The sequence below is a fragment of the Rhineura floridana genome, chromosome 6, assembly GCF_030035675.1.
Source record: "Rhineura floridana isolate rRhiFlo1 chromosome 6, rRhiFlo1.hap2, whole genome shotgun sequence".
Classification (NCBI taxonomy): Eukaryota; Metazoa; Chordata; class Lepidosauria; order Squamata; family Rhineuridae; genus Rhineura; species Rhineura floridana.
In genome coordinates, this window is record NC_084485.1 from 126,288,024 (window position 1) to 126,348,971 (window position 60,948).

Genomic DNA, 60,948 nt, shown 5'->3' on the forward strand with positions numbered 1-60,948 from the left:
CCAGACTCTATTTGAGTTAATGGACTTTTCGAGAAGCCAACACAGCAGAATTTGCATTCTGCTATAAATTAAGAGGGAATGATGACATACATTTAGTGGCTGACATTACTATGTAAGATAAATCAAAGTTAATCACTGGATTATCCGGTTTTGGCAAGAATCAACCTTTAAAAAGAAAACAACAGAAACAAACATGACTGGTGAGCTATAGTAACATGCTTCCTACCAACTTTTGAAACACCATTCAGTCCCTAATTATACAGTCAAGTAAACTGAAGGACAGGCATTTCAACAAGGATGCTTTATATATTATTTGGGTGGGGTATATATATTGTTTCTCAATCTAAATGAAAATTTATAAGCTGGCTAGTGGTGGGGAGGAATAGGAGGAATAGCTCAAGGACTCAGAACAGAAGCATCATACTTAATACTTGAAATTTAAACTAAAAGGGGGGGAATCCCACATGAATCCAACATTGTAATTATGGGCAACAAATTTTAAATGATATGTGATGCAATGCAATGAAATAGAAAGTTGAAAGAGACCATACAGTAATTTCCAACAACTAAAGCTCATTTTCCTCCAATTACGTCTGTACAATTGGATCGCCATTAAAACAGCGAAGGAACAAAAATCATCAAGCAGCAAGAGAAAACGTTAACAATCATATGTCTGGTACTGGACAAAAGTCTTGGACTGGTGCCAAGAAGACAGTAACGTTGGCGCCAGGTGGGCCTCCCTGAAGACAGCATCATGGATGTCTTCCTGAGTTTTTCCAGGGGCAACAAAGTAAATGCTGCAAAGAAATGTTACTGTAATCAGAGAACACATCTACTCTTTCTGGTAGATCTGGTGAGTGCTGGAGAAGCTTGGATAGACCTGACTCCTGCGAAACTTGTATTCCTGACTAGCCCTTGGTTGTTTCTCAGTGGCTAGACCTACTGATCATCTACAAATGGACCTGGAACATAGACATTGTCTTTCCACTCACTGCTGAAACTCACATCCCTGGCTCCCTTCAGCCCTTAACTAATTGCAGTGCTGCTCCAACTGACTTCACAACCACCCCATCCCTTACCACACACACCAAGATAACAACATCTAACTGCATTTCAGGGTTGTAAATGTGTTACTAATTCCTCTGTACCCAGACCAAAATGGGTTTAACAACACTGGCTTAATTTGCAGAGCTGGTATAACCCAAGCAACCGCAGCCACAGCATCCCCTCCACTCCTGCAAAGTGCATGTAATAATGATGGACTTTATCAGTATTGGCGTTAGCAGAGTCATATTTTAAATGTTCATGGACATTTTTTTGCAAAGAATAAGGTTGACTGAGAAAGATCATGAGCTCCTGTCTTTTGCTCCTACCTTTTGTATTTGAGCGGACACTGCTCCCTAATCACAGCTACTCTAAAAGTCTGGATACCTGACTTGATTTCTGTGGGGCAGCAATCACTTCATCACTAGGGAAGACCAGCATAAAAAATCCTTCTCTAGTGTCTAGATCATGCGTCTCTAGCCTTGTCTTTGTCTCATAGGCTAGATCAGCTTTCATAAATATCAATCATTGCCACAACTTCATTCATTGGCTAAACACTCAAAGGCAGGAGTGGGTTATTTTCTCACAAAACAAATGAAGATAAAAGTGCCTAAATGTATCTCGTTCTACAAATTATAGAATCTTACTTTTAAATCAGCCAGCAAGTGGATGGCCTAAAGATTCTAGGAAGGACTTTATAAGAGCCAACCCCGGCCATCCAGTTTCTGATTGAAACTACACACAGGTAAAGACTGAAGATTAACTTCAGAAAGATTTGTCTCCCATTGCTATCAACCATCAACTTCTTTTCATGTCTTTTGTTTTGTTTTGCTTTGCTTTTGGAGACAGAAGTCATAGTGACACTGCTTAACAGATTTTAAGGTAGAAACACACTCACTGTTCTGCCAGTTTCAGCACATCTGGAAACATCTTCTGAAACCGGGCACACAACGCTAGTCAAACTCCACCCCTTTTTACTGTAAAACCTGGTGGGATTATCTTGAGTGTGTGTATTTTTTAATTCAGCTTCAAAGAGATTTCGCAGATCAACCTGTTCCCCCTCCAGGTGGCTAATGGAAATGCTTTGCTCTAGCAAACAGTGTGTTCACAGCCTTAGATATAGTTGTCATTTTGGTAAGCATCAGTAGCAAACTCACTGCTTGATTTGTTAAAAGAGGAATGAAGCCAGTGTGGTGTGGTAGTGAGAGTGCTGGGCTAAGATAACAGAGGTCTAGGTTCAGATCTTCACTCAGCTATAATCCCCACTGAACCAACCATTCTCCCTTAGCCTAACTGATCTCACAGGGTTGTTGTGAGGGTAAAGGGGGCAATTGGGTACTGAGACTCTGAACTCCTGGGAGGAAGGGTGGAATAAAAACTGAATAAAAATTTGCTGTGCGGAATGTACGGAATGCAGTAATATTTAACTTTATTCTGGGTTTCACTTTGGCATACCAAATATGTTCTAGGTTTACATTAAAAATTAAGCCAGGAAAATAAAATACTGCGTTGGATACGTGACTGCAGTTGCAATAATTTGCGTATTTACTTGGGAGTAACACAAGGAGAGCCTGCTGGTGCTGGATCAGCCCAATGGCCCATCTAGTCCAGCATCATGTTCTCACACTGGCTAACCACAAGCAGGGCATGAGCACAAGAGTACTCTCCCATCCTGTGGTTTCCAGCAACTGGTATTCAGAAGCATACTGCCTCCAGCCATGTAGGAAGAGTAAGCTTTGCCGAATTTAGTAGGATTTAGTTCTGACTAAGCATGCTTAGTACTGTGCTGATTACATAATTGGGCTGCACCCACCGGTACTCCAAATGGTGACTAGAGGTGTCACATCCATCTCCTGGGAAACTGAGGGCAGATGCAAAGGCAAAGGGGAAGAAGCAAAAGTGATCTGTAGATAGCAAGGGCAGGTCTCCTGGCAGTTCTCTTCTTTGGCCCAAGCTGAGTGCCGCCACAAAACTGACTCCATGCATGTCACCCTTGACTTGATCCATGAAGATGCCCACTATGATGGTTGGGTGATGACCTAAGCAAGGAAGAGGTCAGAAGTCCCAGGCAGACAAGAAGGCAAGGCAGGGCAGGGCCAGCATCTTGGGGAGGGACCATAGTTAGGACCACAGTTACTGATCCTGCAGCTGAGGCATGACATACACGTTGTCTCAGCAGTATCCTGGAGCAACTAGCAAATTTTTCTACCCTGGACTAACTATTAATTGAGCAGAAGCCCCACCCCTTGAATGCTGCATGTGGTCATTCAAAGGGCCAGTGCCTTCCTCTGCAGCTGTTGGCTTATTCTAGGCCCTGGAGTTTCAAACTGTGGGGATATCTCATCCACAGTGTCTCTTTGGAGCTTAGGGGAGGAGCCGTGGGCTCCAGTGACTGCAGCTCCACATGGGATGGACCAGGGAGTGGATGCATCTCCCTCTCCCCCCCCCCCCGGGCTGCCATAATCAGAGGACTCTGCCTCTAACAATTCCTGGTCTGGTGCCATGACAATCCTGGGGTCACCCACCTCAAAGAAGACCCACTATGGGTTCAAATCCTGATAGTGAGATTCAGAATGGAAAGCTGCTCCTGTTACTGGCCCATTAGATTACAATTTACATTTTGTGCAGATATTCCCCAACACCTTATCCCCTACCAGAGGTGCAGGGAAGATCAGACTGTGTGAAGGAACTAGGACAGGGACAATTTGGAGGTTGCAGCTCTATTGTCCTAGTTGAGAGATCTGTCTCTGGCTTTCTTCTTCCTCTACCATGCAAAAGAAAGTATGTTTAATAATAAGAAAAGCCACCACACCTTTTTGGTTTTCACAGCGAATCAGCTGTGGCATGGGGAGGGAGAGCAAGGGTGATTTTCTCTGCAGGGGGTGGTGGGTATCAGTATTAGAGTTACCAGGTCTCCGGTTTTCAGCCACAGTCTCCGGTTTTTGGGGGGCCCTTTGGCTCTCCAGCTAGCACCCCTTAATCTCCAGACTCTCAGCTTCAATTTTAAAAAAATTAGGTTTCTAGGTGGTCTGGTTCCCGAGATATACAACAAAACGTCAGCTGCCCGCCCCCACGACTGTTTAATCTATTTAACTGATACGACACTGAAGTTGGTTCCTAGTTCCCAGTTCCTTATTTGCTTGAAAGTTCAAAACACTAAAAAAGAAGAGTTGACAACTACAGCAACTTCAAACCAAACTTAAAATGTCTCTGAACCCCAAAATATATGTTGGGGTACCCTGTATGATATATCACTGTGATCGGGGGACTCTCCCCGTGAAGAATAACAATACATTTATGCAATCAAAATCATCAGGCTTCTGATATTATCATAAATACATGATGATGTCATAAAATCATAAAAAATAAGTAACTGGGGGTGCCCACCCCAAACTCTGCTCTGGGACAGGACAAATCATATACCCCAGGAAAGGGGAGGGTGTCCTCTATGAAATGCCACTGCGTCCTGCCTGTCCCAGAGCTTCTGCTGGGTGCAGGGGAAGGATGAGGGCATCTATGCAAAATCAAAGCAGACCAAAACATGAAGGAAAAAACAAGTAACTGGGGGTGCCCACCCCAAAATCTGCTCTGGGACAGGACAAATCATATACCCCAGGAAAGGGGAGGGTGTCCTCTATGAGATGCCACTGCGTCCCGCCTGGCCCAGAGCTTCTGCTGGGCGCAGGTCATGAAGGAGGGCATCTATGCAAAATCAAAGCAGACCAAAACATACAGGAAAAAATAAGTAACTGGGGATGCCCACCCCAAAATCTGCTCTGGGAGAGGACAAATCATATACCCCAGGAAAGGGGAGGATGTCCTCTATGAAATGCCACTGCGTCCCGCCTGGCCTAGAGCTTCTGCTGGGCAACAGGCATGCACGGGTACATCAATGCAAAATCAAAATGGACAAAAACACATAGAAAAAAATAAGTAACTGGGGGTACCCACACTGAAATCTGCTCTGGGACAGCACAAATCATATACCCCAGGAAAGGGGAGGGTGTCCTCTATGAGATGTCGCTGCATCCTACCTGGCCCAGAGCTTCTGCTGGGCGCAAGGGAAGGATGAGGGCATCTATGCAGACAGAAAGGGTAGAGAATCTTCTTACTCTTACTCATTTCTCAGACCTCTTTCTGAAGTGAGGGGTCAAATCTGTAAAGAGGTTTGGAGCAGCCACATTAAAAGATAAGGGCAGGGCATTCCAGGCAGGGGGTTGCAAACCCTGCTTGGATATGGATGTCTTTGCAGAGGATCCCTAGTCAAGCTTTACCAACAGCACAATCCAAACTATATCTACTCAGAAGTAAGTCCTGTTGAGTTCTAGGGGGGCTTAGTCCCTTAGTACGTGTGTTTAGAATTGCAGCCTTCAGGGTCATCCATCTTTACTCCCGAATGCTCCCATCTAACATCTCCACAACACTAGGCTCCTTTCTTCCTACAATGGCCTTCTGGTGACTGGCCTGGCCTGAAGGCACTTAAACCCTTCTTGCCGAAAGCAAGTAGGCTAGATTGAATGTTCCCTACCCAGGCTCCCATCTTTTAGCTAAGATATCTAGCTTAATTTCCAGTCAAATATTTTTTTTAATTGTATGCTCCAAGCAACTGTGATTGATGCTTAATGTATCATGCTTAATGACATCACTCGGGCCCGCCCCATGACATCACTTGGCCCACCCCGTGACATCACTCAGGCCCGTCCCATGACATCACTTGGGCCCGCCCCTAAAATCTCAGGTTTTGGGATGCTTTTGACCTGGTAACCCATAGTGATATTTTTTGTGATGGACCACTAAATGTTTCACGTTTTCTCCTGTAACAAATGGACTGCATGTTGAAGAGGGAGAAAAAAGAAAACAAAATAATTTAATTAAGGGTGTAATCCTTCTGTGTCAGCCACTAATGTATGGTGTCTGCAGCCACCTCCCAGCTATCCCTCACCTGACATTACAACTGCACATACTTTTCTTTACATATATGGGAGGGGGAGGGAGAAGGGGCAACACTTGCAAGCAGGATTAATGACTATTGCTTTAAACTTTAATTTTCTGCTGGCCGCAATTCAGTGATTAATGTTTCCTGCTCTGTCATAACATTGTCCAGCTGAGGTCTGACACTGTGAATTGTGACCTTGCTTACAAATCTAACTGGCAATTAAACTGGGTGAATATCCTCCTCTTGACTGCATTCTGTGCTGCAAAATTAAGTTATCTGCTGGGATATAGAAAGAGGAAATGATTCACTCCGTTTGGAGGGTGAAAAGAGGAGCATAACAACAATTCAGGTGTTTTGGATCACATTCATCACTAGCTAAACAGCCGCTGACCTCAACAGAATCTCTTTCAAAGAGAAATCCGTCTTTCCTTTTGGAATGTGTTAGCAGTAACGGCTATTATCTTCACTTCATTGAGACAAGTGGTGAGAAGGAAACAGAGGCTGGAATGAGCTGTAAAATAACATGGTGGCTTTTTTCACATTAAAAATATGCAGGATTTATATAATGCTTCTCAAGAGTTTCTAGAGCAATCCATATATACATTATCTCATTTCAGCCCTGCAAGGAAGGTCAGGATTATTAGCCCCTGTTGCAAATAGGAGGCTGGCTGAGGCTGAAAGGGCCCATGCTTACCTTTCTGCGCTACCTGTTGGGCATTAACACATGCAGCTGGATTCCTGTCAAGGTGCTAGACAGAAAGCAGGAACCACCTGTGGCCCAGTAAACATGTAACACTGCCCAGTTTCCTAAGCAATCCAGAGCAATGTTTGTCCTTGTACGTTCCACTCAAACTGCCCCTTCTCCATTCTCAAATGAAAAGTTGCCTTTGAATTTCTGAACTTACTGTGGTGCACCAGCATTTTCACCAACCAGGCTTAGCTCCAAAAATGAATGGGAGGGAGGAATTTGTGAGAAGGAGAGGGGAGGAGAGAGGCAGAAGAAGCATGTGATTCTTAAGGAAAAGAGGAGAGGAGAGCACACAAGGGCAGGGAACACTTCCAGTCTCCAAACCATAGTCAGTGCTACATTTGCACAGGGAAAGGAGAATAAAACTAAGTATCTTAGTTTTAGGAAATGGGCTCCTCACTCTGAACAATTTTGTTTGACACACTCCAGCTCAAAATTCCTTATTTCAGTCATGGAGTCATTTTCCTGAGTTTAAAATGATTTCCGTAAGATTAGATAGAGGAATCTGGGCTTTCCTTTAAGATGGTTAAGCAACTGAAAGCAGTGCAGAATGCGGCTGCCCGCATGCTTACAGGGATAACTGGAAAGGGTCATGTAACACCTATTCTAAGAGAACTGCAATAGTTATCTATTCACTTCTGGCCTAAGTCAAGGTCTTGTCTTTGACTTATAAAGCTATAAACAGTTTGGGTCCCAAGTACCTGAATGAATGACTTCTCCCGTACAGACAAAACTGGGAGCTGTGTTAATTGGTGAAGGCTCTGTTAGCAATTCCTCCATCCTTAGAGGTTCAAGATACAAAGGCATGTGAAAAAGCCTTCTCAGTAGTGACCGGCAAGCTCTGGAACTCCTTCCACTTAGATGTGCATCCATATGGTACACATACTGGCAACATGCCAAGGTGCACCTTTTTACCCACAGTTTTTGGGCTGGCTGAATGTGAGTTTTCCCTTCTGTATCTGATGCTGTATTGTCTTACTTTTGATTGGGGTTTATCATGCTTTCTGAGTTTAGATATGATTGTATTTTTATACACCACCCTGAGATTTTTTATGAAGGGTGGGTAACAAATATTTGTAATATATAAAATAAAATAAACTCAGCCTCTCAGGAAACTTGTACTCCATTAATTTGTCTACTGAAGTACCCTTCCACAATTGCAGTGCCATGGAACCAATGAGTATTGCCATGGATTCTGGGCCCTTGGGACCTCAACATTACTTTGCATACACTAAGGATACATCCGAGCCAGTGTGGTGTAGTGGTAAAGGTGTTGGACTATGACTCGGGAGACCAGGGTTTGAATCCCCACACAGCCATGAAGCTCACTGGGTGACCTTGGGCCAGTCACTGCCTCTCAGCCTCAGAGGGAGGCAATGGTAACCCCCCTCTGAATACCGCTTACCATGAAAACCCTATTCATAGGGTCGCCATAAGTTGGGATCGACCTGAAGGCAATCCATTTACATTTCAAGGATACATCCTAAGAGTTTCACCTGAAGGAAGATCACTAGAAAGGAACTGATCCATTACACACATGCTGCCTTTTTCTTCCTTTTTTTTAAGCACACACACAACAAGGGGGGGGGATAAAGGCACAAAGTTCTCAGAACCTTAAGGAAAATGCTGCAGTCACCAAGTTCTTCACCCAAGCGCTTATGAATTGGTTAAACAACAGGAAACAAACAGTGAGAGTAAATGGATAGTCCCTGTAATGGAGGGAAATACGCAGTTGGGTTCTCCAAGGATGTGTTCATAAATTATCTGAGACATGAGGTGAGCTAAACAAGTTTACAGATGACAGCAAATTATTCAGGATGGTGAAGACTCAACTGTTCCAAAAAGATTTTTCCAAACTGAGTGAATATTGTGTATTATTTAGCAACAAAATAACAAATGGGGTTTAATTTTAATAAATGTGAAATAAAGCACATGGGGGCATATACACTGATGAGTCTGAAGCAGTGATTCACACACATTTTAATATATATATATATATTGGAATCAAGGTGGATAGTTCAAATAAAACATCAGCTCAGTGTGTGGTAGCTAGGAAAAAGACAAACCCTATGCCAGGAATAATTAGGATAAGGTGAAAATACAATTGCCAATATTATAATATCTTATAGTGCAGCCACATTTGAAAGATTGTACATAGTTTTGATCTGTCCGTCTCAAAAAGTACATTATAATGCTAGCAAGAGTGCAGAAAAAGGTTACCAAAGTTGGAGTACCTTCATTAAGAAGAAATATTAAAGGATTTGGGACATTTTAGTTTTTAAAAAAGATGTTAGGGGGAAGTGATAGCAGTATAGGCAATTATGCATGGAGTGAAGGAAGTGGAGAGAGACGTTCTATTACTCTCATAAAACTAGAATTCAGGATTATCGAAATGAAATTGATTGGGAATAGATTCCAAAATACTTTATACAGTACATAATATATGGAGCTGCTACAAGTTACAAGATGGGCACTAGCCTAGGTGGGTTTAAAGGGGGTTATTAGAGAAAGGCACAGGACATAGTGGTCTATCAGAGTCTGTTAGACATGAAGGCTTATATAAATCGTCAAGTTCAGAAGAATTAGACCACTGAGTAAGCTGTTTCCTCACTGCACATTTACTGTAGAATAGCCATGCTTTGTTCACTCAGTTTTTTTATAGGGCATCTGCACAATGTTGTGAACAAAATATCCCTCTCTCATGTTTTCCCTTTTCAGCTTCTCTGTCTCCACCCATCTTTAAAAACTCTGAATGGATAGCTGTACAATATCCCCAGATGTAAATGGCCTATCACATCACTAATCTGACCAGTTATATTCTGCTCTGTCTCCAAGATTGCTGCAGCCATTTCCTCCTCCATGGTCCATCTCTACTCTCGGAACTCAATCAATTCAGCCTTTCTTTTTCCAAATAGTGTTGCCTTAATACCAGTTTCCAAATTGGTTTGGAAGTGGATAGTGATCAGGTATGCAGTGAGAAGGGAAGGAGTATCAAACCTTTCCCCTACACACAATGATCTTAATGAAAATCCCCTCCCCAACGTTTGGGGCTGAGCAAAGGGGGACTTGCCCACTTGGCTACAAAGCCATAGAAGTCCGGTAGTATGGTTGCTATACCACTTCCAGCTCTAAGCAGAACAGCAATGACCAGGTACTGCTAGATAATTCATGTCTGGAAACACCATGAGTGCCAGCTGTTAGGGAGCAACAGTTGGGGAGGGCTGTTTCCTTTGTGTCCTACTTGTTGGCTTCCTGGAGGGTTGTGGTTGGCTATTGTGGGAAGCAGGATGCTGGACTAAATCGATCTTTGGTCTGATACAGCAGGGCTCTGCTTCTGTTAAAGTGCTGGTTTTGAAGTCCTGGTTTTGACCTATAAAGACTTATGAGGCTCAGGACCTCATAAGGGGCTGCCTCTTCCCACATGAATCCACCCGGACCCTGTGTTAATCATCTGAGACACTTCTTTGTGTACCCCCTCCAAGGGAGGTGGAGAGAATGGCAACATGAGAATGGGCCTTTTAATTGGTGGCTCCCAGACTGTGGCATGCCCTCCCCAGAAGCATGGTGCTATCATTGCCAGCTTGTGTCTGGTGCTATCATTGCCAGCTTGTAAGCACCAAAGACATTCCTGTTCACCCAAGCATTGGGGTCTTAATTGGGATTATAGGGTATGATTATACCCAAGCCTGTATTTCGTATTCATCTTTAATAGGGTGGGGTAGGATTTGTCTTTTTTATGCTATTGCAAGATGAGCATTTTTAGTAAATTTAATGGACTTATTTATTTATGATATATTTTAAATGTATTATGTATGCTTTTATAATTGTAAGTTGCTTTGAAACATTTTTATAGTAATCGACAATAAATGTAATAAATACTAATACTATTACTAACGTTCTTGTGGACTAGCAGAAGATATTACCTTTTGCTTTCCAGCTGTCGGCTAAATTTGAACTGTGAAATAAGAGATGAAAGCCTCTTATATTTTGCTGTAAATTCTCCCTAAAATAAAATCCCCAAACCTTCTCTATTACCAATAATATAAAGGATGCAAAGTTGACAATATTTTTTTAAGTCAACTGTAAGTAAATAAACTCAGCTGGTATCAATGTTGTGTCACGAGGATTGGATTTCTTACATCTTTGTATAATGTGAATATAAAAAATTGACTAATTCTCTACAGAAACATAATTTCTCAGGGCTTGAAAATTCTGAATGGATCCCTACATGGTCGAAAGATTCTTAGAAAAAAGAGGAACAATAATATGGAGGAAGGAATGGGATATTTTGTGAGTACATGTTGCCAATTCAAAAGGAAAACCTACTTACCGTTAAATATTTTACATGAGGTTTCTAGATTGTATAAAATAACTGGAAAGAAAGCTATTTACAGTTCAGAATACAAATGTGACAAATTGGATGGAAAGTAACAGAACCGATTCAAATTTTGGATCCAGACTTAGAGCACAATCCAACTCGTATTTACAATGGGCTGAGCAGAGTTGGATATGGTGGACTCCAGGCTGCCCTGGCAGGGTCCTGGCTCAGCTGGGCTCTGACAGGCTCTGCCAGCAGAAGCCCCTCACCCTGGCTCAGGCACAGTGGAGCTAGGACCCTGCCAGCTCAGCTGGGGGTCCACTGGGGAAGCCCAGCCCAGCGGAAGGGGTGCCAGTGGAAGCTGGCATAAGACCTGAAAAAGGGATATTCCGGGATGGGGGTCAGAGGAGAGGCCGAGGGGGGAAGTTAGGTGACATCCAACCAGTGTTCAGAGCGCTCCTACAGGTTCCAATCCAGGCCAAAGTTACACTGAGAAAAAGGTCAGTGTAAGAAAATAATTACAATGGAAGTCTACAGAGAGTGCTTACTCCACAGTAGGGGTATGCGTGACAGCTAGTTTTTACTTTCCAGTCCCTGCATGCAGCTTCTGGCTGAGCCCTCATTCAGCTGGCCCAGTGGCTCCCAAATGAGAAATAGATGTTGCAGACTTTCCCACTGGTCCTCCTCCGGCAGCCCCCCTTCCACCAGTTTCCCCAAAACTGGATAGCTCTGTTAGTCATACTTAAAGTAGATCCATTGAAATAAATGGAATTTCAATTAGTTATTGCTCATTAAGTTTCATTAATTTCAAAGTACAGGGGGAGTGCAACACTGTTACTCCTACTTGGTCTCTTGGTGGCTTTTGATACCATTGACCATGGTATCCTTCTGGGACGACTTGGTGAGATGTTTGGAGGGGCTGTTTTACAGTGGTTCTGACCCTATCTCCAAGTTCTTTTTCAGCATTCGACGACTGTATTTCGGCCCCCTGGCAGTTGTGCTGTCACACAATGTGCCGCAAGGGTACCTTCTTTTCCCCCATGCTGTTTAACATCTATATGGTGCCGAGGGTACTATCTTGTCCCTCATGCTGTTTAACATCTATATGAAGCCCTTGGAAGTGGTCATCAGGAGATTTGGGGCAAGGTGTCAGCAGTACACTGATGATACTCAGCTCTATTTTTCTGTAACATCTAAATCAGGAGAAGCTGTGCAAGCTCTGGACCAGTGCCTAGACTCTGTGGTGGGCTGGTTGAGGGCCAATAAACTGACTCTCCTAGCAAGACAGAGAAGCTGTGGGTTTATTTATTTATTTATTGCATTTGTATACTGCCCCTTAGCCAAAGCTCTCTGGGCAGTTTACAACAATTAAAAACATTAAAAACAAATATACAAATTTAAAAACACATTTTTAAAAAGCAATTTAAAAACACATGTTAAAATGCCTGGGAGAAGAGGGAAATCTTGACTTGGCACCGAAAAGATAACAGTGCTGGCACCAGGCGCACCTCGTCAAAAAAGTCATTCCATAATTTGGGGGCCACCACTGAGAAGGCCCTCTCCCTTGTTGCCATCCTCCAAGTGGGTTGGTGGTTCCCTAGTTTGGATAGTTGGTCAGTTGCCTGCTTTGGATGGGGTCATACACCCTCTGAAAGAGCAGGTCCATAGTCTGAGGGTGCTCCTGAAACCATCTTTGTTGTTAGAGGCCCAGGTGGCCCCCGTGGCTATGAGTGCCTTTAACCAGCTTTGGATGGTAAGACAGCTGCGGCTGTTCTGGACAGGGATAGCCTGACCACTGTTGTCCATGCACTGGTAACCTCCAGATTGGATTACTGTAATGCACTCTATGTGGGGCTACCCTTAAAGTTGGTCTGGAAGCTGCAGCTGATGCAAAATGCAGCAGCGAGACTACTCATTGGAGCAGGCTATCACCAACATGTCACTCTGCTACTGAAAGAATTGCACTGGCTACCTATTAGCTACCGGGCTAAGTTCAAGGTTAGTTTTGGTGTATAAAGCCCTATACAGCTTGGGACCAGAATACCTGAAAGACTGTCTTATCCCTTATATACCCAGTCAATCATGGCACTCTTCAAGTGAGCGCCTCCTGCAGATACCATCTTATCAGAAGGTCCGTTCCGTACAACATAGGAAATGGATCTTTAGTGTAGTGGTGCCTACCCTTTTGGTTTCCCTCCCCTTAAATATTAGACAGGCACCATCTCTGTTATCTTTTCGGCGCCTACTGAAGACCTTCCTCTTTCAACAAGCCTTTTAAGTAGAGACCTTATCCCAGTCTGTATCTGTGTTGGAATTGCTTTTTAATATATTTTTAAACCTTTTTTTAATGCTTTTAAAGCTTTTTTAAATATGTTTTTAAATATGTTTTGTTTTAATATGTTTTCAATTGTTGTTGTGTTTTAATATATTTTAAAGTCTGTTTCCATGATGTTTTAAAGTGTTTTTAGTGCTTTTGTTTGCTGCCCTGGGCTCCTACTGAGAAAAAGGAGAGGATATAAATCTAATAAATAAATAATAATAAATAGATCTAATCCCAAATTAGTAGTAATTATATTACAGCAATATGTGCCTCAGTTATCAATTTTTGCTTGACAGGGATAGTTCACATTCTGATTTGTCATTATTCCTTTCAAATATTTTATTACACTAACTTTGCTGCATTCCTGTTCCTACACAGGTTATGCATAAAAGCTTGGCCTCCAGAGACAGTATAAGTCCTATTGTGCAAAAGTTGCTGTATGACTGGCAACCTAGAAATATCCCTACAACTGGGCTGGCCACCTGGAGATCAAATGCTAGTTGTTGGGACTCCTGGATATAAACTATATCGTTAGAGTTAGCCCTGAGTCCTGTCATCAGCAGGCCAATACCTTTTCCGTGCCTATTTTGCTGCACTTTCTGCTCTAACTTACTACCCTTCCATTTTGGATGACTTATTTAGTTCCTGATTAGTGGTGGAGCCAGAACTGGACTTTGGGGCTGCAATCCAGGGTGCTGCAAGCTAGCCACCTCCCCCATGACCACCCAGAGAGCAGCAGCTATTGCAAATAGGCCCTGCATAAGCACCTGGGTGGGTCCCAAGGCCAAACCAGAGCTGACACTGGTCATCATCACCGTGACCACATCCTTTCTTCTTCTTAAAGATATTATATAGCCAGGGTGGCCAGGTAGGCATGCACGTTGTTACAGAGGCTCATTTGATTACTTTTATTTTTTAAAATACATATTATCCTTTTATACAAAAAATGGTGCTTATTTCCAAGTAAATGTGTTAAGCATCAGGACAGCAGAAGCAAACTCCAATTTTGTACCCATAATAATGATGGTGCTAAGATTTAACTGAGTTTACAATGTGAAACTGCACATGCTCAGAGTATTTATTTTGTTTAAAATTGGGTTTTGCAAACTTTTTTAAACCTTCTCCCCATGTTTCAGGAATGTAGAAACAGTTGTAAAGCTTGGAGTAGCGGTTGTGAGTGTGTAGGGGGGAGGAATGTTACTTATGTAATATTCATGGCTGTCTTAAGGTGGACCCTCGTAAGACTTTTAATTCTAGTATCCAAAATTGCCCAGCTGCACCACTGTCCTGATCACTAAGAATTTCTGCTCCACTAAAAGATTGCAAGCAGTTTGTACCTTTTAGATATTTAATGTTTCCTATCTCTTCCATCTGGATGTAAAAAGTGGTATACAGCTCATGTTTGACCTTCATTCCCTTAATGTATTGTTTCATTGATCAGTAAATCCAGCAGGAGTAGATTAGATCTAATAAAGAAAATGTGTTCCGTTAGCATTTATTACCAGTGACAAAACATCACCAGTCGATTTGATGCTTTTCTTAGTGGTGCCAATTCTCTTGATATTATCACTAGCTTTGTAACATTTGGTACATTTCTTTTGGTCAGGGCCTCGGCACAGAAAATATACTAATCTCAGATTTCATTGCCTATAAAAGGAAATGTCTTGGTCTCATGGTTAGTGAAAAAAGCTTGAAAATATGACTTGTACTTTAAAGACACAAAACTTTTAAAAGATTGCATTTTGTCAACATATTCTATTACAGGATATAGTATTACAGAAAAACCATAAATTAGAAAATACTGTAATATTGGGGATTAGATAGAGGTGGGTTAATGGGTCACAAGGAGTGCTTAAATTTATTCGAACACACTGGCCAAGTCTGGCCAGGGGCATATCTTTTTGGTGGGTAAATTACAGGTGATATGTAGCCATGGGAACTAAATAGTTACACAATTACTTCTAGATACAAGACCATTTGGGAAATGTTCTGAATAGAAAAAACTGATGAGAGAAGGGGACAGACCTCCCTCTCTTCTAGCTAAGGATTAACTAATCCAAATGTTTGTGTGTAAAGGGCAGGCTGCAATTTTAAGTCAGAGACATACAGAGAGAGAAAGATAGAGAGACCTGGATTTGGAATCTGTATGCATCTTGGGGTTCTGGCTATCTCACTGGAGATCTAAAATGGGAACAGTGGGCTTTGATAATCTGTTTAAGTGCTTAAATTGTGTCTCCGCCTATGTTCAAGTCTGTATGTATATTTTTTAAAACCAGGTTTTTTTACAAAAAGTCAATAAGCCTCCAGTGACCTACTTCAACGGGAGCCAAAGCCAAGTAAGCGCTGTGCCCATGAATTTCTCATTGCTCAGAGGACTGGAAAGAGCGTAACCTTGTGTATGTGTTATAACATGAACCATGTGCCAGATTATTCAGTGATAGCATCTCTTCAGTAGTCAGTGGCAGACAGGCACATTGCTAGGTACTGAAAGGACTCAGGGCACAGACCCATGGCAAATTTGCATAAAATTTGCATATACTAATTTCTATATATAAATGCCTCAGGCAAATTAAAATGATGGGTGGCTGGGACCTCACCAGTACTGCATTTTGCAGTTTGCCCAGCCACCCTATATAATCATAGCAAAATAAATAAATATAAGTTTGACAAAAGGGGGAAAGGCATTTTCCAGGGCATTTAAAATTTAAGAAAGGGCTTGGTTTACCTAGGTCATCTCATAACAATGCCCCTGATGCCAGACAATGTATATCATGCTAATTTCATAGAATTCTCTTTCTCCTGCCTTCCAGACAAACCAACAACCTAAACATCTTGTGGGAGTTATATACATCAAATCCAGTTTTGCTAGTTTATCTTGTAGTGTATATGGAGCCAATTATAAATTGGAATTCTTATTTTTCATTAGCTAATAATTCGTATTAGTTCATTTTCATTTTCATGTAAAGCATTCCTTTTTCTTTTCTTTTAAAAAAGTGTATCAGAGTTCCATTTTGAGCAGGAAAGGGTAGTGACAGCTTTCTTTGTTGATAGGGAAAGGGTTATGAGCACAACAAATTCCTATTGAGACAGGGAAGTACTTTAAGCATTATCAATGTGAACTGAAAATCCATACAGAAGCTCCATTAACTATGAACCCCCAAATCTGGTTCCTCCCCCCAAACCTGGTACCAACATTTTGTGCTAGTGTGCTATTTTGTGCAACAAACCCAGATTTTGTGCCACCACCCACAAGCATGTATTGGCACATCAAATCAGGGTTTGCAGTTAATGCCCAAAAGATCAACATAGTCAGATCACGTCCAAACCTGTGTTTCTGTCCAAAATATTGTTGTATCTCCTCTCTACTTGTACCAAGGTTTTGTGCTACAAAGACTGGGCTTGTGGTGGTGTTACAGCAAGTTAAATAAACACTAATAGCAGCAGATAGTTAGTGCTTACTTTATTTATTTATTTATTTAGTTAGTTAGTTAGTTAGTTATTTCATTGCCAGGGAAGAGAAGGGATTTTCTTCAAGTGCCAAAATGAACTATGCACGTTGATTGTGTGTGTGTGTGGGGGGGTGATGCTCCACGTACAGTGGGGAAGGGGAACCTCCAGCTCACAGGCCAAATAGGCCCAGCAGGAGTCCTAATTTGGTCCACAGCCTATTTTCTCCAAGCCATGCCCACCTGTCCCACATATGATGTCAGGTGTGGGGCAGGTAAATATGTGGCTGCAAAGGAACAATTGGAAACCTTATAATCTATTCCTGATTGTCCCTTGGCAAGTGAGGGTTGGATTTCTCACCTTTTAAGTTTGCTGCCAAATGTAAGCCTCACTGGGTTTGGTTCTATTTAGGCTACCCAGTCAAAAGTGTTGCCTGGCTTCCCACCAATGCACAAAACAGCACAAAACTTTGGCACGAGTTTGGAGAAGATCTGACAATGTTGATTTTTTGAGCATCAGCTATGAACCCCAGTCTGACGTGTCAATATACAGTTATGGGTTGTGTCACGAAACCCAGACTTTTTGGCACAAAACTAGTATAAAACTTTAGCTGGGGGAGCAGATTTGGGGGTTCACAGTTAATGGAGCTCAATGCAGACACGAGGGAGTAAAAGGTGTTTGAAGAGGTTTTTCAAATAAAGTGTAATGATAAAGAGAGCTTCCTCGGGGATAATGAGTGGAGAAAAAGAGTGGCAAGGAAGAAAATGAGGGAGAGGGAGTATTATAAAGCAAGTGGGAGACACGCAAGGGAAAATAATGTTTTATCAGCCTCCATGTGCAAGATAATACTTTTCATGTATTAGCACTGATCTCTAACACATACTTGGCTGTAATATAATAAAGTAGAACCAAATATATACGTTTGGCACTTGTGTAATTAATGTTTGATCGTTTGCAGATAACCTATAGCAAAGCATTTAAATGTCAAAAAAGATATAAAAATGGTTACCACATGTATGATACCCATCTAATAGCCACGAGAACATGGAAATATAGAGGAAAATTGGATATATAATGAAAAATGGAAATGGACTGCCTTCAAGTTGATTCCAAGTTATGGCGACCCTATGAATAGGGTTTTCGTGGTAAACAGTATTCAGAGATGGTTTACCATTGCCTTCCTCTGAGGCTGAGAGGCAGTGACTGGCCCAAGGTCACCCAGTGAGCTTCATGGCTGTGTGGGGATTCAAACCCTGGTCTCCCAGGTCGTAGTCCAACACCTTAACTACTACACCACTCATTTTAAATGCCTAGGTAGATGGTAGATGTTTCAGGCCACAGTTATTTAAGGCTTGGCCGTAGCTGGAATTCATGAAGAAGGAGAAGGAGCTGGGTAGCAAGAAGAAATCCCAAGTTATCATTTTTCATAGCCTTCAGAGTTACCACGTTTTGTTTTAAATGAAGGTGGGCTGACAATTCTGAAGAAACACTAGACTGTACTAATTTTTAGTTTGCTTGATACTTAGGATACAGCCCAACATCACTATATAAGTGAGAATTTGAAGTCAAATGCCATCAGTTTAGAAAACAACTGATCCCTAACATACAAGTTCGTTTTAGTCATTATAAGCCATTATGGTTCTTATCTATATTAAGCCTATATACTTTAATGTTTTTTGTTTTGTTTTGTTTCTTTCTGACTTCATGTTTATATTCTTGGTTTTGTGAGCATTGTTTAAAAAAGAAAAAAACAGCCGGTCCAGACGTTGATTATGAAATATCCATAAGCATTATTTAGGAACCAGTGATGACTGCCAAGAAAATCTGTCATCATCTATTATCTGCTACAAAGCAAGTACGAGAGAAACACAGGTGCCTCATAGCGTTCACAGTCATTCAAAAAGCAGATGAAACCCTTATGGGATGAAATGATGAAAAGGGAAATCTGTCAACATGGTTCACAGAACGAAAGCTGGGAAAGTCTGCACCTAGTAGAACACATGTAGTGAAAAAGAAAAGAGCAGCTATTACTAGACACTATGTCCACTAAGGTACTTAAAGTGAAATTATATGAGTATAGTAACATTTTTCTCAGAGGGTTTGTGCTGGCATGAAACCATTAAATATATGAAAGACAGGACTATGGTTCACTATTAAAAAAAAAGACTTGACTGTACAATGACATGACTGTTCTTTCAGTTCTGGGGATGTGAGGCTTTCCAGTGAGATTAATAATCATTGACACCTCAGTACAGCAGTCCTCTATGTGTGGTAAAGACATGGCACCCCACCCCAAAGATTCTCACGATGAACCAGATTCCTGCTTTGCAGGGGAGAAAAAATACCCAGTGCTCTGCTTTCTACATGCAGAAGAATTAATTACAAAATTCAGCTACGAATTAATTACAAAAGAAGGAATCCAGTGCAGATTGGAACAGAGGATTTGCAGAATCTCTTCCGCATGCATAAAGTTTTGCGTATGCCAAAGGAGTTACAGTGGCAGTGCTGTGTTGATAGCTAGTCTTTCTTACTGACTCTGTATCTTATTGATGCTGATGGCTATATACATCTGAGTAGACTTTCCACAACTCTCTCTCTCTCTTTTGCATTCCCCATTCCTCCAAGGAGCTCAAGGTGGTGTACATGATTCTCCCCCTCCCCAATTTATCATGAGGTTGAGACTGTGATGCAATTATTTTAGACCAGGCAATTTTAGACCAGGGCCAGGTGACCTGTGGCCCTCCAGATGTTGTTGGTCTCCAACTCTCATCAGTCCCAGCCAGCATGGCCAATGGTCAACCATATGAGTTATAGGCCAACAACATCTGAAGAATTACCGGTTCCCTGCCCTTGTTTTAGACTCTGGACTTAATGGTCTTATGGGGGGGCCCCTTTAGATGGTAAGAATATTACTTCACTTATTTCAAATGAGGTAATCCAGCTCTGCTGTGTTTGGGGCCCTTCCTGTTCATTCTGCTGAGTAGGACCCTGGACTTCTGCCCTAAATACTGCCCAGATGGAACCACTGGGTTGTGGTTAACTGTTGTCGTGCCCATGAGGTTTTTAAAAACCTTTCCTTGAAAGAATACCTCTACATTAGTTCCAGAACATTAAGAATTCTATGTCAATTGCTTTTTTAAATGAATTCTAATATCTACATTCACAGAACCACAATCTTGTATAAAATTATCTAAATTAAATGAATTTTAATTAGTGTTCATTTTGTTACTTTCCTACCACAAACATACACTTTCCTGCCCGTGTTTTAAGTAAGTCAAGAATTCTCTTTTCTTCTCAGTTTATTTTTAATTGGAAAATATAGCTCAAACCTAAAGGTAACTAAGTAACTCGATTAACAAGCCTGAGCCTAATGTCTTGTGTAGTTGTTATGGTGCTAAACTGCTGCAGCAAAGTCCTATGTAAATTAAGGACGAAAAAGCAGGCTTACAGCCTCTCATCTTCTCCCCCCCCTGCCCCCCCATCCCATCAATGTTCCTTGTTCGTTCTAAAATCCAGTGTTTTCCTATGGCCAGCATCTGTTTCAGGAAGTCCCTTCGGTATCCATATATTGCGTTTCCCATTGCCACTGGGGGCTGTTGCACTGGCAGAGGTGGGGTGAAGCAGCTCTGGTGCACACTTGTGCCAATGCTGGGGCGGAGGAGTGCTCAATGTTACATGTAGCTGCCTCTAAATGCCACTCATCTAAAAAGTGTTTTATATACCATGTGTATGTCCTTGTATCCTGTGAGGACTCTTCTGTCTTTAACAGGCAGAGGTTCAGCAGGTAATGTGTTTCCTTTTTACCAAAGGGATGCAATAACAGGCAATTACATAGTGAGTTTTTGTCTGTCAAAAGAGCAGGAGCCCTGCTGTCGCATAGGGAGGGGACGTGGGGAGGCAACCTTACTTATGAAGTCATCCCACATATCCACAATTCCCTGTTATTAAGTCAGAGAATAATTTAACTGAAGACTAAATTACTGGAAGTGTATGCATGTGTCTCTGGTTTGGATGCAAGTGCTGTATAGGCAGAGAGACAATCAGCACAGCCACTGACTGATCTAGTCAAGCAATGGCTTATTTTTTAACAAGCATATGTATCTCTCTTGTACCATGTGTTAGAAATTAGTGGCCATTTCAGATTCCTAAGGCAAAGTTTCCTGCATGTTATTTTTCCATAACACTGCTACAAAGGTCTGAATGGCAAGGGATTCTTTTCTGCTTTTGATGTTTCTCCCCTTTTTGGCAAAAGTGATGAGCAGACTACGCTCCAGTAGTTAGCAACTGCCAATTCCCCCTCTGGCTATCCCCTGGCTCCATGATCTTAGCACACAGTTCCCAATATGTTTTCATAATAACTTTTTCTACCTCTTCACCGTCACTTGAGCCCTCTTTCTGTTAATAGCATCCTGTGTAAATCCCAAAACTTCCAAAAAGTCCCTTAACCCACAACATGCCCTTTGCTAAATGTATATTGGTTAACAGCATTTATTAAATTCTATGGAGAGAAAAATGCAGTTTTTGTGCAATTTATTGGTAGGTGCACTGTTACCAATCAACAGCGAGGAAAAAGTACCCTGCAGATGCTCAGATGCCCCAAAAGCTATTTCACCATACAATTCTACTCAATATTTTCACATACAATGGCAGTTGTTGTGTGATACAATTCTTCTTACCAAGCAGGATGATACAATCCATGCAGACAATCATTTCACCACACATTTTATCATCTGTGCCTCATATATTATAAAATCCTCATTAGCACCTGGCAGGATGATAAGATGATCAAGCTTCACCAGGGTAAGAGAGGGTTCATTCCAGGTAGCTCAAATGATTAGATTACCTTTCAGTGGAGGCTGGTGGCTCCAATGTCAGTGGGGCAGTGAATCCACTCTTGGTTTTAGTCTGAACTTTCAAGGAGCTGTCCAAGGTGCTTTCAACTTGAACAACTCCTTGATATTTCAGATTAAACCTCAAGTGGATTCACTGCCCCACTGACATCAGAGTAACCAGCCTCCTCTGCTTGAGATGAGACAGCTCATCCCAGACTAGTTTGGTTGTTCTGTGTAGGCTCAAATAATCAACTACCATCACAAATAAGCCAGAATTTTACCCTGGGGTAATTATTTATTTAAAAAATTTCTATCCCATTCTTCTGGTGCAAAAGCACCACTCAGGGTGGCTTACAACATTTAAAATGACAATTTCATAAAAACAATATATATATAAAAAAGCAAGGCACAACGAGCAAGTCAAACCAAGCATGAAACAATAATCTGCCATATGCAACAAAAAGCTGTATGAATAAAATTGTATTTAATAACCAACAAAAAACAGAGAAGGAAGGGGGGCAACAATTCTTAATGGGGCAAAGTGTTCCACAGATTAGGTATGGCCATTGAGAATGCTCCCTCTTGTTCCACTCAAACATGCTTCCACCCTAGGTGAGACATAGAGAAGGGTTCTCCTTTTGATCTTAGGGAGATGCCAGGATGATACAGGTTGATGTGTTCCCTAAAGCAGGCCTGCCATATATGACATCAAGTGTGGAGTACATAAAGACAATTCTCTGCTGAAAGTGAGGTTTGCAGGCGGTGCCGATCAGCTGATTATCTGTGCTTGCCTTTCCCTGCAGTTTGATTTCAAAGGCAAAGGAAAACAGGTCACCTGACATCATTATGTCATTGGGTGATTGATAGGTGGGCAGCACCATCCACCTGTCAAAGATAGGGCGAGTGAGGTAAGGATCTGTCCTGCCAACCAAATCAAGTTCTGCCCCTCTGCCCCAAAGTATCCTGGGCCTAAGATATTGAGGGCTTTAAGGATAGTTATCTACACTGACTTGTGCCAGGAGGCAGTTTGTTAAAAAGACTGTAATGTGATCCCATGGGTCTGCACCCACCAACATTTTTGCAGCTGCATTCTTGACCATGGAGAGTGCCTTGCAATAATCCAATCTGGCTGTAAGGAAGGCTATATGAGTTTTTATCCCATGCTTAACCTACCGTGAGATACACCACTTTACTCTGGGGTAGTTTGGTTGTCTGTTTGAGCTGAGACGATACAGCTAACACGGACGAAATCAGCGTTTACCCTTGGGGTAATTTCTATGGGCTCAGATGATTAAACTCCTACGGGATGCAAGAGCTTATTAGTGCTTTTCAGTCGCCTATATATGGGTTCCGATGATTAATCTACCACGGTGTAAGGGAGAGAGTTGCTTTGGTCGCTTGAATACGAGCTCAGATGACAAACTCCCCTGCCGGGTAAGAGTGAGAGATCATCCCCTGAGATAAGTTTCGTCGTCTCTGAGGGCTCACAGAGGCCGTGAAGGGAATGGATGTTTTGGCTCAGACCACTCTTTAGGCCAAGGGAGGGACTAGAACTTTCTGCAGCCGGCAGCTCCGCGGCGGGCTCCCGTCAGCCAGCCTGGCCCACGTCCCTCCCTCTCTCCCCCTCGGAGTCCGGCCCACCCTCCCTCGCTCGCTCCCCTCTGGCAGGACCGAGCAACCAGTCGAGCGCAAGCAGGCGACACCAGCCGGCGTTACCACCTCTGGCACACAGGCGTAAAACACACGCGCACACACATACACAACGGGCACGGACACCGACCCGGCGCCATGACCCACTTCAACAAGGGCCCCTCTTACGGGCTCTCCGCCGAGGTCAAGAACAAGGTAGGGCTCAGCCGGGAAAAGCTGCTTTTGGTTATGGAGCCCGCCCGCTCCGTTGCTGCCTTGCCTCCTTGGCGGTCCATCCGCTTTGTTTGCGCTATGGACAAGGGGTGGTGGGTGTGTGGGGCACAATGGTTGTCCCTTTCTGAGGGAGGGAGAGGGCGGTGGGGTCGCAGGGAGGAATGGCGTCGCTGTCTTCTTTGCCCCACTCCTCAGGTTTCGGGGAGCAGAGTGCCTTCAGTCCATCCCATCTCCTTTCCAACATACAACTTTCAGGTTATACAAAAACTCCCAGGATATCCCAACGTTTTTTTTTTATTCCCCCGCCTCCTCCATCACCCTCTCCCCTTGACTGGATTAAAGGGCGGGTGTGTGTGCGTGAAATAAAAAAATGAAAGGCGAAGGTATTCCCTTGTATTCCCAGTTTTGTGTGGCTTTTCTTTTAACTAATTTCGTGAGAGACTTGAACGAAATGAACATCTTCCCCACCTCCCGCTCTAGTTATTGGAGCGTAAATGAGTTCTGTCTCCTTCGCTTTCTTGGTAATAGGGATTGAGGGGGCACTCCTTCCCCTTCAAAGTCCTTCTCTTCTCCGTGTGTGTGTGTGTAATGGGGAGTTGTGACTGAGACCACCATTCTTTCCTCATAAGACAAGACGTGTGACCCCTTGTCCTCCTTCCCTCGATGTACGTGAGGTAAATCACACGCAGGCACTCCCAATCTTCCTCCCGCTCCCTTTTTTAAAAATCATTCTTCTCTGAATGGAAACCCCCTTCCATTAAACCATCAACTGCCCAGATAGACAATTCTCATAAAAGGCAACAGGAAAATGAAAGTGCAAAGGAGACAAAAGCACAAAAAAACAAGTCTCTTGGATCCTGCGATGCGGATGCGGCTCGCATCATGTGGCCTGAGGTCGGAAACGAGGGATACCGCGCAATGAGCACGAGTGGCCCGGTGGACACCGACCCACCTCCGTCCTTCTCCCCCCTCCTCTCCTGGTTTTTCAGGAGGGACAGAGAGGGAGGACTGGCACTACCCGCCTCTCTTTTGCCCCGGGGTGGCACACTGACTATCGCAGCTTCCTTCTCTAGTCCCTGCTCTTGGGTTTCCTGGAGCGGATGAGGCATTCTCCCGCCCTTTAACTATGTGTGCGTGTATTTCCCTGCTTCTTGTGTGGGGAAGTCTTTCCCCCCCCCTCCCTCCAAGAAAAAGGGAATGCGAGGCGAGAGTGCGAGACACTTTCTCTCTTGTTTCTCTTCCCTTCCCTCCTTTCTTCCCAACTGCAGAGGCTGAGGCGAATCCCAGCCAGCCAGCCCCTCCCTCTTGGCAAATCACTGCGGGACAAACGGGGTCTAATGAAGGGAAAGGGGAGGGGGGAGCGGATGGCAAACAAACAAAGAAAATGCTGGCCGGTGCCTTCCGGACGCGAGGGTGCCTTCTCAAGTGCGCTGGGAGACCAGGCAGGAATGAGTGCGGGCTTTAGGTCTCCATCTCCTCCCTGGCCTCGTTTCCTGAGCCTGCTATTGCCTGTGGGACCCACCCAAGCTCGGGAGATGGCGGCGGCAGCAGCAGGGGGAGTGCGAGGTGCTCCTAGCCTACGTGGCTCCAGTCTAGAGCTAGCGAGCGCCAGGCAGGAGAGTGTGCTGAGGAACTGACTGAAGCACATTCTCTCTCTGTCTCCCTTTCTCCCCGGGTTATTTTTCTGATTGCCTGCAGCCTGTGAAGGCAAAAATGTCCTCTCAAAGTAGTACTTGATGGTTAGGAAGAGGAAGTTTAAAAAAAAGTGGCAAAAATTCTCCCAATAACAATATTTTTAAAAGAACCAGTACCAAAGTCTGTATTCTTGACGGCAGAACTGTTTCTGAAATAGAGGTCACTTTTAAACCACTGTGGCTAAGGATTGTCACATTAAAATACCAAGAAGTATAAAGTTCCCATGGAGGTATTAACTTGTTCTTGTGAGGAAAGGATCATTAAAATAAAATGGGAGTGGGATATATTGCAATTTTCGCTGCATCGGGTCTCTCTTTTTCCCAACATCCTTGTGACCCATAAAGCCCTCCCATCCTCACCTCTGTTAGTCTAGTCTTTTGCCACCACCCCCAGTACCTATATATGATACAATCTCCTCACCTACACATTTCCTGCCCACTCTTGCATGTAATCATATTTTTGCCAAACAGTGATGTACATAGATGGGAATGGAGCCAGCTCTGAGCCTTTTTAAAAAAGATCTTCCATCTTAGACAGAAGTATGAAAAAGGTAGTGAAACTTTGCAAATACAACAGGTCCAGCATGTTAATTTACTGAACCTACTTGGTCTGGGAAACATATGAGAAATGCCACCTCTCTCTCCTCTCCCCCCCCTTCCAGCTCAAAGCCCCAGCACATTCCAACCACATTACATCATGGGGTACTGGGGGGGAGACCAGCCAATCCATGTGGGCGTTGTGCACAAAATGCTTATTGTCTGCACACTGCTGCTCTCAAGTCCAAAGTGGTGGGGAGGAATGGGGGAAGATACACACAAAGGAAGCTACTGCGGCTTGGGCTTTAGTTTCCATTAACTCCCCTGGGAAATAAAATATTCCAAGCCTCTCCTACTCTTTATCTAGAAAGCGTGTTACAATGGCACCTCATCCCTATACTAAAACATAGTAATGTAATAAGGTAACATTTCATACATAGAAAAAAATGAATTTAGCAGTCGCTGAATATTTAAGCTTACAAAAATGCAAGCTGTTTAGGACAGAACAAATAACTTGTGCTCCAAGACAGTTTTGCTTAGTTTTTAGCTGAATGTCTGCATCAGTCGGTTTTAAACCTCATGTGTCCTCATTCTATGCATGTTTATTTATAGGCAACAGCCCAATCCTATACATTTATTCTCAGAATTAAATTCCATGGAGTTAACTGGGGCTTGCTCCTAGCTAAGTGGATATAGGATATTGGTAGACATGAGCAGGTATATTTGAGCAATCATTTTTGCACACTACACTCTTAACAGTACAAGTGTAGTTCATTTTATATAGCCATTCATATGCCTGAACTATGCAGACTTTCTAACCAGTTGTTGTTGTTACATGCCTTCAAGTCGATTACGACTTATGGTGACCTATGAATCAGTGACCTCCAAGAGCATCTGTCATGAACCACCCTGTTCATCTTGTAAGTTCAGGTCTGTGGCTTCCTTTAAGGAATCAATCCATCTCTTGTTTGGCCTTCCTCTTTTTCTACTCCCTTCTGTTTTTCCCAGCACTATCGTCTTTTCTAGTGAATCATGTCTTCTCATGATGTGTCCAAGGGATGATAACCACAGTTTCATCATTTTAGCTGCTAGTGACAGTTCTAACCAATTAGTGAAACTATTTCAGATTTTATTACAATCTGCTGATTTACTGTTGTGAAAATTTTGTTCCATGTTACTCATTTTTTATTTGCACCTGTTGCAAAAGAAAAACAGAAGTGTCCTAAGGCATTTGTTACAGACATCTGATACTTATATTTCTGGATATCAATGAAGAATAGTGAAAGACATGCTATTTTAGGTTTTAATTAAACAGTTTTAAAGGTGCTGGACTACAGAAATATAGCAAGCACTAGTCTGTTATAAATAAACATATATGAACATTTTCCACAGAGACACAGTATTGATTCTTTTTCAACAGAAAAACTCTGGGCAACTAACAAGGTAAATATAAAATGCATATGGGCCAAAACAGTTTAATGGAAGGGACCATGTCTCTCTCTCCCTCATAGAAGGGCTGGCTGCTGATGGAGCCAGGGGGCAGTTGGGCTGGGCCAAGCAGGCCAGAGGAAAGTGGTTCAATCGTTCCATTTCCTGCTGCTATGATGATGAGTGATGGAAGCCAAGAGGGTATGGGGCCAGCCAGCCAGTAGAAAGGCTTTCCCTTTTCAGTCTGCAGATTCTGTGCTACTGAGTTATCAAAGTATTTTCTTTAACAGAATATTTAGTTAAAATAATTCAGAACACTTTCAGGACAGTGCTGCTATAATATAATTATTTGTTCTAGGAATTTGGAGCATCTGTACACAAGAGCATGGCACAATTATGATGGTATGGGTCATGCTCAGTGGGATTTTTGACTCGTTTCGCCTTTGAATAGCACTCCTCCACACCATTACACAAACTGAAAATCCCCTCAAATTCAAAAGTGGCTTGCTGTGTGCCATGAGTGACAGCTGTTGGAGAAACACAAATCCAAAGCTCCTTTGTATACACCAGAACTAGTTGAGCTATTCTGTGGATCCTGAGCAATATATCTTAATAGTAAAGTAACAAATCAGATGCTTTGTATAAAGAAGCCATTCCCATTATAGGTGGCTTTTAACAGAAATCTTAATGGATAGTGTATTCTCTGTTAATGTAAGGCGGTCTTGACTTAAATTTAGGAATAATGTCCTGACAGTAGGAGCAGTTCAAAAGTGGAACAAATTGTTTTGGAAGGGGGAGAGCTTTCCATCAGAGGTTTTTAAGCAGAGGACAGATGACCACTTAGCAGGGATGTTGTAGCAGTAAATTTCCTGCATCAGCAGGGACTTTAACTCAATGAACTTGGTGCTCTCTTCTAAGTCTATGATTCTATGTTTGTTTTTACAGTGGAACTTACTTCTAGGTAAAGAGTATCATAGTCTGTCTGATGTTTGTTGTTGTTATATGCCTTCAAGTCGATTACAACTTATGGTGACCCTATGAATCTTTTTTTATATATTCATAGGGTTTTCATGGTAAGAGGTATTCATAGGTGGTTTACCATTGCCTTCCTCTAAGCCTATGACACCTGGTATTCCCAGGCTATCTCCCATCCAAGTTCTAACCAGGCCTGACCCTGCTTAGCTTCCGAGATCAGACGAGATTGGGTGTGTTCAGGATAGCATGGCAGTTGGCCTCTGATGTTTACCCTTCTATTAAACAGAAATTTCTAATGTCTATGCAGTCAACCTATTCAAGCATTTGCACTTTTATAGTCAATTTCCAGTATGAAAGTTGCAATAATTTAATAAAACAAAAAATCAGAAAAGAGCTTGCAGCAGTTTACACAACACTTTTAAACTGCTTTAAATCTTGATTGTGTTGATTCCCACAATTTCATAGCTCCCACTTTACACATAAAAGACTGAAGCTGTAATCCTATGCACCTTTACTTGGGAAGAAGTCTCAAGGAATACATTGGGGCCTTACCTGGGAGTAAACAAGCATAGCTGAGAGACAACAAACACTACAATGTATTCCTCATCTCTGTTTTATGTGTTTCAAATATTATGTCTCTAACTATTTAATTATTTTGGGGGCCTTGTAGAGCTGATGTTGGTTAGCAAGTGATGTGTCTGAAGTCTACATCACGTAGTTCAGATGACTTGCTTTTTTGATACCAAGAAGGTTCTGCTCCAAAAGGAAGAATAAGGAAAAAGGCAAAGCAGTAAGACAGAGCAAAAGAAGGCAAAGTAATAAACGGAGATTTTTGATTTTATTTGCTGACTAATGGATTTGGGTGCATTGAAAGTCGTAACAGTTTTGTTTCTTTCTACTAATCACTTATTACTCCCAGAGTAAGAACTAACTTCCTTTCTTCCATCTTACCTTTCATACTTGACTGAAGAAAAATATTCACACTTTCATTTTTGAACAATGTTTCATTTCTAACTTTCCCATTTGGTTATGCTTTCTTACTTAAATATACCTAAAATCTCCCACTACCTAGTTCCAAGGTTTGACTAAGAATCCACTAGTAATGTTGCTCCTGAGAAATAACGGTAATAAAGGTTTGTAGTTTGCATGATAATTCTAATCTAGGGAAGAGAAGAAGTTGAGAAAAGTCAAAGTAAGTAATTCCTCCCTGTTCCTTGAAATGGTACAGGATTAGAATATTATCTGCTATTGCTAACTGCCTCCTGAGTGAGAGAATTAATGATATACCAGGGGTTCCCAAACTATTGTTGCATTAAACTATTGTTTAATACAATTAAAAATCATCCAGCCTATAGCACAGCACATTACAATTCTACAACAGGCAGAAAAATCATTAAGTGGTCCGCCAAGAGCCTCAGCAATTTACAAGTAGTCTGTCAGGAAAAAAGTTTGGGAACTACTGATATAGACATACGCTATTTAAAAATAGGCAAAAGGATTTCCTACATAGTAGGGTTCTACAAATTCATAAGAAAAGAGGAAAGTACCATTAAGTTAAGTGGGAGTAAGGAGTGTTTTCCTTACAGATTCTCATTATCAGGGTATGAAGTTCAGCTATAAACACTCCTAGCCCTTCTTCAGTGCATGTTTGAAGATTTGTTGAGCAAGCCTATTTGAGAATTTGGTTAGAGCATTCACATGGGTTGAAGATACGGCCCCAGCATATATAGGACTTACTGATCTGAGCTAGCTGACTAAAGTTTCTTTTCTTTAAACCCAACTGTTTGTTGACAACTTATCATAGAAAAATACAGTTGGAAGAGGCCTATAATGTCCAACCCCCTGTTCAATATGGCTTAGTATGAATTTAGGTCATATTAGATAATCTACATGTTGAAGTAATAGTCGGCAGTCAGGTCGGTATGCCTGACTCAAACTTTAAAAATATTTTGAAAGGCCCAGTTTACAGCACAATCCTGTGCAGAGCTGAGCATGCCTAAATAAAGCCATTAATTTCAATAGGATTTGGAAATGTTTTGTTAAATAATACTGGGAGCCTTACTTTAACAATTTGTAGCATAGCACAGCACAAATTAAGATTACCAGATGTCTGGTTTGCATGGACTGGTACTGACTAGCTTGTTTACTACCCAGGAAAACTGTTCCTTCTACATCATACAATTTGAAGAACTGCAATATACGTTAGCCCAGCAAGGGTTGGAGGTATTTTGTTTACAAACCCACCATACCACATGGCAAACTGTACTTGAAATTAAGGGAATTTTTTAAAAGTATGTGTTAAAAATAAAATAAGGGTCCCTTTAGGCACATGTGAGACCTTTGGTGTGCTTAGGCCTCAAAGTCTGAGATCTATCTGATACATAGCATGGTATTTAGCAACCTTTGGTCACTGGCTGGCTCTTTCTTATGTCAGTGTCACAACCTGGTCAAAAGTGTTTTGCTGTGGCCCCAAGTATAATGACCCATTACGAATAAGGAACTTTCTGGACAATGACTATTATGTCTAACGCGCTTTCAAACATTGTCGCTTAAGTTCTGTATTTTCTTGACACAATGGTGTTATTAGTGCATTTAGATGAGGGGGAAAAGGAAATAATCCTGATAGTTTGCTCTGCCTTTTCCACTCTTCCTACTCCTAAACTCTTCTGGGTCATCTGCTTTTACTTCTGTTTAACATCATAATTTCCTCTATTTCCGATCTTCAGGCTTTGTGCCAATTCTTATGTAGCCAAAATTACATCACCCATGCACAAGAGGGAGGCATCAACAGGCTCAGCTGAGCTCCAAGGTTTACAGACGTACAAAAAATCTGAGGATCCCTCCTCCCAAGAGTCAAACCCCCACCTCTCAAAGACAAAACACAGCTGCTTATGTGTGCAGTGCATGCCTGACTCATCCAAGTCCATTGCCATACAGGAACTATTGGCACTAGTCATAATACCTATTACTAAGGGAAAGAAAGTCAAGATGCCTCTGTTGTAGGAGGTGGTTGTAGCAGAAAGAGCCCCTTTAAAGGACTGCAAAGGAATGTGAGGCCAGCACTCACTTCTAGGTGTTGCAGGATCAGGCTGAATCAGCCTCTGGCTTAGATGGTCAGAAGCTCTCTCCTCTGGCATGCAGCTATGTAGAGTTGGAATAGATTTAAAGACAGGTAGCCCATTTCATCTTTATAATGGTGTGCAAAAAATGGAGATCTTTGCACATAGTAGATACTTCAATACATCCACAAGGTGGTGCTGGGAAGCTATTGCTCCACCTCATGGCCTTCGCTTGCTAGAATAATGCAGGGGTCTTTAATGCTATTTGACATCTACAGGAAGCTTGCAGTGGCAGGGGGGATATTGTCCAAACATTTGAAGTATGATGCCATCAGTATGCTGATGATACCCAGCTCTGTCCTTTTCTGTTGAATTCTATGGATGCAGCAGAAGTTTAGCGGAGGGTTGGGTAAGGGCAGTAGCAGTTGATGGGACAGTGAAGGCAAGGTGGCGTTATGCACCTGGACGCCTAGCATTGCTGCCGCTTACCAAGAGGGAGAGGGGGTGAGGCATGGGGAGCTCAATGTGGGCACAGTGGCAAGATTTGCTCTGTGGCTACACCACACTGAGCTCCCTGCACCTCACCCCTCTCTCAGTAAGCAGCAGTGATTCTTGGCATCCAGAAACCAGTTGTGCAATGCCACTCTGGCTTTCCCCAACCCACCAGCAGCTATTGGATAAACAAACTGAAACTTAATTCAGGCAAAATGCATGTTTTGTGGATGAGGAGTCCAAGTTCTCTGGAAATAGGTATTGATGAAGTGGTGGATGGAGTTTCATTCCCTCCTGAAGTTCAGGCTTGCAGTTTCGGTATATTCTTAGATTCTGAGCTGCTTCCTGATACTCAGGTGACACCTATATAGAGCTAAGAATGCATTTTACCAGCTTATGCTAGTGTGCCAGCTGGGCTCATTCCTCATGAAAAAAGTCAAGCTGCAGTGAACCATTCAGGGTTGACTATTGTATTTTTTTTCTATCTAGGGCTGCCTTTGAACAGTCCCTGAAGATTTCAGTTGGTACAGAATGCAGCCACCAGGTTATTAACTAGAGCAGATTGCATGGAGCACATATTATTATAACATTTACTCAGTGACAGCTGCAATGGTTGCCAATTCGTTTCCAGACCACACATAAAATGGTGTTGATCTTAAAAGACCTAAACATTCTGTGTTGCGGATATGTGAAGACTTTCCCTGTGATCCTCCCCACACTACAATTTTCCACAGAGGCTCTATGTGCCTTATTGTGGAGCTCTCCTAAGGAGGTTCACACTGCTTCTTCCCTGGTGGGTTTCAGATCTCTGGTAAAGATGGTGCTCCTCAGATGGAATCTGGGATTGCTTTTGTTCTTTGTGGGTTTTTTGTTCTTTATTTATTGCCACTAATGGCTTGATGTTCTGCTGATCCTGCTGATATTTTATTTTGTTCTAAGTTTTATTGGATTTTAATGAAGCTGTCTTACAGGTTCTTGAATGGGAAAGTGGAATATCAATATTTTAATAAATAATAATAACTAATGGTTCAATATTCAGAGGACATATATACGCTAAACGAGCTACATTGACTCCCAGTTTGCTTCTGAGTACAATTCAAGGTGCTGGTTTTGACCTTTAGAGCCCTAAACAGTTTGGGACCTAGGTATCTATCTGCCTGCCTTCTCCTCATTATTCATGCTCCTTGCATGAGAGCCAGGAAGAGAGCCTGTTGTGAGTGCCTACTATATCTGAAGCCTGATTGGCGAATACTCACAACAGAGCCTTCTTTGTCATGGCCCCAAGACTATGGAATGCCTTCCCCTGTGAGAGAAGATCAGCCCCTCTCTTCCCATTTTTAGATGGCCATTTTTAGAATCCATCCTTTTATTGAAGCATTTGGTTAAATTTATACCTATTTGTACTGATGTTTTAAAGGATTTTATGGATTTGTTTGTTTATGATTCTTAGTATGTTTTTGTATTTTTCAATTTCTGTATGGTTTTATGTGTGCTTTGTATTTTAAAATCTCTGTAATCCACCTTGGGACCCGTATTCCGGATGAGAAGTGGATAACAAAAATAAATTTATTATTATTTATTTTTAAAATGTTTCCTAGCAGAAGGAAACTGAGGTAACAAGATAATGCAGACCTGAACAGCTAAAAGGAACGCATTCCGTCAGCCATCTATGGCAGCCCATTTGGTTGGTTGTTATGTGCCTTCAAGTCGATTATGACTTATGGCGACCCTATGAATCAGCGACCTCCAATAGCATCTGTCGTGAACCACCCTGTTCAGACCTTGTAAGTTCAGGTCTGTGGCTTCCTTTATGGAATCAATCCATCTCTTGTTTGGCCTTCCTCTTTTTCTACTCCCTTCTGTTTTTCCTAGTATGATAGTATTTTCTAGTGAATCATGTCTTCTCATTATGTGTCCAAAGTATGATAACTACAGTTTCATCATTTTAGTTTCTAGTGATAGTTCTGGTTTAATTTGTTCTAACACCCAATTATTTGTCTTTTTCGCAGTCTATGGTATGTGCAAAGCTCTCCTCCCAACACTACATTTCAAATGAGTTGATTTTTCTCTTATCTGCTTTTTTCACTGTCCAACTTTCACATCCATACATAGAGATTGGGAATACCATGGTCTGAATGATCCTGACTTTAGTGTTCAGTGATACATCTTTGCATTTGAGGACCTTTTCTAGTTCTCTCATAGCTGCCTTCCCCAGTCCCAGCCTTCTTCTGATTTCTTGACTATTGTCTCCATTTTGGTTAATGACTGCTCCAAGGTATTGATAATCCTTAAGAAGTTCAATGTTCTCATTATCAACTTTAAAAATATGTACTGCCTTCAAGTCGTTTCCAACTTATGGCGACCCTATGAGTAGGGTTTTCATGAGGCTGAGAGGCAGTGACTGGCCCAAGGTCACCCAGTGAGCTTCATGGCTATGTGGGGATTCGAACCCATAGTCCAACACCTTAACCACTACACCACACATAAATCTTCTGCTGTCATTACTTAGTCTTCTTGATGGTCAACTGTAGTCCTGCTTTTGTGCTTTCCTCTAACTTTTAACAGCATTTGTTTCAAATCATTACTGTTTTCTGCTAAGAGTATGGCAGCCCATTAGTGAATCAATAAACCTTCTGGTTTTGCTGCCTATTTGGAAATACAAGAACAGAGACATGGTTAACAGGGCCACTGGGCTGCATTTGGTTCAGTAGGCCACATGTTGTGTAGGCCTGAGATATTATAAATAATACCTGACTGGTTGCCAGGATTTTTTTAGTTTTGGTTTCTGATTATGAATCCTGACTGGTTGTGGGATGCTGAGTTGTGCCTTACTCATAGGCATATTGTTGTGTTTGGTATGGTATTGCATTTAGGAAATATCATTGTCTTGTTTTTCTTTTCTATTTGCATTTCATGTATCTTTAACCTCATTCCCTTACATCCATAGAAGTAACAGCAGTGTTTCCATGAACTCAGCTCAACCCCCTTAAACCCACTTATGATGCATCTTGCTGCTTGCATGACAGTTTGTTTCTTGCCCAATAGTGGTAAAAGAGAATTGACATATTTGGAAGTGTGGCTGCAATTGTTGTTCCCAAGCTGCTGCCTGTGAAGGTAGACCAAACCATGTGTGTTTTCTCTCTGTCAATTATTACTCACTGGAATTGGGTTGGCTGTCAAAAGTGAGTTTATAGCACGCCACAGGGGAGACAGAAAGGGTAGAGAATCTTCTTACTCTTACTCATTTCTCAGACACCTTTCTGAAGTGAAGGGTCAAATCTGTAAAGAAGTTTGGAGCAGCCATGTTAAAAGGTAGGGGCAGGGGATTCCAGGCAGGGGGTTGCAAACCCTGCTTGGATATGGATGTCTTTTCTGAGGATCCCTAGTCAAGGTTTACCAACAGCACAATCCAAAGCATATCTACTCAGAAGTAAGTCCTGTTGAGTTCTATGGGGTTAGTCCCTTAGTAAGTGTGTTTAGAATTGCAGCCTTCAGGGTATCCATCTTTACTCCTGAGTGCTCCATCTAACATCTCCACAACACTAGGCTCCTTTCTTCCTACAATGGCCTTCTGGTGACTGGCCTGGCCTGAGGGCACTTAAACCCTTCTTGCCTAAAGCAAGTAGGCTAGATTAAATGTTCCCTACCCAGGCTCCATCTTTTAGCTAAGATTTGTATCTTAATTTCCAGTCAGAGAAATGTTTTTATTTTAATTATATGCTCCAAGCAACTGTGATTGATGCTTAATGTATCATGCTTTAATGACATCACTAGGGCCCGCCCCTGAAATCTCAGGGTTTGGAATGCTTCTGATCTGGTAACCCTGCCTACCACTGAGCTACAGCCCTTCCTCTGTTTAAGAATGTATCTTGTAAAATTGTTATTTTCAATTCACTAATGAATGCACATCATACCTAGGGCAGAATCATGGGAACTGTAGTTTCTTAAGAGTGGTGGGAACTATAACTGTGAGTAGGAAATTACATTTCTCAGGATTCTTTAGGGGAAGTCATGCACTTTAAGTGCAAGTTGGATGACCTTTTAAATGCATTGCTTAATAAACTTTGCCTACATGTAAATCGTTTTAATTAATTTTTAAAAATGAGCTATAAAATTTACTGGGTGACCTTCAGGATGAAAACAACAGAGGGGAACCATGACCATCCCAAGGAAAATGGGCACATAGTATGAAGAAATATTTATATAAGCATGACTGTCAAATATGTTTATTATTTACACAACCTGTAAATATATTTATAGTGCAATCCTATGTTTGTTTACTCAGAAGCAAGTCTCAATGTATTCAATGGGGCTTACTCAAACAGGGAAGCCTGCACAGAACTGCAACCTCAAGTGATAAGGATCTTTACTGAACCAACCCAAAATTGAGAACCATGCAATTTTAAGCTGTTTTGCAACTGTTTATACTTGTTTTTATAGTTACTGGATTTTAAAGGGATGTATTTCTTGTGAGCTGCCTTGGTTTCCAGTCAGCAGCCCTACCTCACAGGGTTATTGGAAAGACTCTATACACACACACACACTGGAGATGTAAAAATACATACTCCCTATATAACAGTTTATTGTCAAAACCAGTTGGTCATTTCAGATTTTTTTTAAAAAAATCAGTATTAGTTTCCTACATAATAAAAGCAGTGATACCTAAGTAAGGCCTGCCTAATTGCTTTAAAAAATTGGAGGGGGAGAGAAAGATTTACAACACAAATACAACCTTGTGCTATGTTCACTCATAATTTCCATTAATTTACAGCACAATCCTAACCTACTCAATAGTAAGTCCTATTGAATTCAATGGGGTTTACTCCAGGTATGCGGGATTAGCATTGCAGCTTTACTCCCAGAAAAGCAAGTATTGGATAAAGCTTCATATTGGAAAGGTTTTCAAAATAGGCTCTCTTCAACAGCCCAGGAAAATTTAAACTTGTTTGGCTCCTGCACAAAAGAGAAAAAAGACTTTTGCTACTGCTGCAAGCTATATACTTACTCAGTTTATGAGATTTTCAGATAAACTTTGTAATGGGGTCAACCATCTAGCTATTGCCTGGAGGTCAACAAATCCCTTGTCAATCACAACCCTGACTTCACTTATTGGCTACAAACCTGAAAGGGTGGAGTTAGAGCAGGCAGTAGGATTGCCAGGGTCAGGGTGAGAGAATGATTCTGTATCTTTAAGAGAAGAGGAAATTCAGCCAAGTGCAGGTTTTCTTGCAACATTGTAATGGGAAAAACCACAAGGTGAAATTCTCCCTTCCCCCTGCACAACTTTTAAAGATACAGAAGACCTCTTGGTTGCCAATGTGATTTTTCCCATTACAGTGTTCAGGGCCGGTTCCAAAGGGCGGCCAGGTTGGGCACTGGCCCGAGGGGCCCGCAGCTACAGGAGCCCCGAGGGGCCCCTGAGGGGCCCTCCACTCCCCTTCCGCGATCCATGGCACGAGCTGCGCCACAGATAGCAAGACAAGAGCTTCTGAGCCACCTGCCGCCGCCACCTGCCACCATACCCCCCTCTTCACCTACCTTCCTCTGCTGTTCTTTGCGGCTGCGCGCACTGCGTGCACAGGGTTGCCATCGATCAAAATGGCAGCCAAGGTTTCCGTAAGGGACTGAAGCCTCTGCCGCCATCTTGGTTGATGGCAGCAATGCGCGCGCTGTGTGCCATCAACCAAGATGGCGGCAGAGGCTTCAGTCCCTTACGGAAACCTTGGCCGCCATCTTGATTGATGTCAACCCTGCGTGTGCAGTGCGCGCAGCCGCAAAGAACAGCAGAGAAAGGTAGGTGAAGCGGGGGGGATGTTAGTGGGCGGCAGTGGCAGCAGCGGGTGGCTCGGAAGCTCTTGTCTTGTGATCCATGGCGCGTCTCATGCCACGGATCGCTGAAGGGGAGCAGAGGGGCCCGGGGCAGGCTGATGCCCAAGGGCCCCGGCATTCCTGGAGCCAGCCCTGACAGTGTTGCACGAAAACCTGCACTCGGCTGAATTTTCTCTTCTCTTAAAGATACAGAATAATTCTCAGGCCCTGAGCCTGGCAACCCTAGCAGACAGTTATGTCCTCATTTAACAGAAGTTGTGTGTGGGGGGGTGGCTGACATTTTAGTGTATATCTCATGAACCAGACCACTTAGAAACTTTTTTTTAATAAAAGCTGAGAGTCCGGAGATTAAGGTGATTCACCTGGAGACCTGGAAAGGACCCCCAAAATCTGGAGTCTCCAGGTGAAAACCAGATACCTGGCAACCCTATTCCTGGCAGGTATGTCACTGTTGTTTACAGGGGGTGAGCAGAGAGGGAGAGTCGAAGAGGTTGATGTGGTGCAAACCCACCAGGAAGAGCACCGGATTATCTCTGCCTGTGATTAGTACTGTACCAACCTTCCTGCCACCTTGCCCCTCCTGGTAAGGCGCACTGCTGGAGAGCTAGCGTTCTAGCTTTACCCCATCTGGTGAGCTGCTTCTGGTCTGGTTCATGCATAATGCTAAGCCATAGTTTGTTTAGCCCAAGTGTGATTTGTTTGAATATCCAAATCCAAACCAAACAACTAACCATGGTTTGTTTTCTGGTAACAGACCACAATGTGAATTCATGGTTGTTTGACTAATTTTAACTGTGGTTTGTTATTATGTCCAAACAGAACAGCCTCGCCTAATCATGATTTGTTTGGCCACCCCACCCCAGACACTCAGATGTACAGGGCAGGGGTTCTAGCCCCCTATTTGCTAGTCAATAAGACTGATTCAGGTCACTGCCTTGGCTCATCACAGCTGTTATTTGAAGTTCTTGGACCCCTTCCTACCTTCTAGTTTTATTTTTGAAGCAACTCCTTAAAAAATTAAATTTAAATTTCTTAAAATGGCAAAATGTAATTATAAATGTTTTATTTATTGTTTCAAATACTACCATTAGCACCTCCCTGATTGTTCTATTAACTAATGTAATTAAGAGCTGACAGGAGTCTACTATAACAACAGATTTACCTGCATATGTATAAAATTCAGGGGAGGACACTAATTCTGCACTTAGGCCGCAATTCTATGGCCCCTGGAAGGCTATCCCATAGGCCGTAGGATATATCTGATCCCCCTCCCTGCTGCTATGGAAATCTATGAGGCTCTGGCCTGACTGATGCCAGAGCTCCAACACTGGCAGAACCAAAAAGGGAGCATATGTGTGGCATGCCAGGGAGGTCTGAGAAATGGCTTAGATCTGAAGAATCTCCAAGCTACTCAACATACACCAAAACTGTGTTGAAATTAAAACAAAATGTTATTTTCCAACGGGAAAACATTGTTCCAAATAGGAGGGAAATAAACTGTTGTAAGAAAAGCTGCAAAATTAAGGAGTGCAAGAGCATTTCTGCCCTGCTGGTGAGAGCCCCACAGGGCCTTGAATGGTTCATCTGCCTTCTGTTCACCACCACTACCTTAGGGTTGCAGTCTCAGGCACTTAATTTTTTTCTTTATTAAATCTCGCTTTTCCACATATGATTAGTTCCAATGCCAGTTCCAGCCCTGCAACTTGAAGGCCTGCTTTGTGGTTTCAGTTCCATAATTTGTAAGCTTATATACCTGGGCAAATGTTTAGTGGTAGAATAGATGTTTATAAGTACAAAGTGTATCCTTGGCAAGTAATCAGGATTTGGCATCTCTGATGTTAAAAAGCTCAAGCGGCAGTGCTGAGGCAAATTCTGCATTCTGCTACCAGTCACCAGAGGTATCAAAACTATAAGAATAGTTTTTTCAAAAACAGATCTTGGAGATCACAGGCCTGTAAGCCTAACTTCTGTCCCAGTTAAGTTGTTAAACATATAGAAAAAACAGCCTTGCTGAGGAAGACTGAACATAGCTGTGAGTTTTGCCTTTAAGAATTTTTTGAGAGTGTCTAGTCTTAGGGAAAGTGCCATATATAGTATTCTCTATTACTGTAAAGCTGCTTTAGCTGTTGTGATACAAATAGAACTTTGTGACAGAGTAGCAGGACTTCCCAAAGGCTCTTGCCAGTGGTGACCACATATTTTGATCTGGATAATGCAGCACCAGAGAAGGCCAGTTATCTGGTTTTAGATTTACTCAGAAAGCAGCAAGGCTTTTTGTTTTTTTGAGTGCTGTCAAAGCTTAGCATGACTGCAGAGACTCTTCTCAGGCTGCAGAAAGAAGCAGCTTAAATATCCCTCAAAATGTATTGGGCTTCTAAGGTAATCAGAAAGCTGCTTCTGAGTGCCTTTGAAGATCAGTGAAACAACAGAAGCAAGACTTTGCTTCCAGTTTGGGGAGGAATGAACGCCAAGTAAATATTTGAACCACTACAAGGCAACTATGTGACACCCTATCCTTGGCAAGTGGAACAGAATCATCCAGCTCTGCTTTCTGTGAAAGACAAGAGGTACAGTATTTGATAATGTTCACAGTTCCAAGGAATCTAAATTGACATAGCACATGCTGAAGCTGTCAAAACTGTTTCTCCATCAGTGCCGCACAAGTTAGGGTTAGGAGCAAAGACTGGTGCAGGAATGTTCAAAGCAGTTGCTATACATCAGATGTGGTTAACCTGTAGCCCGTCAGACATTGTTGGATTACAGCTTTTTTCATTCCTGATCTTTGGCCATGCTGGCTGGTGCTGATGGGAGATTACCAGCTGCTGGAAACCGGAGGATGGGAGAGTACTCTTGCACTAAGGTCCTGCTTTCCATGGGCATCTAGTTGGCCGCTATGAGAACAGGATGCTGGTCTATATGGGCCACTGGCCTGATCTAGCAGGCTCTTCTTACATTCTTGTTTTTATGAGATAAAGTCCAACAACAGCCGGAGGGCCCTACATTATTATATATTATTATTATACCAGCTGGAATTGTGTTGCAGCACTGCAAGAGAAGCATTTAAGCCCAATCCTATAAACAGGGCTGTGTGTAGCCTGAACCATTAAAAAAAAATTAAAAACCCTGCATCTTCTAGACAGTCCAAATTCCAAATGAAGAGCGACTCCCTTACGAGGAAGGTTGCAGCATTTGGGGCTTTTTAGTTTAGAGAAAAGGCTGGTCAGAGGAGACATGATAGAAGTGTATAAAATTATGCACGGCATTTAGAAAGTGGATAGAGAAAAGTTCTTCTCCCTCTCTCATAATACTAGAACTCATGGACATTCAAAGAAGCTGAATGTTGGAAGATTCAGGACAGACACAAGGAAGTACTTGTTTACTCAGCGCATAGTTAAACTATGGAATTTGCTCCCACAAGATGCAGTAATGGCCACCAGCTTGGATGGCTTTAAAAGAAGATTAGACAAATTCATGGAGGACAGGGCTATCAATGGCTACTAGCCATGATGGCTGTGCTCCGCCACCCTAGTCAGAGGCAGCATGCTTCTGAAAATCAGTTGCCAGAAGCCTCAGGAGGTGAGAGTGTTCTTGCACTCGGGTCCTGCTTGCGGGCTTCCCCCAGGCACCTGGTTGGCCACTGTGAGAACAGGATGCTGGACTAGATGGGCCACTGGCCTGATCCAGCAGGCTCTTCTTATGTTCTTAATATCTGAGTTGTGCAAATTAAACAAATTTTGTACTTTTTCTTATGTTGTGCAATTCACCATGCCATTTGTTCCAATTTTTTCCTTAATTTATTCTGGTTTTGCTAGTTGTGGAAAAAGGTTATAAGCTGTTCAGGTTATTGAATTCTTGCCCCCAATCACTGGAAGTCCACTAGGTTTTTGAGATTAAAGTAAAATTGCCCACACTTTTACTCCCATTTAGACCATCTTTGAGTATACATGGAAAATGGGTGAGTGGGACTGTGCCTGCTGGCTTCATCTGCGATGTTGATCACTCTACTGCCCTCACCCCTGAATTTAAACCTTAAAAAGGAAGGTCTGAAAATGAGAACCTGCACATAACAGCTATATATGTGTTGGTGCTCTATGTGATAAGGAACTCTGATTATGCAGGAATCCAGATTGTACAGCTTTATGTACATAGTTGCCCCTTTTCAGACCTTTGGTTCTAAGCACAAAGGTCATTGGTGGGTATGGGCAGGATGTGGCAACGATGGCATGGAATGTGACTTGATCTCACACCTCCTTTATGCCTTCACTGTAAACTTGGAAAAAGTCTGAAGCTGGCTTTTCAATCACAGCAGCAGCTGTGAAGGTTAGAAACTATGAAAATGAGAGTGGACTATCTCAAAGAAAATATTATTTATTTAGGACAGCTTCATAGACTGAGAATGTTTATTATATTAAGAAGAATGTCATATGCTGTAATCTTTCAGATAATAGTAATTATGTGTTATTTGGGATTCATACAAATTGTGGTCCTCTTGGTCTACAATAGCTTTATGCCCTGTGTTGTGAACAACACAACTTATGATGCAGTAGCAGTTACCATATCTGGACATGATGGAATATCAGAATCTGAGATAATGAAATTGCTGGAGCTTCAGTACATGCAAGTTGTTTGCCTTTACAGATAAGCACTGCAGTTCTTCCTGAGAGATGCTTTGTTTAGTGAAGTTGTGAAGAAAAGAAAACAAGCAAACAACAACAACACTTTATAGACAAATCTAGCATTGTGTGTGTCTATGTGTATAAAAGTCCAAAGTACACATTTTTGGAGATCTTGTTCGCAAGCCATGTGGCTGGTCAAGGGTTATTAGAGCATATAAAAATATCTGGTTTCAAATGTACAGGAAGGTTGCAAAATGAAGATTGAAAATGATAACTTTGCAGAAATGACAAAATTGATGACATTCCTTGGTAATAATGATCTGGATAGAAACATTAATTATCCTTTGTGCTTTCCAGTTCAACTGCTGAATGCCTTTTTCTGAATGCCTCTTGAGATGACATGCTCTTTTAACTATATCTCTAAATTATTTAAAAGGGCCTCAAATCAAAAACGGAAGCAACAGATTCAGATATTTGTATATTATATGGATATATTTATTTAGTTAAAAATATTTATATACCACTATTCATAAACCAAAGTGGTTTATATAAAAGCACAATACACAAAAACAGAGATTATATTTTAAAACAATTAAAATTGAGTTTAAATTTAACAGCAATATGAGTATTCCTTCTGATTGCATTTTGGGCTGATTGTGGATATTACTGCATCTTTGATGGGCATTACTGCATGCAAAGATGTATCACTGAACACTAAAGTCAGGATCATTCAGACCATGGTATTCCTGATCTCTATGTATGGATGTGAAAGTTGGACAGTGAAAAAAGCAGATAAGAGAAAAATCAGCTCATTTGAAATGTGGTGTTAGAGGAGAGCTTTGCACATACCATGGACTGCAAAAAAGACCAATAATTGGGTGTTAGAACAAATTAAACCAGAACTATCACTAGAAGTTAAAATGATGAAACTGTGGTTATCGTACTTTGGACACATAATGAGAAGACATGATTCACTAGAAAATACAATAATGCTGGGATAAACAGAAGGGAGTAGAAAAAGAGAAAGACCAAACAAGAGATGGATTGATTTCATAGAGGAAGCGACAGATCTGAATTTACAAGATCTGAACAGGTTGGTTTATAACAGATGCTATTGGAGGTCACTGATTCATAGGGTCACCGTAAGTCGTAATTGACTTGAAGACATATAACAACTAATAATAACTGCATCTGGGATTCAGTGATTATACAGGACTACTTTCCTCAGTGTCTGTGACTACTTTCCTCAGTGTCTGTGCATGTTGAGAGAGCTGGCTGTGGAACAGCTCTTTATAATACTCAAGCAGACTTTGGGTTCTGCATTTGCAAGCTGCTCTCAGCAGAACCAAAAGCTGGATTACATATAGAGTAAGCACACCTGCAGTCAGCCCAAATAACAGAAACAAGACATGTGATGTGCTGATCTTGTTTTAGCAGGGAGGAAGCAACAATATTAAAACAGTTGATATAGTTCAGATAGTCACTTTAAATATGTTTGATTTACTTTGCAAGTTTAGTGACGTTTCCTATAGTCAGAGCTTGGAAAAGTTACTTTTTCAAACTACAACTCCCATCAGCCCCAGCCAGCATGGCCACTGGATTGGCCTGATGGGAGTTGTAGTTCAAAAAAGTAACTTTTCCAAGCTCTGCCTATAGTAAATCGTTTTCTTTTGCTTCTGTTTCTGTGAATATGTGGAGCATAGCAGGCTGAAAACATGCATCTTGGGCAGGCCAAGTTTGTTTTTTCCAACAGCTAGAGTCACTGCTTAAGTAGCAACATATTGTAATCAGTCTGATTTTACATCAAAGTGCAGTTTCAGATTCCACTGTTAATGCACCCAAAATAGAAATAGAACATAACCTCCAATTTGAAACAAAAAAGGCTGTCTTCACCATCATATGACATTGACCAATAAAAAGGCTTTTAAATTAATAAAAAATAAGATTTGACACTGATTTCAAAGATGAATAATGAGAGAAATATAATTTTCTAGGTTAGATTATCTGTAGAAACAGTGGTAACACAGAAAAGAAGCAAAGTAAGAAGAACACCAACAAACATACAAAAATGTAATTCTCAATCTTTGGAGATGGCAGGTGTTACCACCACTCACCAAATGCTCAGAGGCACATGTTACCAAATTCTTCCAAGCTACACAGCAAGTGGATTAGACTGTGAAAGACCACCCCAAATTGCGTTTGCATTTTGACCAATTTGTAGGGCAGTACAATATCTCAGAGAGGAGGTCAGGTCTCCTGCTCCCCTGGTGCATTCACTATAGCTGCCCAATTTCCCTGCTTTTCAGAGTTTGATAAAAATATCAGTGGGCTATAGGTACGTTCTTAAACTGCACATTAAACTCACATTTCCCCTCTAAAACCCTTTCTATTCCCAGCTGTTGTTGTTACCTTTTATAGCTCCTTTTAATCTCCTTCAATGCACCCTCTGGCCCTTTCCCCTCCCTTCTCCCCACGAGTGTAGCACACATGCATGCCATCAACAAAGATGGCGGCAGAGGCTTCAGCCCCTTAGGGAATTCTCAGCTGCCATCGTGATTGATGGCAAACCTGTGCGTGCTGCAAAAAACAGCAAAGAGAAAGCTAAGTAGAGCAGGGAAATGGCAGGGGGCTTGGGATCTCCTGCCCTGTGGCCAGCCCTTCTGGGTGGCCATGCCACACCACGCCAAAAACCGGAGATCCAGGGACAGGGTGTGTGGTCTGGCCGGGGAGTCAGAAAACACCCCCGAACCCGGAGAGTCCGGCTGAAAACCAGAGACCTGGTAACTCTACAAGGGCATACCTGCTCACTATGAGGTTTTTTAAAAAATCTATCTTCCCAAAGTGCTGATGGTAAGACATTAAACTTGGCTAGTGTAAACGCATGTTGTCTTTAAAATTGGGGTGAGATGCTGCTAAGCTTAAATGGTTTTGAAGTTCAATATCCCGAATTCATTGGAAAATACCAATTTTCACTTTGGTGTAACCTAGCATTAATATGGCAGTAGGAGAAAATCCTTAGTAATTTCATATTGAATGTCTTTTTCCATTTTGACTAAAAGGCGTCAGTTAATATGAGTGAAGCCAGTCCCACAGGTAAAAACATCATTTTTAGCCAAAAATTAATCTTGCACATCTATATGCAGGCCTCTTATTGAAATTAGCCCTAGCTCTAATTGTATCATTGCATTAGGCACACAACTCGGAATACCAAGTATTGATCTCAGAAATTTGGTTTGTACAGTTTCAAACGCCATACGTACATAACTATGAGCCAGATGAACTTCGTCAAATGTTAAATTAATGGTAGGGAGTAATATAATGGAAATGTAGTTTTAAAATGCAGCATTGAGGTGCTTATATTTTTATACTTTACTGTTGCCATAGTGATGTGATGTCAATTCATATGTTATGAACCAGCTGTGATGCAAGTGGTGCCTTGGGAAGTGGTTTACTAATATGGGCAGTGTGACATAATGAGGGTCATGCAGAATTGCAGTGGCTACTTCTATAAGAATAGTATCCCTATGAATGGAAATCCTTTGTTAGGTATCACATCTTTCTGAATAAATATTTGGCTTATTTGAACAGCCAAAAATTATCATAAAGGTTTAGATACAGCTTCTGAAATATTTAATATTTTATGCAAATTAGTGACACTGATGTCTGGGATAACACTGGATCCATTTTCGGATGCTCTTATCAAATAACCTTGCCTAATCAAATGTGAAGTTAGCTTTATTAAAATAAGACAAAGTGTTGAATCGACTTCATTATTGTGTATTGCAGATTGCTTTGAAATACGATCCACAGATAGAAGAAGATCTCCGCAACTGGATTGAAGAAGTTACTGGCATGAGCATTGGGGCAAACTTTCAATTGGGTTTAAAGGATGGCATCATACTGTGCGAGTAAGGAACATCATGTTTTCTATTATGTCAGGCAGATCTCTTTAGTTTGTAGACCCGGTAGTCAACCTTTTCAGAGCCAGGATCCACATTTAATCCTAGGATCCACTTTGATTTTTTTTCATTGTTATTATTTGACCAGATATTTTTTATTCTCTCTTTAGAATTACAATATGCAAAACAGGACAGGGCTTCTGTATTTTAATAGGTGTATAGGACAGGCAATGTTGGCAGATGTAGCTGCCCATGCAGGAGTAAAAAAGTTGCACCTTCCAAAATATATTCTATGCAACTCTTAGAGATAAAGGAACACTATCATTCTGGCCACACTTTCTCTCTGCCTTTTTATTCCTCTTAAAAACAAGTCAAGCAGAGAAAAAGCAGTGATGGCCCCGCTAGCTTCTCAGCAACTCTGAGAAGGGAATGAATAATCCACCAGGATCTTTTCCTACCAAAATGCAATTAAAATGAGTAAGAGTTGCCCAATAATAAAGATGCTAGATGTGAGCAAAGGGGGCCAAGCTTCTGTGTAATCCTGTTTCTCCCTATTTGTAAGGGTCTAATTTAGATGTGATGTACATGTCTCGACCATTCACATATAAAGATGGGGTAAGTGTGCTCTTCACACAAAAAGGAGAACATAGGAGAAAACCCCTTGTCATCCCTCATGTTACCTCGTTGCACTCTGCTGCTTCATGGAACTTGCCACCAATCCAGCTTGAACTCCAGAAGTAAGCCAATTGCTTAGCTGGTCAAAGAGAAAACTGCTTAAAACAATAGATTGTAGTGATATTAGGCAGGAAGGGTGAATGGGTTTGCTAATCCCAACCTTTCTTTTCAGGATGCACTCAGATAGATTTTATTACATGTGATAGGAGCATCACAACTGTAGCTCTCCCATCGCATCTGGTTTGGCCCTAAAATCAGATGGTTATTCGCATCCCAGCCATTTTAGCTATGGTGGCTGGAAAGCAAATAGCCATTAACTGGCTGTACATATCCAAGGGGTCTTTCGGCTTCTGTTTCATAGCTCTCCATGGCTAGGGTTGCCAGGTCTCCAGTTTCTGCCCAGAGAATCTGGATTTCTGAGGTCCTCTCTGGGTGTCCAGGTCAATTACCTTAATCTCAGGACCCTAAGCTTTCATTTTTTAAAAAAGTAAGTTTCTAGGTGCTCTGGTTCAAGAGATATACACCAAAACGTCAGACCCCTCACAACCTCTGTTAAACGAGCTCATAGCTGGGTGCTCTAAACCCGCCCTTTTAGGTTTGTAGCAAATAACTGAAGTCAGGGCTGTGAATGACAAGGCAGTAGGTAGACTGCATTACAAGGGCAGAAAACAATTGTTTTTTCCTGCTTCTCAGTCTTTTTTTCTCTTGCGTGCTGGAGTCAAACAAGTTTAAATATTCCTGGGCTGTTGAAGAGGGCTGTGTTTTCAAAGCCTTCCCAATATGAAGCTTTAATCCTATACTCGCTTTTCTGGGAGTAAAGCTGCAATGCTAATCCTACATACCTGGAGTAAACCCCATTGAATTCAATTGAACTTATTTTTTTAGTAGACATGGTTAGGATTGTGCTGTAAATTAATGGGACTCTTGAGTGAACATAGCAAATAATTGTGTTTGTTGTAAATCTTTTTCTCCCCCTCCCATCCTATTTTTTAAAGCAATTAGGCAGGCCTTACTTAGGTATCACAGTTTTTATTACGTAGGAAAGTAATACTGATTTAATTTTTGTTAAATGTTCTGCAATGACCAACTGGTTTTGACAATAAACTATTATATGGGGAGTATGTATTTTTACATCTCTCTCTCTCTCTCTCTGTGTGTGTTTATTTCATCCTTTCCCAACAGATGTGCCTCCAGATGTTGTTGGACAACAACTCCCATCAGCCTCAGCCATTGGCAATGCTGGCTGAGGCTGATGGGAGTTGTGGTCCAACATCTGGAGGCACACTGGTTGGGAAAGGCTGGTTTATTTATTTATAATTTGATTTATATCCCACCGTTCCTCCCAGCAGGAACCTAGGGTGGCAAACAAAAGCACTAAAAACATTTTAAACATCATAAAAACAGACTTTAAAATACATTAAAACAAAACATATTTAAAAACATTTTTTAAAAAAGCTTTCAAAACTTTTTTTTAAAAGGTTAAAAACATTGGGTTTCTTTTAAAAAAAGGTTTAAACATATATTAAAAAGCAGTTCCAACACAGATGCAGACTGTGTTATATGGAGTCTTTCCAACAACCCTGTGAGGTAGGGTTGCTGACTGGAAACCAAGGCAGCTCACAACAAGAAATAAATCACTTTTAAATCCAAAAACCATAAAAACAAGGATAAACAGTTGCTAAACAGCTTAAAGTGGCATGATTCTGAATTTTGGGTTAGGTGAGTGAAATTGCTTGAGGTTGCAGTTATATGCATGCTTTCCTGTTTGAGTAAGCCCCATTGAATACATTGGGACTGGCTTCTGAGTATACAGACATAGGATCACACTATAAATATCTTTACAGGTTGTGTAAATAATAAACATCTTTGACAGTCATGCTTATTATACTATGTCCTGATAAGTATCTGATTTCGCACTATGGTTATACATCATTCTTTCCTCTACATTTTAAGTGTGCCTTTCTTCCTTGGGTGGTGATGGTTCCCCTCTGATGTTTGCATCCTGAGGGGTAGATTAGGCAGAGAGATGGTGAGTAGCCCATGGTCACCCAATACATTTTGTAGTTCATTTCCATTTTAATAAATTAAATAAAACTATTTACATGCACGCAAGGTTTATTAAGTAGATCCGCACAATACATTTAAAGCACATCCAACTCGCATTTAAAGCACACAACTTCCCTAAAGAAACTTGGGAAGTGTAGTTTCCCCTCACAGTTATAGTGTGTTAACAAGCTACAGTCCTCATGATTCTGTGGTGTGATTCCTTTGTTCTTAAAAATCTCAAAACAGTTTACAGAAGGAATTAAAACAATAAAATTATTGGCAAAAACAGTTAAAGACTGGTATTTAAAAACATTCAAAATAATAAACCCAACAATGAGTTAAAAATATATAAAAACATAATGGCTTCTACATGCCTGGGTAGACTTGCCTAAACAAAAATGTTTTTAGCAGGTGCTGAAAAGAGTACAATGAAGGCATCTGCCTAATGTCAATAGGCAACGAGTTCCAAAGCATAGGTGCTGCCACACTAAAGGACTGATTTCTTATAAGAGCAGAACAAGAACTATGTGGCATCCATAACATGGAAAGAAGATCTTGATCTTGGCCTGGTACCAAATCAGCAACCAGTACAGATTTCAGAGCAGAGTTATTATATGTTGATAGGGAGCAGTCGTGCCACAGCATTCTGCACTAACTGCAGCCCCTGGGGCAGGTTGTGCTGTATAGGGATTTCTGTGACCTTGGCTGACTGGCTACCAGGATTTTTTTAGTTTTGGTTTTTGGTTAGGAATCCTGACTGGGATGCTCAGTTTTCTTCCTTACTCATAGGAATCTTGTTGTGGTTGGTATGGGATTGCATTTAGGATATCATCACTGTCTTTTTCTTTTTCTATTTGCATTTCATTTATCTTTATCCTCACTCCCTAACATCCATAGAAGCAACAACAGTGGTTTTATTCCCTCAGCTCAACCCTCTTAAACCCCTTAATAATAATAATAATAATAATAATAATAGTTGTTGTTGTTGTTGTTATTATTATTGTGGAAGTAGTTTAAACATAGAAGTATGACCAAGAACTAGGCTCAGAGCATTTTCCTGTGACCAACTGTAAGATCTAGTTCTGGAGTCCAAATGGCATTTATATAGTCAGAAGACTTGCATGATAAAACTTCTCCATGATATCCCACTTTACAGTGCAGATGATTGTATGATTTCATGCTCTCCCATGAAATACATGGAAGAAAAATAGCACGTTGGGGGAAAAAATGAAAAATGCTCATTTTAAGCATGCAGGGAGATGTTTCTTCCCCCTCTCCCTACCAAGGATAGCATTCAGCTTTGTGGCCCAGGTGCATCCTAAAGTGGTACCATCTAGTGGATTTACCATTTTGCCTATCATACAAACTGTCTTGGAAATAAGCTATATGTACAAATAAAAGTAAGTTTGGTTTGATATGGGTATTAGTAGTGCTGTAATATGAAGATTAAAATTGGTGATGGCTATGCAAAAAGAAAGGCCTTTACTTTATTTCATTCTTTTAACAGGCTTATCAATAAACTTCAGCCAGGATCAGTAAAGAAAATCAATCAATCCAAACTAAACTGGCATCAGGTAAACAACAATTTAAATACTGTGTTCAAAGTTTGTTGTGTCTGTCTTCAAAGGAGAGAGAAAAGAATGAATGAAAACTTAGTGACAGTGATTATCACAAGGAGGCCTTCTACACATTAGCCTTTAAGGGTTTATTTTTGAGCACAGAGAAATAGTTCACCTTGAAAAATTAATGATTAAACAGTGGAGAGCTGCTGCTTCTTTTTAAAAATATTTTTATTGCAAAATTTTCAATTAAATAACCCAAATGACAAATTAAATATTGCTTTTTTTTTGTTCCAGAAATATAATATAAGCAGATTTCTATTCCCAAAGGCCTATATCATCCTAATTTATTTATCTATAACTATTCTGCTATTAAAGCTTCTTTTTTTTTTTACTAATAGAATGCCATTGAAAGTACCACACCTGGAGATTTATATTATGTGAGCAGAATATCAAGAAAGCAATAATTTCTTATAGATATTAGAAAAGTGGTGGTTTTGATTAGGACTTTCTCAGGCTCAGAAAAATCACTATATCTCGGCAGATGCCCTTCTATTCTGTCCCCCTTGTTACAGTTGCATACACCTAAATTTCTCATTTTCTAAGGAATCTGGTACTCTACTCACTTTCCAAATAAGGGACCCCATAGAACTACAAGAACAAACAAAACCAATTCTCTTTTCCTTAAGTAAGATGTTTGCCCCATTGGATTCTATCAGTGTCAGACAAATTAACAAATAAGATGTAAGTATCCATATTATGCAAATCGGGGAAGTGTAAATAGGCAGCACACAGTGAAGTTTCAGATAGACACTGAGATAGGTTTGGTCAAGGAAGAGCTTATGCCTTCTTAGGAAACTTTGTCTCCCACTTTAAAAACTGGATTTAAACAATTGCTGGCATATTGCTGCCCTGGGACCCTTTAGGGAGGAAGGGTGGGATATAAATTTAACCTAAAAATAAAGAACTAATAAAGTAAGACAACTAGAACGGTATTTGCATTGAGCCAGTTTGGCAAATCTGAACAAAAACAAACTGCAGAGTTCAGACAATGTTTGCTAACCATCAAACCACTATCATTCTGGATTCTTTTGTGCCCTATTTATTGGTTTTGTGTAAAGCATTTTCTTCAAGTGCTTAAAACCATCTTGAACCTATGGGCCTAACTCTACATTATGTATGTAAGGGTTTGGGACCTGGGTATCTTAGGAACCACCTCCTTCTGTATGTTTCTCCTTGTACATCATCATCTGGGGCTCTGCTACAAATCCTTCAGCCTCAGGAAGCAACAACAGTGTCTGTCAAATAGGGGTAGGGCCTTTTTTGTTGTGGCATTTTTTTGTTGTGTCACTATAATGCTTCCAGCAGTTGGTGAAGACCTGGTTCTTCACAAACCCTTTGGTTCATTTTGTATTATATGCCAGCTCAGTTCTATGTTACTTTTCTGCTGCTGGATTTTATTAAAACAGGTTGGATATTATTAATTTACTAATTTGACTGTGTACTGGAGTTTTTAGAGGGATTATGTTTGCTTTATTGTTTTTATTGCTCTTTGTTAAGCCACCTTGAGTCTCCTTGGAGAAACAGGGAGGAACAGGTGAGGATGATGATTTTAAAAGTGTGAACATGTGTAAGAGAATCCTGACAGCCATTTATAAAAGTAGAACTGAAAGGGGGCAGTTTGGAGTGGAGAACTGGTGAGCAAAGCAAGGCAAGGCTTAACCCCCCCCCCATTTCTTTGCTCAAAATAAATCCCTCACAAAGTGGCTTTTCTCTATAAAAGTCAGTCATCCAAGGTTATGATATATTTTTCCATGTAATGATCTGTGTTAAAGAGAGAGAAGAACAAGCCCTAAGCCTCCATACATTCCTTTAATTTTAGCTGGAGAACATTGGAAATTTTATAAAGGCTATACAACAATATGGCATGAAACCACATGATATTTTTGAAGCAAATGATCTCTTTGAGAATGGAAACATGACCCAGGTCCAAACATCACTGGTGGCACTAGCAGGTCTGGTAAGTACATACTGACATGTGCAGGCTAATGCATTGCTGCGACCTATGTGGGTCCATGGCTGTTCAATAGCTTAATTGTAATTACCAATTTTATATAAATATTCTTGCAACAATTATTATCCAAAAACATCCCCACTTCAACTGTGTGATGTATGTAATGGGTAAGCAATGAAATCCCATGACTGAGTCTTTACTCGTCTGGCAGCTATATTGGATTGAACTTGGTAACACCAAAGACCAAGCTTGCCCTGTGTAAGAGTTGTGGGATGTCACACATTGTTCACTTCTGTTGCCACATAGCTAGCTCTCGTAACTGTACAATCAAGGACCCATTCACTTGTTTAAAAACAAACACAGACTTGGTACAGAGTTGTTAAATCAAGGATAAGCAAATAATATAGAAGAATTGGATATATTTTTGTCATGATGTTCTAGTGTAAAAGTATATACTAGAAACACTGAGTCATTTTATCTTTCCAGGCAAAAACCAAAGGCTTCCATACTACAATTGATATTGGTGTCAGATATGCAGAAAAACAAGCAAGAAGTTTTGATGCAGGAAAACTCAAGGCTGGACAAAGTGTGATTGGCTTGCAGGTAAGCAGACAGTTAAAGTTCACTAAGGCTGCAATCCTGCATATACATATCTGGGAGTAACTTAATGGGGCTTCCTTCTGAATAGACATTCACAGGATTCTGCCGTAAATCGGAAACTTTTTAAGATGTAATGGACAACTGTTTATGCTGCTTAGGAAATTGCGGAAGTGACTTGGAGCTGCAGCAGTACCCTCTTAGCAGAGAGATTGCTGCTCTTTACTGGGAGAGACAAGGCAGTGGTGCATTGGTGGAGTCAATCAGATATTCCCTCCCGTGTGCCTGTGAAGCCCCAACCTCACTGCCACTTTGCCTCTCCTGGTAAGCAGAAGTGATGCTCCTGCCAGGAAGCTGTTACTGTGGTTCCACCCCACCAAGCTGCTCCTGTTCCTGATGTATCGTGCCTTGGGTGGAATGTTTCCAAACACACGACTACATTTAGACCATGCAACAAAGGACCATTTATCCAGGCAAAGGGTGCAATGAGAGAGTAGTTCTGGGGGTGAGGGTGGGGATTAGATCCATGGCAACTGGCCCAAAATAAGAAATTTCATAATATACACGCATGAGAAAGAAGATGGACCATAGTAAAATTGCTCTTTTTGATCCATCATAGACTGGGTTTACATGTTAACATGAAAAGCATGATTAGCACTGCCTCTGTTATTCCATACCACTCAGTAATGTGTAAATCTTCTGTCCATGTAGTCAGGTAGAGTGGCACTGTAACTACACAGCTGAACATATACATGTTACTGGTGTGGTGTAGGAACAACCATGGAGGCAATTTCTACTGCACCACTCAAGGTAATTTGTAAAATACAACCTAACTGAATTTGCTATCTGCAGTTACACATTTTCTCAGTACCTTTCAAATTAGGATTTTCTTTTTAGTTGTAGGCTTGCTGGATCAGAACAAAGTTTTATCTAGTGCAGCATCCTGCTTCCTACACAGGCCAAAGCAGATGCCTCCTGCGGGCACACAAGCAGGGCATGATGGCATACACAGTGAATCTGTTGTTTCTCTGAAGTGTTGTCATTTATGGGACTCTATGACATATACAGCAACACTATTTCACTACGCTTTTTTGCTTTTTGCTCCCCTTTCTATAGAGTTTATATCCAGGGATAATTGCATACAACTGTTTCTTTCTGTTCCACCAGATTTCTGTATGTCCACTGTATGTATGTTCTAATTTAGCACCAGCCATTCCAACCCTATATATTTTTCAACAATTTATTTATTTCAACCATTTATATACTTAATTACAGTCATGTCTAAGTGGTGAATAAGAGACTCAATACAATGAAACTAAACATGAGTTAAAACTGTAAAATCAGAATTCATTTAAAATACCTCCTGGAATCTTGGCTTGCAGGCTTCTAGAATTAGAATATCAATGCTTGTATATTGTGTCCCTGTCCAAATATTTTTGGATTGTATATATTCCTTTATAGTCCTTTGTTCTTCTAAATTAGCAGATGCCATGTCCTTCAGCATGCTAATTGCCAAATTCTACCCTATCCCCATGAAAATGATCTGGAACAAACTAGATGAGGTTCATCAAGTGTTTCTCAGAAACCTAAACCCTTCCAACAGCATCCTCCCACTGACACACCTCAGCTCTGTGGCTCTAGCTGGCCCTGTACATGGAACAGGCTGCATGTCTGAAAAAAATGCTATCGCAGAGATCCTGGATTGCAATATACCCAACAAACATTTCCCAGTATTGTTGGTGCCAACATGCACCATGACTACCGACTGGCAGGCAACACTATTTAGACATGTGATGTCTGCAAACACGAGGCAGGCAAGTCACTAAGGAACATGTCCCTTCTCAAGGATCATTTCACACTTCCTGCCCTTATTCTGCATAATGCAGAAGAGCTGCAGGAGCATGATGTTTCTACCATTTAGTTGAAGGTCTCCTCTATATACATCTCTTCCTCTCTCAGATCAGCTACTTATGAAGAGAATAGATTTGTTCCCTGGGAGCCAGGAACTCTCTGCACCAAGCACACACTCATAACTTATACATGTGACATTCTGCAATACACTGGATAGCTCCCACACCCTTGGTGACTTGAGAAAATTTCATCATCACATGAAGGCCTCTTGAAGGGGCTTCTCTCTGGCCATTGTTTTATGCTGCATCCACAGTGAGTGAATGCCTTCTACCATAATTTTTCCATTACATGAACAGTCCTGCTCCCCACAGTAGAAAATGTTTATATGGCAAGTTATTCTAGTCATATGGAGCAGTTGCTGCTTAGATGCCATTTCATTTTGTTTTCATATAGAGATTTTAACTTCTAGACCGGTCCCTTGTATATTTTCTTAGGGTGGTTCTTATTAATTTGAATTGTACATTTAAGGACTCATCTTCTCTAAGTAATCATCATTCTCTTTGTAGATGGGAACCAATAAATGTGCCAGCCAGGCAGGCATGACTGCCTATGGGACTAGGAGACATCTCTATGATCCAAAGATGCAAACCGATAAGCCGTTTGACCAGACAACAATTAGCCTGCAGATGGGTACTAACAAAGGGGCTAGTCAGGTAAGCAAGAGTTTTTCTCATTTAAGAAATTGCAGATTCTGCAATCCTAAACTGTATTTATTGTTGTTTCGGTATTTTATTGTAAATAATTTATAGACCACCTTTTACTGTGAAAAATTGCAAGGTGGTTTACAAAATGAAATAATAATAACAGTAATCATAATAGACCATAATATCCAGAGGTCGATAAAGCCAGTTATTAAGGTTCAGTGCCACGAATGCCAAGTTTTTACCAGCCAGCACAGCATCTGCAGTATGCTTAGTCTAAGGGGAGGTCATTCCACCCTGTGGAGGCCAACATGGAGAAGGCCCTCCTAGTCGCTGTAAGATGCATCTCTACTAAATGCAACATGACCAGAAGGACCTATTTCTCCTCTGACCTCAGTGAAAAGTCTGATCTATACAGGAGGCGGCACTCTCTTAGCCTGGTCCTAAGCTATTTAGGACCTTGTGAGCCAATACATAACCTTGACTCTGTAGTGAATAGGTAGCCAGTACAATTTATTCAACACTGGTGTAATATGTGTATGGTATGATGCTCCATTAAGCATCTCAGTGGCTGCATTTTGCACTAGCTGCAGCTTCCAAACTAACCTGAAGAACAGTTCCACATAGAGTACATTAGAATAATAATATAAAGCAGTGTTGCCCAACTTCTCAAGTTGTGACCTACAAGTGGATTGTGGGCTATGCATCAGAGATGAACTGTAATAGTCACTCAGACCAACTGTATGAGCACCTTGTGGCAAACCCTCACTGGATCTGCTGCCAGAGTAAGTTAATAGTTAAGCCAAGGGTATTTTGAAGCTTGCTTAGTCAAAATTTATCCACTACTTTTCTGCTAAAGAAAGAGAAATCTGAGTGGGTATGCACCCCATTGTATCTGATGTTACAAAGTTGTGTTTGTGCAAAAAGAACAAGTTATTGCATGTCATATAATAGGATCCTCAATTACACATTTTTGGAAGTGAGGATGAACTTTTGCCAGGATGAACTTTATTGTGAATAAAACTATTAAAAGTATTCATAGTTCATTATATCAACATTTGCTTATGTAACCATATGTTTTTAGAATACATTTTATAGCTTATGAAGCAGTATCCTATAATCAGATGATTGGTGTTCTTACATTGAACAAAACAACGTTGTAAGCACTGTATTTCAACAAATTACACGTTAATATAGATGTTAAGTAAATTTGTGCTTGAATACCTCAAGTAATAGTGCAGTTAAAATGCATGAAATCAACAGCTGCTGAAAACCTAAATCCAAAAATTATGTGACAATAAATCAATGGGTCGCCATACCAAGTAAATATGGACTTGTGGGTTGCCATACCAAAAATGTTGAGAATCGCTGATCTAGAAGTTAACTAATGCATAAATCACTGTGACCAAGCTGCCTCCATTCAGGAATGGCCATAGCTAGCACACCAGCAAAAGCTGGTGAAAGGCATGCCAGGTCACTGAGGATACCTGAACCTCCAGGGACAAAGATGCTTCAAGGAGTATTCCCTCACTATGAACCTACTGCTTCAAGGGGAGTGTAGTCCCATCCAGAACAGGCATACTACTCAGTTCCTGAACCTGAAAACTGCTCACCCACAGGGCTTGTTTTGCCAGTATTTAGGTTATTTGCCGTCATCCAATCTGCCTTTAAATCCAGACACCAGTTCAGAACCTGCATAACCACACCTGATTCAGATGTTATAAACACATGTGTTATCAACATTCTGGTGATACTGTGGTCCAAATCTCCTGATGGCTGCTCCCAACAGCATCATATAGATTTTAAATAGCTCTGGGGATAAGATGGTAGCCTGGAGCACACCACAACGTAACTGCCAGGGAATTGTTACAGTCATCCAGTGCTGTTCTCTGAGGCCAGTCTCCTAGGTAGATGCAGAACCACTATAATACAGTGCCTCTGACTCCCAACCCATGTAAATGGCTCAAGAAGATACTATGGTTGCCACTGAGAGATTTGAGTGAGAGTAACAGGGTCACACTCTTCCTATCTCTCTCAATAAAGTTAATCACTCAGGGCAGTTAAGCCCTATTCGTTGCCAAATCCAGGCCTGAACTCAGACTGATATAGCTCCAGATAAACTGTTTCCCTCAACCACCCTGCCCCCAAAGGGGATCATTGTAACTGGCAATTGTTGTCCAAAATCTCTAGACCAAGAATGTGTTTCTTGAAGAATGAACACCACTACCTCCTTTAAGGTGGCAGACACCACTCCATTACATAAATTTACCTAAACCCACCCTACAAGTTATAGTCAGCCATGATGGGCAAGGGGTGAGAGTACATGTGATTGGCCAGACAGCTGTAAATGCCCTATTCAAATCGTCAGGTTGCCATAGCTGTAAATGATTCCATAAAAGAGGGCCAGACCGTGCATCAGACACCTTATTTGACCTTCCCTAACAACAGTGTTCATGTTGTCATGGATGCAACCTTATCCTTGAAATGTCTAGCAAACTTGTCAAAGAAAGCCTTCAAGGGCCTTAGCAAGCCCTTCACAGGTTTAGATGTTAATAAGCCATGAACCATCTGAAAGAGCTCTGCTGGACAGCTACTCAAGGATGTGATGGAGGCAGCAAAGTGAGCTCGCTCCACTGCCCTCACCAAAGTGCAATAGGTAGCTTGCATACTCTAGTGCATGTTTGATAGCCTTCACAGTGTGCTCTACTTATTGTCTGACCTGCTTCATTGGCCAAAGTTCCCCAGAATACCAAGGTGCCACCAGAATACCAAAGGTGGGTGACCCAGTTCAGTTTAGATGGCCCAACACCACCAGATGCCCCCAAAATCTGCTCCAAAGTGGAGGTTTCCTGCAAGAGAGATGGAGGTTTGATGAACTACAGCAACTCCACCCCCACCCCACCCCGTTGGCTGTGACTGTCTCTCCAGTCTGGGCTGGTGCTGCACTGAGTACCCAAGTAGACAAAACAGGCCTTGGTAAGAACACAATGGATAGGCTGCCTCATCCATGATCAAATCATGGATGAATATGGGCTTCTTTTGAACTGACCTAGTATTAAATAGCAACAGCACCAGACCAGAGGATGCTGCAACTGAGCTACTGGTCAACTGTAAGATGGGGACTATGTCCCCTTCTCCATGTCTCCTTGACACATCCTCCCCCCAGTCTCATATCTTCTTCTGCCTGTTGTCACTGTTATTGGAGGATCCTTACTATCCTCCCCAGTGCCATCCTCCCACAAGCACATCTCAGATAACAGTTACCACCTAATATACTACTCCACCCACCCTCACAATATCAATTCTCAATATCCATTCAAACAGATACAGAATTATCTTAGTATTATTAAATTTATATCCCACCCTTTCTCCCAGGAGCCCAACATTTGACACACAACCCCTTAATATCCATACATCTCTCCATCCGCTACAGCTATACATCAATCAATTGTATCATCAATTATCAAATATCATCAAGTATCATCAATTACCTACCAGGTCCACTTCGCACCCATATTTCATGGAGCATATTCCCAGCCCACTCCTCAATTTTCCTAACAAGCACACATATTCTCAACAACCATTCACCATTCATACAGTAAACAACAGATAGCCTTCTGTTCCCCATCTGAAGGACCTCACTATCCAGCTCTCACCTGGAATATTAAGACATTGTTGAAGAGAGTAAGAGACTGGTTGAGCCTAATTTCAAGGTTGTAAAGTTCAAATTCATGTGTACTTCCTCAGATCTCAGGGAAGGGCACAGTACTATATTGTTCTGGAAGCTGGTCTTTTTTCTTCTTCTCAGAATAGCCAAAGAAGCTGTGAAATTCCTTATCCTGGTTATAATCATCTAGGAGTGGTTGCTTTTAATCCTTGCAGAGAAAGTACAAAATTATAAAGATCTTCAGCATGCACTCATAGCATCTTTCTGGAAGTATCATGCACTTTATTCAGATTTCTATGAAGGTATGAGAAGGTAGATGTTTGCTGCATCTCACTTGAGAGACTTTCATGCTGAGCAGCTTAGTCAATACATGGAAAATGTCAATTCAAGGTGGTCTTCCTGCCACCTTTCATTATTAGTAATTATTAAAAATCCCTGATGCTGGTTATTTGGTCAGACTGTTTTGAAATTACCATTTATTTTAAACAATTGTTTTTTAGGCTGGGATGCTTGCACCAGGGACAAGACGAGACATTTATGACCAGAAGCTCACTTTACAACCCATGGACAACACCACTATTTCACTACAAATGGGCACCAACAAAGTGGCTTCCCAGAAAGGGATGAGTGTGTATGGGCTTGGACGGCAAGTGTATGACCCCAAGTATTGTGCTGCACCAACAGAACCTGTCATTCATAATGGGAGCCAAGGAACAGGAACTAATGGGTCAGAAATCAGCGATAGCGATTATCAGGCAGAATATCCAGATGAATACCACGGCGAATACCAAGATGAATATCAGAGAGATTACCACGGTCAGTACAGTGACCAGGGCATTGATTATTAGATTTGCCTCAAAAGCTCAGTATTAGTTTATTATTTTATTCAGTAAAAAACGAAACTAGCCTTGTGGAATTGTTACCAGTTTTCTTTACACATTATGCTTCATGTACCTAAGGAAATATTGCCTTACATAACATTCCTTTTTCCTTTCTCTGCCCTTTCCTTCTCTAGTTGCCTTTAGTGCTGTAACAGTTGCAGTTTACAGCATAACCAATAACTGCATATAAAGTAAAAAGGAATACTGTGAAAGGGGAGTTCTCTTATACAGCCAAGTCTTTTAATAAAAAAAACTATGCATTTTTTACAATCGCGTTCCGAAATAGGCATTTTACTTTTGTGCATAATGTTAATTGTGGACTATGCCACCAAAACTGAGGTTGTGGCTTATTACTTAAAAAAGATTTTTTTTGTCTGTTCATAGTACCTGCTTGCTAATGTCTGAACTGACAGTAGACATAAGTGTGCATTTGTGATTGTATGTGTTCCATTCCAGTATCTAAATTGACCAAACTTACAGAAAGAGCGGTCTTGCTTAAAAGGAAGCTTACATAAATTTCTGAGCCCACAGAAGTCTCCATGTTTTGACGGTGCGTTGACTTCTATTTCCTGTGCCATAATGTATCCATGTAGAATTGCCTTTTCTTTGAATTGTATTTATTGCCACATTTCTCATCATAAACTGATCGTTGTATTTTTTATAAATAAATTTTGTTTTCTTGAAGGATGTGATTTGCGTTATTACATACAAATACCAATTACAGAAACATTTTACAACTGTCTCTTTGTTTATAACCTATCCAAAATGTATTCCGTTTTCAACAGAATAGGTGGCTAGTGACTGGAAATAATAATGCACTGGTGTTGGTTTTACTTTGCTGCTTATACATTTTCACAATGACCTCTTTTTACAAATTAAATTTAAAATTCAGAGAAGGGGCCATGTTAAGGTAAGGCCAA

General features: G+C 41.3%; 1 protein-coding gene and 1 pseudogene across 1 annotated transcript; one reads left to right on the top strand and one right to left on the bottom strand.

Moving 5' to 3' along the window:
* The first annotated feature begins 23,085 nt into the window (after positions 1–23,085).
* CNN3 (calponin 3) lies at positions 23,086–60,712 on the top strand. The gene is made up of 7 exons (XM_061633736.1): positions 23,086–23,490; positions 45,925–46,046; positions 50,266–50,332; positions 52,200–52,337; positions 52,818–52,934; positions 55,346–55,492; positions 59,648–60,712. Exons 1-7 carry the CDS (start codon positions 23,434–23,436, stop codon positions 59,993–59,995), a joined length of 996 nt encoding a protein of 331 aa, XP_061489720.1. The 5' UTR covers positions 23,086–23,433; the 3' UTR covers positions 59,996–60,712.
* Positions 28,282–28,400, bottom strand: LOC133388161 (5S ribosomal RNA; annotated as a pseudogene).
* Positions 60,713–60,948: the final 236 nt, after the last annotated feature.

Coding starts and splice junctions, on each gene's coding strand:
- CNN3 (XM_061633736.1), top strand. CDS start 23,434: ATGACCCACTTCAACAAGGGCCCCTCTTACGGGCTCTCCGCCGAGGTC. Junction 46,047..50,265: donor GATGGCATCATACTGTGCGA/GTAAGGAACATC, acceptor TTCTTTTAACAG/GCTTATCAATAAACTTCAGC. Junction 50,333..52,199: donor CCAAACTAAACTGGCATCAG/GTAAACAACAAT, acceptor CTTTAATTTTAG/CTGGAGAACATTGGAAATTT.